This window comes from Protomyctophum bolini (assembly GCF_963924005.1).
Source record: "Protomyctophum bolini genome assembly, chromosome: 22".
Classification (NCBI taxonomy): domain Eukaryota; kingdom Metazoa; phylum Chordata; class Actinopteri; order Myctophiformes; family Myctophidae; genus Protomyctophum; species Protomyctophum bolini.
In genome coordinates this window covers 13,662,226-13,734,007 of record NC_137883.1, presented here as the reverse complement: position 1 = coordinate 13,734,007, position 71,782 = coordinate 13,662,226, and the positions used below count along the sequence as shown (strand labels likewise).

The 71,782-nt window shown below is 41.9% G+C and overlaps 5 protein-coding genes across 6 annotated transcripts in view; 3 read left to right on the top strand and 2 right to left on the bottom strand.

Annotated features, from left to right (window-relative positions):
* Positions 1-10,840, bottom strand: part of LOC308309638 (complement component C7-like) — a gene marked incomplete at its 5' end in the record, with an annotated part of 16,050 nt that extends 5,210 nt beyond the window's left edge. Inside the window, 11 exons of the mRNA XM_080755548.1 lie at positions 1-37; positions 172-285; positions 5,015-5,258; positions 5,866-5,994; positions 6,114-6,252; positions 6,604-6,757; positions 7,842-7,983; positions 8,300-8,375; positions 8,603-8,667; positions 9,238-9,384; positions 10,775-10,840. The exon at positions 1-37 is cut by the window's left edge and continues 133 nt beyond it. Coding sequence (XP_080611674.1) covers positions 1-37; positions 172-285; positions 5,015-5,258; positions 5,866-5,994; positions 6,114-6,252; positions 6,604-6,757; positions 7,842-7,983; positions 8,300-8,375; positions 8,603-8,667; positions 9,238-9,384; positions 10,775-10,840 — 1,313 coding nt within the window. The remainder of the gene's footprint in view (positions 38-171; positions 286-5,014; positions 5,259-5,865; positions 5,995-6,113; positions 6,253-6,603; positions 6,758-7,841; positions 7,984-8,299; positions 8,376-8,602; positions 8,668-9,237; positions 9,385-10,774) is intronic.
* A 1,796-nt stretch (positions 10,841-12,636) lies between these two features.
* On the top strand, positions 12,637-36,784 carry LOC308309538 (growth hormone receptor-like). The gene is made up of 10 exons (XM_080755431.1): positions 12,637-12,839; positions 17,674-17,758; positions 25,885-26,020; positions 27,670-27,839; positions 29,002-29,180; positions 31,270-31,414; positions 32,049-32,139; positions 33,205-33,274; positions 34,045-34,458; positions 34,694-36,784. Exons 2-10 carry the CDS (start codon positions 17,683-17,685, stop codon positions 35,198-35,200), a joined length of 1,788 nt encoding a protein of 595 aa, XP_080611557.1. The 5' UTR covers positions 12,637-12,839; positions 17,674-17,682; the 3' UTR covers positions 35,201-36,784.
* A 1,982-nt stretch (positions 36,785-38,766) lies between these two features.
* Positions 38,767-50,923, top strand: nim1kb (NIM1 serine/threonine protein kinase). 2 transcript variants are annotated; one of them, XM_080755447.1, is made up of 7 exons: positions 38,767-38,823; positions 42,504-42,626; positions 45,602-45,906; positions 47,024-47,292; positions 48,243-48,412; positions 48,934-49,225; positions 49,951-50,923. In XM_080755447.1, exons 3-7 carry the CDS (start codon positions 45,651-45,653, stop codon positions 50,260-50,262), a joined length of 1,299 nt encoding a protein of 432 aa, XP_080611573.1. In that variant the 5' UTR covers positions 38,767-38,823; positions 42,504-42,626; positions 45,602-45,650; the 3' UTR covers positions 50,263-50,923. The 2 variants fall into 2 exon arrangements, with proteins under 2 accessions (XP_080611573.1, XP_080611574.1); XM_080755448.1 differs by lacking the exon at positions 42,504-42,626.
* Positions 50,924-53,463: 2,540 nt separating this feature from the next.
* LOC308309994 (growth arrest and DNA damage-inducible protein GADD45 gamma-like) lies at positions 53,464-54,826 on the bottom strand. Its single transcript, XM_080756008.1, has 3 exons — positions 54,636-54,826; positions 54,308-54,515; positions 53,464-54,176 (listed from the first exon to the last, which is right to left on the bottom strand). The coding sequence occupies exons 1-3, from the start codon at positions 54,791-54,793 to the stop codon at positions 54,063-54,065; spliced, it is 480 nt and encodes a 159-aa protein (XP_080612134.1). The 5' UTR covers positions 54,794-54,826; the 3' UTR covers positions 53,464-54,062.
* Positions 54,827-58,760: 3,934 nt separating this feature from the next.
* Positions 58,761-59,413, top strand: LOC308309637 (growth arrest and DNA damage-inducible protein GADD45 gamma-like; the record flags this gene model as incomplete). Its single annotated transcript, XM_080755547.1, has 3 exons — positions 58,761-58,873; positions 58,978-59,182; positions 59,300-59,413. The coding sequence occupies 3 exons, from the start codon at positions 58,761-58,763 to the stop codon at positions 59,411-59,413; spliced, it is 432 nt and encodes a 143-aa protein (XP_080611673.1).
* Positions 59,414-71,782: the final 12,369 nt, after the last annotated feature.

Sequence of the window (71,782 nt, the reverse complement as noted above, 5' to 3'; positions counted from 1 at the left end):
GTGGTGGTCTTCACAGACAGATGGTTTGAGTCATGTCCTGCAGAAAGATGCCAGTGACCGTGTGGTTTTCAGAGCAGTTTTAGCTTAAGATGTAATCTCAAAGTCCCACAATTGCTATCTATAGCAGATTTTACTCTAAGGTGCTGTGTTAAATTTAAAACTGTAACCTACCACTGCTTGATTTCAGAGCCTGAGTAAGTTTTTCACATGTCGTTTTCACTTTCTTCCAGAGTAATCTACGTTTCACCTTCCTCCAGCACCGTTTGTATTCTGTGTCTGTTGTACCTATCTATATATACAAGTGAGAAGTCGTACCCATACTCATTCTTCATGCTCTATCTCCGACCGAACCACACTTTCACCACACATCTCTATATGCAAAATAAATTCGGCACGCTCCCCGCACTGATATAGCCTATTTTTTGGCCGTTCAAGTGTCTCATTTACTCTGCAAATATTACTTTTATGAAACACGCTGTTATTGCTCAACGTCAACAGCCTACGTCACAATCGTCATGTTGGCGTCTACCAAAATCGTCATATTGGCGTCTACTACGCCAACTACGTTCACTTAATGGGGCCAGTCTTTCACAGTGACACACATGTTACATGAACCACGCGCCCGGGATGGTTTCTACCCCTCAATGTCGTATTTGCTGCGCCCTACGCTGTTGCCACAACACAAGGAATTTAACCACGCTACTTGCATACACTGCAACTCGCTTACAATTCGCAAACCTGGCAACACTGCCCTCTCTTACCAGCCCCGCCCCCACACTAGCTTGACAATGTCATCTCGCGCAGCACAGAATCTGATCTCGCGCAGGACATTGATGAGAGACAGAAGGAACAGGAGAGATTATACGATCGCTATTTCGCTTATTCCATCTAAATCTCTTTATTTACAAAAAAAATGACTCGACGATTCCCTTAGTTACATCAACATTGTTCTTTGTCAATAATCGGATTGGGCCAAAATATCACCCTTACACCGATCACTTTGCCTATTTTCGCCACACAGCCAATTTACTTCCGCGAGCGGCCGGGCCATTCCGCCCATGCGAATGCATGGAGAAAAAAAAGAGACGAAAATCCAACTGTATCGGAGCAGTGCCACACACACACACACACTCAGTCAGTCACACACACACACACACACACACACACACACACACACACACACACAGAGAGGAGTTGACAAGTGAGAGAACGAGACGGCTGTTGCGTTTCACCATGGCCAGTGCTGTTGTAGACAGCGACGACGATGATACACGGAAATAAGTGTGGAAAAGAAAACGATCCCAAAGGCAACACGCAGCATCTTAGCAGACATCACAAAGAAATCGATCTGTCCAACGACGACGGTACAAAGACAACAACACAGCCAACTATATTCTTATAGAGAAAAGCTCTCAGCTAATTCGCCCCGTGCAAAACAATTAACGCACGGAGTTGCGGTCTGCATAGCTGCAGACATGCGACCACTATCAGTGGTGGCAAACGCTGGCTTTCAATATTTAATGAGAGTTGCAGAACAGCAGAACCACGTTACAAAATGCCATGCAGGTCACACATGTTTTCACTCCTAAAATGTATAAAACTAATAATACATGTGATCGTCAAATATATGGCCGTTAGTACTGTTAATTCAACATCCGGTGAGGGGAGGATACGGATTGTGTATGGAAATCAGCGCATACAGTGGGTGGGCTTTAGACCGGATGTAAGCCACATCCACTAAATGTACACTAAATAGAAATAGTATAAAATACTGCATAAAATGGTGTAGCCTACTGCAGCTATTTATAACCAGGTAGTGTATAAGTGAAATTACACACTTAAATTAGTATTTAATACTTGAACTAACAACAGATGGGTCTATATACTATTTGTCTTTTCTTCTTTTTTCTTTCATTTACTTACTTAGAGCTTAACAAGAATGTTACAAGTCATCTCATCTTAAAGAAACATTTAAAAAATGTTAGGGCATAAAACCCAAAGTTGTTAAACCTTTTCTTATTCTCATTCTGATTTGTTATTTATAGAAAATAAATGTGACTTATTGGGAAACAAGTGTTTTTCTTTACAAACCAAGATATTGGCCTAAATTATAATGAATATAGCCCTCAATGCTGAAAAAGAAGGTTTTAAAAAAATAGATTGAAAAAATTTAATCAAACATCGAAGCAAATCGTGAGCTTCAAATCGAACATTGAATTGAATCGTGGACTAGGCGAATCGTGATAGCGAATCGAACATCGAATCGAATCGTGAGCTGCAAATCCAAAATTGAATTGAATCGTGGACTAGGCGAATCGTGACAGCCCTAATGTATACATACGCCTGCACGCACACACACGCACATGCACGCCTGTAAGGCCCCCCCCCCCACACACACACACACCAACATGCGATTCATTAAATAACTATTTCTCCGCACGCGCGCACACAACATTATTCACGTGAAGCCTACAGGGAATTACAGACGGAATGTATATACACACACACACACACACACAGTCCCGGCTCACATGCTTAGAATTTATAGATGCGCAATTTTGGGATTATTTTTGTACATTGAAAAAATATTGGGGGTCCTTTGCTCTTGCCATGACAATGTTTGAGAACCACTGCTCTAAAACAATATTAGACAAAGTTTGAGACACAAACACATTGCTCTCTCTCTCTCTCTCTTCTCCTTTTGTATAAATTAAATAGGCCTATTCATGATTCTGCTTATAGAGAAGTAGCCTATGTTAGTTTGTTTTATGGACTTGAGAGCTACTTTCAAAACGACCAGCTCAACATACCCACCAAATAAAACTATCATCCCATTGCTGCAAATAGTGACAAAATGTAATTGAGGGGCCTTTCATATAGGCTACATATAAGACAAACGCACATGGAATGGGAAATAGAGGGGGGACAATGCAAATCGTAGGCTTTTATTTTTGTTGGTATTTGACTTTGCTACTGATGATTGTAAGCAACAACAAGTATTGCATTGTGTGTTTGAGCTGACAGGCCCTTTTTGATGTCAATCACTCAAGTCATTTCAGTTCATCTAAAGCGGAAGATGCAAAAATCGTTTTTTTTATTAAAATTATATATATTTTTACTGCCATGTCATGTGGTCTACCTGCAAAGCCTTTGTAGATCGTGATCTACCATTTGGGCACCACTTAACGTCAGATCAGGGGTTTTTCTCGGCCAGCGCCAACAATGCTCCCCGAAAGCATAATCGCAGCAAATACCGGGCAGTGTGTATGAGCCTTAACATGTTGACTACACTACACTACACATAATAACTAATAACCCGTTTTCAGCTTAAAGCAATTATATTTCATTGAAGCAACTCCTTAGCATTGTTTTCATACCATGGATGTGATAAGAAAATATCAAACATAAGGGAAATATTAAATAGTATCGGGTGTACCAGTTTGGCCTTTTCTTTTTTTTCAATGGGGCAATACATTGATTAAACAAACGTTTGTTTGATTGAGTTGTACAATGTTATACAACCCTAAACTACTTTTTGAATACACTACACAATACAATACAATTTCAGAACATATAATATTGGCCAATATGTCAAATATGTAAATATTACATATCCCATTGAATGGAAGCGGACCATTTCTAACACATGTTACAAATGACCCGCTTTTGCAAGTTTTCTTTGCAGTTGCTTACAGACCAGAATGAACGTGAATTCCGTCTAAACACGATGCAAACTAATGAAGAACATAAGCATGAACACATCCATGTGGATTTTTATTCACCAACACCAAAGACAAAAATTGTAGCACACATATACTCCAGGTGTAAAATTATACGCATTTTGAAGGTAAACACTTCAAACTTCAAACTCCTGGCCACGTAGAGTACGTTGCTGTACACATACTGACGCGATGGCGTCATGGTGGCGTTGACCAATCAAGATATAACGTCCATGTTACAACCGTGAAGCGTTACAACCTTGGCGGCTCTCCCCTACATTTGTTACTAACATTAGGTTGTGGCGAAGTAGAAACGTGGCCAGCAGATACTGTGTTTTGGACAAACAGGCTAGGTATTGGTGTTGATTTGGGTCAACTGGACAAACAGCGTGGTGTTGTTTTGTGTATGTGTTTGTGTTGGAGCGCCTCAGTGTGGCCGTACAGGTCATGTGCAACCTCTTCCACAGAGAGATGGAGACACTAAATCTCAGCTGGACAAACATGTTTGCATGCATGCATCGCTGCCTTGCATGCTGTGTGCTACTGTTGAGTCTGTCACTTACTTTGACTGATTTATGGCATTGTCTTTCTGTTAAAATCCAACTATGTTAATTTAAGAACTCTGGGCATATAGGTCATTGTTTATTCACTGTGCACACGTGTAGCCTATTGTATGTCAGACTGTATGTCTGTCCCACAGTCACAATCCTTTAGTAATTAGGCTGTGGAAATATTCAAGACAAAACAATGCTACATTTCCAATAACCCATCCGTTACTACATGTGGAGTCAACTCCCGCCATTTATTTCTTCCCATAGTGCGTGGCGAAGTAGCTCTGGGATGAGTGCGCGCGAAGCGCGCACGAAATTCTAGTAATGGACAAGTGAGAGAGGAGGCAAGTTGAAGTATGACACCTTTATACTTCATAGCTGTCAAAGCACCAAAGTGAGTCAATTCACATTCCACTAGTTGCTCTGCTAGTTTAGTCTTGTCAAAAATAAACTAAAATAAGTTGAAAAATGTATCTCCTTGAGGTCCACTGGTATACCGATGTCAGATGATTAGGTCTGAAAACCACTGATATACAAGCACCCAACACACAGCATTGCGAGGCGTTGTGTCCTTTTAGAGCTGCTAGATGTTGAAAACCTTCCGCCTATTATGACATGCCCAAAATAGGGAGGTTGTGGTTAGATGTTGTAAAAGAAAAGTAAAAAAAATGGCTGATAAATTGACCGGGCCGATGTTGGTGCAGCTTGCTCATGATGTGAAAGAGGACATTCTTCCATACTTACTGGATTGCTGCATGGCATTCTGGTCAAACTCCAGCAGAGCTCGGTACTCCCCTCCCAGAGAGCCCTCGGACATGTAGTGGGTGCCGTAGGTTTGTAGGATGTGCCGGTAGGCCGAGAGGTCGTAGGTCAGCGGCAACGCAGCCAGGGCTTTCCAGAAGCCCTCGGCCAGCGGGAGGTACTGCGGAGCGGAGTTCTGGAACTGGGCCAGCTGCACTTGGTTCTTCAGGATTAGAAGCTTGTGAGCCTTATAGGATGGATAGATACTGCATGGTCATTTCCAAGTGAATAGAATACTTACGGTAAAGGAGGACATCACCTATCTTTATAATTGTTCCTCACTAATGCTCATGATGATACTAGCTGTGTCTCATATAGGAGGGCTGTGGACACTTCAGAAATTCATATATATATATATATGATTGACTTTTATACCACTTAAATGGTATAAGACAATTTCTCCATGGGGTAAATTGACGATCACAGATGGGATAAATTGCAGATGACTGATCGAGTCATTTGGAGTGAATATCGGCCAATCGGTGGCCGATTATCGGACCATCTCTAAACACAAATTCTCATTGGCCGGAATGAGATGATGTATGATGATAAGAGCGCCCCTCACTTTAGTCACTTCACACGGGTGTGATTTTTGTTATATTAACGGGAGAACAATTGATAAAGTTCTAACTTTTCAGGATTAGAAAGCCTGAAATGTCTATTACATTGGATTCCCCATCGGCGACGTCACTGGGACACAGACAGACAGGGTAGACAAAAATGGTAACCATAATTATTATAATGAGCATTAGTGAGGACCGGTTATACGAAAGACAGCCGATCTACAAGCTCACCTTGGTTTCAGAGAGCTCTTTGTGGAAGGTGCGTCGGTCGTGTATGAACAGAGCATTGGACTGGACGTGCTGAACGTAGGACCAGGAGCTGTCATAGGTCTCATCGCTCTCCTCATTGTTCACCTGCACCTGCATGGGGCATTGAAGTGTGTCTTTGAGACACACTTCAACTGCTTACATTCGGATCAGACCGTTGCAGAATGTTCGACGCAGAATAGGGACTTTCATGTGGCTAAAATGTCACTTACCTCAAAGCTGTATCTGAGGATGCTCTGTGGCAGTCTGTAAAAGACACTATGGTCTCCGCTGAACACCTTTCTGCACTCGCCTCCAAATCTCAGTGTGTCAATGACCCCCAACTTCAACTTTCCAGTTAACACATCATATCTGGAGGAGAGGAGAGGAGAGGAGAGGAGAAATTACCTACTGTATAGCATGGCATAGCATAACATAATACGACGAAAATATACAAGCTCGACTCGTTTTAAGATATGGTATTTCCCGAGCACAACCAAACATGAAATGACATGTCTTGTCTTTTATAGTACTCCACTAGTCCCTCTCCACTAGTCTCTCCCCAACATTTTAGTCTAGTTTTTATTTGTTGACGACATTGTCAATATATTCAGTCTCAGTTTTAGTCATGTCAAACCTTATTTAGTTTTCATCAGTGAAAAATAGGTAGTCAACGAACATGTTTCATCTTAGTTTTACTCGACAAAATCCACACCGGTGTACTGTACTTGCCCTCTGCCTGTGACAGCAGAGTTAGGTGGGGTTTTGTCCAGGTCACACACACGGTGACTGGTGTCCACATCGCAGCTCCTCTCGTCCAGGCCGTCCTCACAGTCTTGGTCGCCGTTACACACTAGAGACGGGCTGATACAACGACCTGCAGCAAGAGTCATCACTGTCATGTTTTCTCTTCAAAATATGTTCCCAGCCAGATGGATATATCCACTACTATAACATATATTGACACTTTTTGAGGTGCGCTATCCCCTCCAATGCATGGCTTTTGAAATTGCGTCATATGGCAGCCAAGTAAGTCTGTGGACTTTTAATGTTTGTTTAGAGCCCTTTTAACAAAAATGGAATGGCAGCCAAGTCTGTGGACTTTTAATGTTTGTTTAGGGCACTGACGTGACGACGTGAGACGTCTTGTGGCCATACTGGCCAATACATCTTGTGACTGGTTTCGTTGTATACATAACCACTTCATTCATGTTTAGTGGCAGTGAATCTGCAATGAATCGTACTGCTGGGTGAGTGCGGTCGATTTGGCATGGGATGAACTTTGACCAATAAATCACAATGACCTGGGCACCATATGGGCTGATGTCACGTGATGATCTGGGCACCTGGGGGCTTGCCTGGGGTGACCAGGGGGCTGATGTCACGTGATTTAGGGGGTGGGTTAGGTGATAAAACATGCAAGGTTTCATAATTAACTGTGACCTCTGGCCACAATAAGGCTTAAAGGGTTAGTTCAGATTTTTGGACTTAAAGCTGCAAATGTGTTAATTGATTGCCTGAGTCCCGTGGTGGAAGTTTTGGTCTGGTTTTGGTGAACATGAAGTAGTTCTATTTGGTGTTGGGCATCCACAAAACTAGCGTCATTTGTATTGTTGACCTATTTCTACCATATAGACTGGAGCAACTTTCGTTCGTTCGTTGTGTCCAGTATCCCTATGCCAGCACAAAACCATAGTTCCAAGTGACAGTGACAGAGGGGTCTAAGTTGAACGAAAGTTGCGCTATATGGTACAAATTACACTAGTTTTGTGGATTCATTTATATTATGTGGCCTCCAGTCCCCCCACCAAATGACCAGAACTACTTAATATTCACCAAAACCAGACCAGAACCCCCACCATGGGACTCAGGCAATCAATTAATAACTTTCCAACCACTATATTAATGGCAAGTATTTCTTACATTTCTAAATAACCCTTTAATGTGTTCTGGTCTTATACCTGAAGTGCAGCGGAACCGTTCTCCACAACCGGTGTCCAGGGGACATGCTTTTTCAGCAACACATGGTACACTCTCAGTGGCGGCTCCTTGGCAAGGCATGCCATTATACTGTGCATACACCTGCACTTGCCGAGTTCGAACCTGGACAGGAACAGATTAAACTGAGTAATGGAAATTCTGTTTTATTTACTTAGTTAGCTAACTTTTATTAAGTATTTTCTTTTTTTTAAAAATTGTATTACTAATTGTAACATTTGGCATGTAAGGTAACGCATTATTTGGCATGTAATGTAACGCGATTCAACACGTAAATACACCTTACATGGAGTGGAAGGGGATTGTGCAAGAAAGACATAGCGTGCGTTACGTGCATAATATGCATGTGCCTGTGCATGCTTGCTTGTGCGTGTGCATGCGTGTGCGCATACTTGCGTGTGTGTGCGTGCGTGCTGTCTACCTTTGTTTGGCTGCAGCCGTCACATTCAGACCACTCTCCATATGGCCCCCATCTGCAGTTCACCAGCGTTTGACAGCTGAAAATTATTGACATAGAGGGGAAATAACAAGTAGTACATTATGATTTTATTTTTACGCTAATCGTTGGCTTAAAAATGTAATTGGCTGTAGTTTATAAAAGGTTTACAAAAGGAGAAGTATCACATTATCTCATGACTTTCATACGCCAAAACTAAACATTGTCAGCAATGAATGAATGAATGAATGAGAGCACACATGTACAGTATGTTTGCAATGCACCTACTGTGTAAGAGGAAAGCAGGTGCAGAGCAGCACTATGATTGAGTACAGGGGTACAGCCAAGTCGACCTATCAAAACATCAGGGAAGGGATATATCACTTGGGGAAAGGCTTGATCTCATATTCTACCATAGAGAATTCTAGAATGTCATATTGCATTATTATTATTAAATTAATATGAGGTGCCAGTTTTTTTTGCAAAGCATTGAGGTTTATTTTATTCATGAATTACATAATAGCAGCTTGTTATAAGAAGAGAACTCAAATCCCCAAATGTCACTCACTCCATTAAAAACCATATGCACATATACATATTCACTTCACAAGATGCTGACATGAAGGCTGTCTGGGCTCCACAGATTAGATTTTTTTAATTGAATAAAGATATACAATAAGAAAAATAAGATTATAGAGCAGTAGACCCTATAGACTCTTTTGCCTGTTCCTACAGACATTGAGGGTAGTACTTCAACTGGCTTCAGCATAAACCTTTCTAACATCGATCATACTCGCAACAATTAACAAGCAACCCATTGTCAAAATATGATCAATAACCTTTTCACTCAAACCATTATACTAAACCATACTACTAAAATTCTCAAAGCACAGGTTTACTGTTTACAATCAATGAAACCTTACCTTCATGTTGTGCAGCTCAGAAACTGATGTTGTCTTCTGGTCTTGCACTATCAAGCCTGGTTGATATAACCAGTGGAGAGGGATTGCTCCATATAGTACCACGTGTCCGGGAATGTCCTCTGTGCAGAAATGCTGTACTGTTCTGTTCTATACCGCCTCCATTCACAATCTGAGTCATAAATAGAGCTCTTATTGTACCTTTTCCCTACTCTGTTAGGGCCTTTTATGGTTAAAAGCCAGTTATTTGCTTTCCATAATCAATAATTTTCCCCAACAACAGTGTATTGCTGTTTGTAGTGTATTACGCATGACTATGAGTTATGTTGAAATTGTGTTGCCTTTTTTGTTTACATGACTAGTTATGCAATAGCTGTTTTCCATGTGCTGTAGTTGAGTTTGCACTATTTGTACAAACAAAAGTCACAGAATAATCAACTTGTATTTTGTAATAATGCCTTTATCCTAGAGAGAGGTAAATAAGTGCTTGTGTCACTCACCATTTCTCTCCCCATTTCACAAAAATTGCACTCTGCGTTCATGATTTGAGGCTTTTTGTTCAAAACGGGCCAATCCTGCAAACTTTGAAAGCCAATGTTGGCCAATTAGGATGGAATATGAAATATCGGACAGATCTATCTTGAACACATGACTATAGAGATACTGTGTAATGATTTTGGACAGAATCTGGAAGAGTAATATAAAACAATATGTTTGACAAAAGTCGGCCTCCTGGTGGTGCTATAACAGGCCGTTCTGGAAAATGTGTGTGTGCAAAATGAGGTGCTGTGCTTTACTGCTACCAAGAGGTGCATGCATAGTTGGATTTTTTTTTTGTAGAATGGCTCCGGTTATAGGGTCTTTTGTTGACCAGTTGAAAGATTTCATCTTTTCGTGTGATAATATTGTCACCTACTTTAACTGAGAAGCTGTCTGCCTTGCTGAGATTGCTATTTGATCCAAAGATCCAAAGAAAATCCAAAGAAAGTTTGTTATCAGTGAGCCAGGTGCAAGTTTGAAATCTTGAGGGACCTGTTTGATGAAGACATTTATTATGTGGGTGATGATTAGAGCTATAGAGATGGCTAAAATTTGGAGGGAATATGGCCAGACTGGCCAGTGGCCTTGTTGGGTTGCAGGGCACTACGTTTTTTAAGTACCTCATCAGTTACCAGTTTAAAATATTTTTTACAAACACCTAGGTTTCTGTAGAAAGCTTTGATGTGCTCTACACCAAAACTCCCAGAGTCTGAGGGCAGTTTGTTAACCATGTGTTTGTAAAGATGATGTATAAGTACTTGGCCACATCAAGCTTGTCAGTGATGAGAGTGTCGTTCAATTTGTTGTTGATGATTGTAAACCTGTTTTTCAGTTTCTGACCGCAGTCTACAGTTTGTTGTTGAGTAGCTTCCAGAGCTCCCGAAGATTGTTTTTGTTTTCCTCTGCTTTATCATTGATAAAGTTTATTTTTGCAGAATTGGTCATGGCAGTTACAATGTTTCTTAGCAAGCTTGTTTTGTTGGGTTTTTAGGTTTCCCACCTGAGCTTGGAGATCATTGTCGAAGCGCTTGGCATGCTTTGACTTGCATTTAGAAGTGATGCACATCAGCGTCGGAGAGGAACAGGCACTGTCAGATCTTTTGGGAAATCGAATCCCTTGGAATCCACATGAAAGAAATGCATTCTGAGAAGGAAGACATGGCAGTATATCCCAAGCCGTGCATATCCACGGATATCCCAAGCCGTGCATATCCACGGCTTCCCAAGCCGTGCATATCCACGGCTTCCCAAGCCGTGCATGCCTATTCCCACTATAGGCTGAGGAAGAAATACCACTTGACAGTTTTCAAATCAGCCTCATGGTGGCGCTACAACAGGCCAAGTTGTGACACACACACACACACACACACACACACACACACACACACACACACACAAACCCAAACAAACATGTTTAAATTACTCCTAAACATTTTGCCAAACATCACACACTCTCCTATCCTCCTGGTGGAGACCTGTGCCCAGAAGGGCACTTTTTCTAGTTAATTTCTGCATCTCTTAGGGCCCATTTAACCATATAATGCATTTGGATGGCAAAAATGGCAGATCTGCAAGTTCAGTGTCTTGAATGAGATGTGCTGTGAGTTTACATATCTGCTATTTTCCAGCATAGGACCATTGCACAGTGAAGTATAAACAAGGCTTTAGGATTTATAAGTCGTGTTTAGGATCCTCCTCCTCAGGAGCATATCCACGGCTTGCATGCCTATTCCCACTATGGGCTGAGGAAGTAATGCCACTTGACAGTTTTCAAATCAGCCTCAGAAAACATCAGGTAAGTGATGACACCCATTGCAGAAATCTGCATGGCGTAGCACCTGGTAATTATAAAAGCCTAACTTAATTTGCTCACTTCTTCATCTCAGCTCACTTCCAATATATTATATATTCTGGGCTAGTGTGCTTCCACTGAGATAATTGGACTGCTTGAATTCTAGTTGACTTCGAGCATGTATTTTATTTGTATTGCCATGTTTTGTTCTTGCTTAAATGTAAATCGCTCTGGATTAAGAGCGATTTACATTGCTAAATGCCTAAATTATAAATTGGGTCCACTGTCTTCTCATTATCGCCTTTTCCTTGATTACTTGAGGGTTGACCTGTGTTGGCAGCAGTAGGCTAGTGTGGCGCGCCCAAAATAGCAGACCTACAAGCTCACAAGGAGTCGCATTATGTCTCTAAATGTTTTGATGAATTGAACAATGTGGACCCTGTTGTAAACAAGTGTAACGCTTAATTGGGTCGTCCACTCACAGTTAACAGTCTTTGTATTGAGTTTGTGCTTGAAATGTACTGTAATTCTACAAACTGTTAATAAATATTTCAATCAATCAATCAACTGTAAGCTTATAGGTCTGCGCGACACCGGCGTGTGGAGGGTTAGAGGGTATAAATTGGACAACAAGTGATCCAACTAGGCTGTTCAGGGTTGCCATGTCTGACTATTATAAGGAACTTTGGTATTGTTATTTCTGAGGTTGCTTGTAAAAATATGTTGGAGACAGTTATTTGGGCTTGTTGAAAGCAACTGTTATCAAACATTTTCATACCAAGGACCCCAAATTATTATACAGACCACAGACCATAATCTGAACATATTTTGTGCCAGAGGCACAAAAAAGGCCTACACACAAATACACAAAATGCAATCACAGTTTGTGTATTTAATGTATTATAATTATAATAATACTATGTATTATTAATATTTTAAACATAATATAGTCGCATCTTTTGGACTTGTTTACATATACGCGGTTGCTTGTTTCTCTTGCAAGATCTGGCAACACGGGGGGGGGCGTAGTTGTAGTTGTACTAGAGAGCAGCAGTGATCTGACACGCGACGCCCAGACAATTTTTTTTCTTGGACAGCGAAAACAGAATTTAATATTTCTCCTCACTCCATGAACTGAACTTTGTTGGCGTCGCGGGAGGCTATGCGGACCATAGGCCATGTGTGTGTGTTCGTGTTTTGCTTCAGAAAGAAAGACTAATTCCAGAAGAAAAGAAGATAGAAGAAACAGCTAGGCGGATTTTCAACTTGAGAGGTCAGAGCTAGTTTTATGGTCTTTGCGTTTTATTGCATGTTGCTTACATTGTGGTTCACCACCAGAATTACAGTCTGACTCTGAGCTTCAATTATAACGTGTGTATTTGTGTCATGTATGAGCATGAAAAGCAATGCTGGGGTGTGTTTAGTTTTCATCTGCACTTCTGTAAGCATGTTTTTATATAAATACTCAACAGCAGTAAATTATCAGTGTTCATTCTCGACTGTAAATACACAGTATGTAACCATAGACCCTACAGCCTACATGGCATATTAATTTAGGTTTCTACAGAGTTTGTTTCAGAGTTGGATAAATTGACAATGGTTTCCAACCTACACTTTGAAAGTTTATCTTGTATTTATTTAGTTAGCCAACTACTTTTCAGACATATAAGCATATTTTTATACTTGTCTGTGTCAAGTTCGTTATTACTTGGGCAAACTTTGCTATGAAGAAAACAAAATCTAATATGTGTCCCTTGATATGAAAAAGGTTACAAACCACTGTTCTAGTCATGATAATAGTTCCTTTCCTTCAAACACTACTATATCTATATGCACCCCGTGTGAGTGTGTGATACTGGGAAGAGTTTGATACAAGATGTCAAGATCCACCCATGGGGTAATTCCAATGGAATTCTGAAACGAATGTAATAAAGTAGGGTAGCCTAGTGGGGGGGATTGGAATTTGTTATTGCGTGTTAACACAGTACAGTACACTCTGTACAACAAGAATGCCATTATATCTTTCTTTCCCACAAGTACAATGAATGCAGTATAATATTTTGACAGCACATTTTTATGTAGCTTTAGTCAGTCTTTTTTTTTAAAATAGTTTCATTCAGTTTTTTTTAGTCAAGTGAAAAGTTTGAGTGTCTTGTTTTAGTCGACTAAATATAATATTTTAGTCGACTGAATCTATAGTTTAGTCTACTTTCAACAAAAATGTATTTTGGCAGGTGTCGTAATGACAGATTTCAAACTTGATTGCATGCTGAAAATAGTCGATCTACTATAGATCGTTGTAGATCGACTATTTTCAGCATGCAATCAATCATGCAAGCGTCTGTAGATTCTACAGAGACACTGCAACGCGTTGTGAGCTTGTAGATCTGCTATTTTCAGCATGGGGCGGCAGTAGAGTGACCGGATAGGAACCGCAATTGTCAATATATTCAGTCTTGGTTTTAGTCATCATAGCTTCGTTCTTATTTCGTTTTTTATTGAGTTTTCCTCAGTGAAAAAAGGTAGTCGACGAACATTTCTCGTCATAGTTTTAGTCTACGAAATCAACAATAGAATGCAGACAGTAGGCGCCGCTTTGTGTGTGTGTCTGTCTGGAGACTGTCTGGAGCTCACACCCTCTTATCAAAAGTGTTGCTGCTGATGTGTGAAGATGGGTTGAAGCCACCCTGCTTCAGTGTTTTATCAGCATCATCGCACCTCCTGTGTCCAGTCCACACAGGCCCCTTTTCCACCAAAAGTACTTTGGTTCTAGAACTGGTTCCCTTGCTTGGATTCTTGGAACCATGGTGCTTTCACGGAACCGGTGGCCAATTTTGGTTCCAATTCCGAACCACTTTTAGGGTTCTTCTGATTCCGAACCAATTTATTTTCAGTGGAAATGCTCTGAATTGGTTCAATATTAGGTGGGGAAAACCCCCTGGTTCAAACATGGTGCAAAAGGGGCCACAGAGGATGTGAAAAGGACATGTTTGTTCCGCAGGAGCAGTAGGCCTTCCTGCCTTACGGTCAAGAAAATGGCCCCATGGTGCGTTGAAATTGGGTGCAGAATGCATTGCATACTATAATCTATAATCTAGCCTAGTGGTTCAGGCCAGCACACACAGTATAGTATACATGCAGGGTTCATTACGGTCATGAAATTCCTGGAAATATTTTGAAATTAGAAAAAATAAATATCAACAGTCCTGGAAAAATAGTTGGTTGTGCAAGTGTGCATTGTTGAGTATAGCGTTGTCTTGGAATATTCAGACTGCTAAGTTAATTTCAAGGGGGACGCATAACATTTTTGTGACATCTCACTTTGCATCTTGACTATAGCATTCCTGTTCAGATATACAAGATTTGCAGGCAGTGTTGTGGCATATTGTATATTCAGAATCAGATGGTCAGAACATATCACAATGGACAAAGGTTGACAACATAACAATATATGGTGTTATCATTTCCCACCACAGCTGCGATCACAATGGCAAATTGTTGTCACTTTACCCCCCCTGAGTCCCCCCTCTCCTCTCCTTTCAGAAAAACAATTTAGCAAGTGCCGCTTGCATATAATTTCTCTGAATTATGGTCAAATTTGCTTTCAAAGTTATAAATTGCTGCCTGTAACCCAATAAAATGGATCATTGAACAAAAAGGAAGATTTAGCACCGATTTCTCAATTGAAACACATTTAGCAGAGGAAACATACAGTGGCTAAAACAAGTCTTTATTCGATTCCAGGCCAGCCAGGCCAGCAATGTATGTCGATGTGTGTCCCTGAGCAAGACTCTTAGCTCCTTATAGGAGGGGTAAATGCAGAGGACAAATTCCACTTATGTGCAGATATACAAAAGACACCCCAAGGAGTGGGGACTCTTCTACAGTATAAACGCAACATTATGAATGTCAACGTCTCGAGTTGCGAGGCGTTGTGTGAGCTTGTAGATCGGCTATTCACAATAGTTATCTGTGGAATATCTGTGGAACTGAGTACAACTAAATGTAATGCCTCAACTCAAGTGCTTGTCAAGGTTCAAATATGATTATTTTGGGGGATCCCCCAAATTTCAGTTCAGTTCACTCGCTGTCAAATTGAATACTGTAAAAAGTAATTTAGCACCATAAGGGTTCACAAATTGATATATTATTGCTATTTACATGTCGTAGTAGAGTGTAGACCCTGTATGCTACATGTTGCTGTATGTATTATGTAGCACAAATGGGGGAAAAAATCAATTTTTTTGTGGAAAAAGAAGATTGTTAAATTCTAAAATATTTAGACCTGACACATTATCTTGGTCCCTCAGAACCACCTGAGCCTGCCCTATCCTCTTCAATATCCTCGCTTCCACTCAGTGGTCAAAAGAAGTAACTAAATACATTTACTTAAGTACTGAACTTAAGTACAATTTGACTTATTTTGACTATTTTGATTGTTATTACAAAACATACATTAACCACTTCAGCCCTATATTCATTTCGGCCATTTGAAATCTACAAGCTCACAATGCGACATATGTGCTTGTAGATCTGCTATTTTCAAAAGTGTTTTTTTCCCCCACATGTTTTACATTGGATAACCTCTGAATGACTCACTGTATGACCTTTCCTCTCTCTATGCAACGAGGCATATAACTTAAGCGTATGTGCTCCTCTGCATCTGGTGCTGTTGAATGGGAGTAGTCCACTGGCACTGACATGATATATATATAATTATAATATACTGTTATTGGCTTTTTCTACCACTGCCTAGTGCACTGCCCAGTGCCCACTAGAAAAACAAAACACAAGTGCAGTCCAGTCTTGACCTTTTTTAGTTGTCGATGTCCTACATATTCTATCAACACACAGCGAAATGACCTCAGAGCGTGTACACACACATGTGTACCACACGTGTAGTTGAATGAACACCGATGAGGATTTTACGGTGTAGTAGGATCAGGTTCTGGGAGCCGCACAATGGAATAGGGATCATGTATTTCACAAGAGCCTGCTGTAATTGGCTGTTGGTGGAAGTCTTGTGTTCAGTGCACCAATGTTTACTTTGACATGTTTCGACACACTGTAAACCCAATAGCCCCAAGAGAGTAATGAACCAGCCAAGTGCACAGTATTCACATGCACAAACGGAAAAGTCTCAAAAAGCTTTGGCAAAACCCTTGATTTAAAGTTGGTATGCCACAGGCCTATTTCCTTCTTGGTAATGATAATTTTGTATTACGGTACTGTACCAATTAATTTTCTTCCAAAAAGTACACTGAAGTGTAAACAAAAATGGTATTTATGTGGATACGAACAACAGCTCAATAGAAATACATTGAGTAGTATACAGGCAGGCGTTGACATTGACACTGGCACTGCCCACTCTTGTATTACCGTAAATCTTCCTAACAATAATGCTGCTCGACTGCAATGTGTGGATTACATAGATCATCAAGGAGTTCCACATTATTTTGACTGCTTTCACATTTCCTGGATGATGATGGCCTTCATTCACATTGGGCATGACAACATTTTTCTTTGAGTGATGCAATTCAATATTAAGTCTAGTTTAGGGGCAGGGCTGTCACAATTTCAAATTTAAGTTGACGATTGTCACAAATAATTGTGATTATCGATCTAATTGTATTTTTTGCATTGAACAATTTGTATTTCTGTTTGGCTTTTAGAATTGCACAGTGTAGATATGACAAATGACTTACCGGTAAATATACAAAGAAGAAATCACTGACCCAATTATTTTAAATAATTTTTCTTTCGTGTGTCATGTGGCATGCTGTAAGCTTGTAGATCTCCTATTTCTGAAGAAAAGAAAGAAGGAGATCGGAGGAAAAGAAATTGAACCAATTGGCGATTATGCAAAAAGAATTGTGATTATCTCAAATAAATGCGATTATGTAATAATTGTGACAGGCCATAGTCTAATTAAGTGTGTGTTTGGTATGTTCCAGCAGAGTGAAGTGAAGGAGTGAGTGGTTGGTCAGAGCTGTTCATTGGTGCTGTGGTGGGTTGGGTTGGGCTGGCGGAGCTGAGCTAGATGGACTGCACGGAGTAACATTCATTCAATCACCAGTCACCACATGTTCTGTTCCTTCCCTCCACAGCGGAACACCATGGCCACCAACATCCCCATGGTCCTCTTCTTCATTCATATCTGGATGATTTCAGCGCAGGAGACCTCTGACCAAGGTACCTTCGTCATTTATTTGATTGATTTATTGTAGGGATGTTAATAGTTCATCGTTGCCGTTAATACATTCTTCAATTAAACTTGTAGTCCGGCAGCCAACAGACTTCTTTTGTTTAAAGTGGGACATTTGGTATATAGGCTATATATTTTTTATTTGCCTAAAATATTGTCATACATTCATGAATACACTTGCTGAACGGCTGTCGGTATTGAGCAATTATTTTTATAGGGGGATATTATGTGACCATACCATTTACAACCTATATAAGGCAAGATTTCATTATGCATTATGTAGCATGTGACATGTCAATCTAGGGGGTTTTCATGATTCTGAATCCATTCCAAGCATTAGTTTTGCACAAAAAAACCACTCCTTTGGCTAAAAACGTCCATAGCCACTTGCCCAAATGTGCCCAAAATGTGCTGATCTCATCACATTTCTGATGATGGCTATGCCCCCCCCCCCCCCAACATTGGTAGCTACAGAAACGTCTCTGCTTTTGCATGTGATGTGACAGACAAGACGGTGCACTTTTAATTACATTTTATTCCTCATACAAAGATGCCATTGCCTGGCCCTGTATCTCAAATGGTCAAATAATATATATTTGATTAAGGAATATAGCATACCTTTTGTATTATTTCTGTATCAGCAAAATGTAGATGTGTTTTGTTAGACATTGAGGGAAATTATTTTTTTAAACACCGCTTATCAACTCACCGGATGAATGAATTAATCGATAATTGACATCCTTAATTGATTGTTGTTTACTGAAGAAATGCATAATACATGAACCTATATTTGGATATAACAAAAAAAGCTTATTTGAGTACAAATGTGTGTGTACTGTAAACTGAGTGTCATGCATTTGGTGGAAGATGGGTACATGTATACAATTTCAATGTACTACCAGACAACTAAAATAGCACAAAACCAAAACATGGCTACTGTAAGAACTGAATTGATTATTTGGTCCAGCCGCAATTCAGCCAACTCTGTATTATGGAGGAAGTTAAAAAGAAAGCAGGTGCTCGCAACTCACTTTAAGATGCTCCAAACTTTATTTAGCAACAGGCAGGCGCCAGATAAAGTTTGGAGCATCTTAAAGTGAGTTGCGAGCTCCTGCTTTCTTTTTATTGTTTACTGTTTCTACAGTTTTGGCTCAGCACCAACGGAGGATGTGTGTTACTTTTCTTACCCTGGGACTTGAAGTTAACACATGTAGTATATCAGATTTATAGACATGCTTTTAGGGGTTGGCAAAAGGGCCTTTCTGTGTGGAGTTTGCATGTTCTCCCCATGTCCCCTAGGGTAGGTACCCTCACTAAAAACTAAACTGGTCTGTAAACTGCCTCCCTCTGGCCAGCTAGGGTGCCTGATGGAGGGGAAAGGAACTGGTTGGAATAGTGCGTTCCTTCCACGCACTACGTCCGACCAGGGAAACTCCCCCTGTCAGGTGAAAAGAAGCGACTTGGACGCTCATGCATACGGTAGAAGGAAGCATGAGGTCAGTCCTTTGCTCTCCCCAGGTTGGCGGAGGGAGTGTAGTGCCCAAGATTAAATTAGATAATTGACACTGGGTGAAAAAAGTTTTCCAAATCGTGGGATAAAAATTATATATAAAAAAAGATATGCTTTGGCGTGGGCCTACATTTATGTAGCTTTTATTATGTGATGGTAAGGCAGGACAATTCCAGGCACAGCAGAGGCTTGGCATGTTTATTAATGTGAATTCCAGAAAATGATAAACTTTTCCAAATGTGGAATTGCTCTTGGGGATGTAGTGTCACATTATTACAGTAAATTTGCTATTTTGCTATTTGACCAAAGGGGGCAGAAACATTAATCTAAATTGATCTGAAAATAGATAATCTTTTAGATATATCAAAATAGTTGGAACTTTTATTTTCACTTATAGTGACATGCCCAGAATTGCTAGGGTTAATGTTAAAATAAACAAACAAGTTCACCACCAGATGGAACTGACTACTGGCAAACGATGCCAAAACATTATTGTTTACTCGTTAGTCGCTACCACTCTCGTGTCCAAATTAGCCCTTCGCTAAGCCCCAACCACTCCACTCTGCGATGGCAAGCTGTCCTTCTCACCAAAATGTCTTCTAAATCTAGTCAACCAGGCCAGCAGTAGGCTATGCATGAATCAACTTATGACCATCCGACAGGAGTTTTCATGTAATGCACAGTAAGACTATGGTGATTAGTATTATTGCCATCACCTGGGTGGGTCAGTCATGTCACTTTCCTGACTTAAGCTGTGTGATTTCAGCACCACAGCCATGCAAATAACATTGACAGCTATGAGGTGACGAAAGCTTGCCATCCTTAGCAACGGTTGCTAAACTATTTGGATTGGCATTGATAATCACATTTGGGGTGGGGTTTAGCGAAGGGCTAATTGCATGACACCAACACACTACACAGTAATCCGCAAATGACTGTTCACTACTTCCCGTAGCTACCCCCCAACCAACCCCGTTCCACCGCCTCGGCGCCTCCCTGTTCCTCTGTCGAAAGATCAATAGCTCCACATGGCATTAGGGATGGATCATGTTGAACAAGTGCGCGTTGAACAACATTTCCACATTTGAGTTGTGCTTCTTGAAATGGTATTGTGAAGACTGAAAAGAAAAAAATCATTATTATGCTTAATTACATCGCTTCGGCTAAAACACAGCATTATGAAAGGACCACAATGGGGAAAAAAGCCAGCCGCTGGCTCCCATTTGTTGAAGAAAGATACATTTTCATATGACATTGTAATTAAGTATAATAAGTGTGTGTGGAGGTGGGGGAACGGGGGGGGCTATGGGAAGTGGTGTAGGGAACAGTCGCTTGCCAGTAATCCGCGGAAAGGGAAAGCCAAGGGGTTTCCGTTGAAGTGGCTTCCCAGGAATCCTGGAGAATGGCCAGAGCCATCCACCAGAACACTGGGGAACAATAAGAAGCTGTTTAATCATTCAGAGGCCTCCCTTTTTTCAGCCACTCTGCCACGCTGTTTATTTACATACACGGTCATTCACTGATAGTAGGTTGGTCCATTCATAGGCAATGGATTTGCATGCACGGTTCACATGCACAGTCCGTGCTTAAATCGCATCTTGTTGCACAATAAGATAATGAGTGAGTTACAGGGCCAAGTGAAGAAGCCCTCATTACCTTTTACTCAGTTGATATATGTTTGTAAGCTCATATTTATTAGTGATACCATAGATTGTATATTATACGTAAGCTTTATTAATAGAAGATAGCCTACCCAACATTATTTTCAACCCAGTCAGACCAAGTCAAATTTTGTTTTTTATCAGATTAATCCCGTTTGTTTCCTCTATACTTTTACGTATCCTGTTTTTCATGCTTACTGTTTTGTTGCTACGACACCTGCATTTCCCCCAGGGTATATCAATAAAGATCTGTGTAACTGTCTATCCTCCTGTACTGTTTTATGTGGTCATTATAAGCCCACATTGTTTAAGCCCACATCGAAGTGGAGTGAGAGCCCACCGATCTGTACCAGATTGTTCACAGAAATCGATTGGTGCCTCAGCCAGCCAGTTGTGGTTTACTACTAGCAGTGAAAATTTAATTATCCAGGAGAACCAGAAGCTATAGGCAATTTAACCACAAGAGAAAGAGTCCACTGCTTAATAGCAAAACATTCTGAATGATTCATTCACGGAAGTGGATGAATCATAATTAATTTCTCTAAAGAATAGATATATATATAGATATATATATATAGAAGTCTGCACACTGTAACTTTGCAAAAGCCCCCAGTCAAGGATGTATTATACATTAACGTTTCTATTATAGATTAACGCTTCTTCAGAATGTATTTCTCTCTCATATACTTCACAGGTCTCTACTGACCAAGACATCATTGTTTATTGTTTATTGAATGGATCCCCACACCGGGGCGACAGCTAATCTTCCTGGGTTCCATAATGTCCATGTCGGACACAAACCTTGTTTCTCCATCTCTCAAAACTAGAATATTTTCAGTTTCAGTAAAGACCTATAAGGCGGTCCATCTGGCTACCAACTCTCCATCATTTAGCTGGGGACCACCTTGAATCCCCCTCAAGGGCCACTGGTGGTCCCTGGACCACTGCTGGAGAACCACTGATCTAATCACTTGCAGTTAGTACATGTGGTTCTCTGTTATTAGGGAAGCAAACATTCTGTACTGAAGCCACAGACGTCAGGGGTCTCTGGCCTTCTACCAAGGGAGGAAATGGCTTCTCTAAATGTACAGCATAGGAAGAGGCTTTTCCCTGAGAGGAAAAATAATAATAACAACACTGATTGATGGAGACCAACCCAAGCACTCAACTCTATTAATAATACCCGTTACCGCTCTGTGTGAACGCTGTGCTCTCACATGGGGCGCGTTAATGGAAGACCTTCTCCCATACATTGAACAAACATGTTTTCATAACAGCACGAGTGACCAGTCCCCTTTACGTCGAGCCGTTAGACATAATTAGTCATATTCTCCGTGGTTTGTATAGGATTTATTTTATTGTGTTAACCATTCGAGGTTATTGAATTGAGTGCTGATAGAAAAAATGCTCCTGGTTTTTCTTTTGGAAATTGCATCTAAAAGGAAATTAATTTGGATGGTTTGTGGAGGCTGTTTTCTTTATTCCCGAAATTGACTGAATGGGTTGTTTTTTTTTTACCAGTGCTCAGGGACACAAAGACAACACGATGGCTGATGTAAGCATGTTGATTGATTGAAGTTGGTGCAATTAGCTTGAAGCAGTGCCTTGTTCACCACCCACCAGGCAAACCAGGCATACTTAATGAACTGGTGGTGGGCGTGTCCACATAAAAGCATGATTTATTTAACACCTTTTGGAAAAAAGTTATTGCTCCTTATATTATAATAATACCTGATGATCATGTTTTAGGGTGGAAAAAAATCGTGGCACTCCATCTTTAAGTAGCATGTGACATGTCAAACTAGGGGTTTTTCATGATTCTGAATCCACTCCTATAGCGCCATTGCCGATCATTGTCAATTGAAGCCTAATTTTGATACTGACACTTAACGCCATTGCCGAAGATTAATGGCAATTTCGCTTTTATAGTGCATTCGATGGATCGAGCCATAATGCTACTTACGTTAGCTGGTTAGCTAGCAATGATGTTAGCACAGCACTGGATCGTTCATCTTAGATCAACGTCGCCATAATAATCCATTCTATCCGTTTCTTTCAATCGCCTGTATCACCTATTCCTTGTCCCAGATGGCATTTTGGTCAAAACATTGTTTCTTTGACGGCACAGAGCCGGCAATGTGGAGCTCCGGCATAGATCGATCATGTAAACAAGGCCTCCCCAGGCTCCATCGAGCTTGCTGGGATAATCCACTTCCGGTCCACTGAAAATGTGTTTTTTCAAAATAAGAGCTCGACTGGAAAAAATGCTGCCTTGAATTAGGTCCTAATTTGTCAATAAATGATAGCGCTAAATGGGTTACGTCCAGACCCATTTTTTCATAATATGTAAATATGTGCCTTAATGTGTGAGTCATCTACCTCTGTCTTTCTCACACAAACACACACGTGCGTGCGTGCATGCATGCATGCATGCGTGCACACACACATCGTCGCTGTCGGAAACCTTGTATGTCCAAGTAGTCACTTTTCAGGATATGAAAAAAGAAAAACCTGTGTTCCAATCATATGTGTCCAATGTAGTAGTTATCACTGTAGTTAGCCACAAGCTGTTGTTAATGCTTCTCACTGGTTCAATATTTATAAAACATATACATATATTTATAAAACTGCCAGGTGCAGAAAGCGCTGCTGCTCTGTTTTTTTTGTCTTTCTCTGCCACAACCTCCCGTTTTGTTTTCTACGCTCTTTTGTTGGTTCACTCACTGTGTTTTATTATGGCTTTCCTCTAGCTGCAGTTGGCTCATAACATTAGCATGTATAGTATGGGTTTTATGCTGTTCAGACTATGGGCTTTATGGGTAAGTCTCCCATTTGCTTAGAGGCAGCCAATCATGAAAAAGTGTCTACTAAGGTCGTCTTTACGGTCGTTAGTAGAGAAGTAGCAAATTTAATCCAGACGCTTTTCAAGAAAAAAATAAGACAAAAATCAGATACTCCCAGATCTACAAGCTTGAGCATGTAGTTTGAATTTGGGGATACAAGGTTTCTGCCCGACAGGAAAGTATTCACTTTACAAAAAATGTGCTGACTTCTGACATTTGTAGCTGTAAACTGTGCACATAAAACCCTCGGGCATAGCTAAGTGTCAGATTGATTTTTCTCTTAATCCTCCATTTAGTGTGGCTCCTCAGAAGGAGACGCGGGGGGATCTGGTAAACAGGTTATTTTTAACCTTTCGAAGCCCCCAACAAGGCGAGCCGCTAACCAGGCCAGAGGTCTTTTATCATGTCCGAGCACAGCCTCACAGCTGTGGTGGAGAGGAGCCATCTTGTCCTCTCACTTCTCGGTACTCTGCAGCTAAGTAAAAGTAGCAACGCCACAATGTAAACAAATACTCTTGTTGCAAATAAAAGGTCTCTGTGTTCAAAATGTGACTTGAGTCAAAGACAAAGTACAACATTATTGGCATGACAATATGCTCTTACAGTACGTAGTAAAGTGCAAAACATTTTCAGAATTTGGCAATGTATATACTGTATATATATTGCCATATATATACTGTAGCCAAACTATAAAATAGGGCTCAATTGGTTAATTAATGTATGTGTTGTAATAATATTATGAATCTAAATCTACAAAGTTACCTATAATAAAATAATTGTAGTGGAGTGAATAAGTGCGACATTTGCCTCTGAAATGTAGTGGAGTAGAAGTATCAAGTTTTGAAAAATGGAAATACTCGAGTAAAGTACTATACTTGAGTAACGGTACTTTTCACGGCTGGCACTGAGCCAGCCTAAGGTGAATACACTGTTCTGTCGATGTGACTGACTTGACACCTTCCTTCTACTCCCAGTAGACCTTGGCTGCGGGAGATGCATCGGTATTTGGTACCTAACCCTCCCCCCTGTTTTGTTTGATTGGGTGTTGTGTGCTCCTGTGAAAATGATCGTGCAAATTACGTTTTTAGTTTTGTGGTGTTTCTGGCTTAAACATTACTAGACTCAAAAAAAGAGATTCAGCCTCCTCTTTTCACATTTGGGCTTAGCGCGTTGGCTCAAGAAAAATAAATGCCGCAGTTGCAACGTTTTAAACCTACAACTTTCTCACACAAGCCAAATATATACTACAGCGTGCATTGTTTGCTCGCCGACAGACTTTCTTTTACAGATTTTCAGGTGTGAGTGTTTTCTTGCAGTTGAAAATCAATAATTTCTTGGCAAGCGGTGCCGTTGCGCAGCAATGTATAAATTGGACTTCAAACTGTAGTTGTGATATCTGTTGCACATACCGTACGTGGTGGTGGTGGTGGTGAGTGTGTGTGTGTGTGTGTGTGTGTGTGCTGTGCAAGCCAGTAAGGCTGGTTTCTGTGTATGTCGAGAAGGGTTCCTGTGAGGACAGATTGAGAACAAACTGTTTCCACGAAAGCCGCTGTAGTGAGCTGACCGAGCATGCATGTGAAGGGGCGTTAAAGGGACTTCCAGGAAAATGCAGCTGTCAGTGCCTACCCCTCGGGCAATGCTACTCTGCTCTCTTGAGTAATGTTACATGCAGTGCTCCCACCCTGAAGTGCACACGACACGTCATACATGCTCCCTTGCCAGATAAATGTATCTGTGCCGTACATAGTGATAACATGTGAACAGCACATTGTGTATTGTGGACCTGCAGTACAACCGTTGAGGAAAATAAGGATATTATTTAGTTTAATTAGGGAGTGTGTTATTATAGAACAAAATCTATGTCTCTCTCTCTCTCTCTCTCTCTCTTTACAATTTAAATTACAATTTTCAATTTAGGCACTTATTTCAGAGCGATTTACAAGTGCGAGATTGGATTAAATTGAGCAGAGTGAGCATGAACCCTATAGTTGACAAAGGACAATAATCTCTCTTTCTCTTTCTCTTTCTCTTTCTCTTTCTCTTTCTCTCTCTCTCTCTCTCTCTCTCTCTCCCTCTCTCCATATCATATCTCATTACAGCTGTCCCACAGAAGCGCCCCCACCTCACAGGCTGTGTCTCTGCGAACATGGAGACTTTCCGCTGCAGATGGAATGTCGGAACATTCCAGAACCTCTCGAAGCCGGGCAATCTCCGCTTATTCTACATAAATAAAAAGTGAGGGTATAAACCAAGTAGCCTTTAAAGTTTAGTTGGAGAACGAATTTTCAATATGATATCATATACATTTATGATATATACAATTGCATATTTTGTTTCCGAGATAGGCTTCCATGATCCTACATTTAAATACTGTATAAAGATCTAAGATTAGAAATGTGTGTTAACCACTCTCACCCTGGTATCCCTATTTTGGGCATGTCATTTTAGAATTAAATGAAAAATTACAAGTTCACGATACATGAGAAACTTGCACTCTAGATTAATAATTGTTTTGAAAGACATTTACTAGGGTTTAAGTGGTTAAATACTTTTGTTAGCGTAGGAAAGCCCCTTACAATCCCACACTATTGTGTATTGTTCTTTATACCTCAACCAAGATTGTTGGTGTTGAAAACCTTATTTTGTCCATTCGTTGAATAAATCTTTCTCTATTCAGGAGAGAGACAAAGCTACGAAAACAAGACAAAAGTCTAATAGCCTCCCTATCCAATCTTTAGCTACCAGTAGGACGATACCAAGGCTAGTCTACGGGTGCAGTATGTAAAATAAATCAAGCCACACAAATCACTCTGAAGGTGTTCAGTTTGTGAATAAATCTTTCATTTAATGGTGTAGCTATTCTCTGCTACAGAGAGCTACCCCACACTGTTTCATGTACTGTAGTGAGTGGCCTTTGATGGGTCTACTTTTGTCGGTCCATAGACACAAAAATACATGAGGCCTGACCATGCCGTAAAAATAGGCCTGTTTCAAATGTGTGTATTTTAAAGAACTACCAACATATCTTCACTGTCGGGCAGAAACCTAGAATCCTCGTGTTTTATCTCATATTTGTTCATTTGTTATGTCCCCATTGTCGTGTGACAGTATCATGCGAAGATAGCTGACCTACAAGCTCAGCAATTCTGTACAAACATTGAGAAACAAAAGGAAAATATATAATAATTCTGTTGCTAACAAGTAAATGTTCAGATTTTGTACGCATGAATGATTGCAGTATTCCAGCGTAAACTGCTTTTGCACTACAAGTGTGTGCATTGTTGAGATTAAGACTTCAATCTAACAGTGGTCACAGCTACAATACACAACATGAAATCTACGGACGCTAGTCTATGCCTGGGAGGAATTTGAACAAAAAGCCACTCATTTAGAGAGCAGGGTTTCTGCTTATGAAATTGGTAATGATACATTCTTTGCAGTTATCATTACCGTACATACTTCGTTGACCAGAATTCCCCCCAGGAATCTATACTAGACCCCTGCCTTTCCCCCCTCTTCTACACCTAATCCCTTTACCAAAATTAGCCGATCTACAGGGATGTCAGAATTGGGATATTTTACATGACGATTATTGTCACATCAAAATAATTGTGATTAATGAGTTTATTGTTTTTGTCGTTGAATGCTGGAACGTATGAATAAAGAAATGTCATTTCTGCTTGGCTTTTAGCCTTTGAAATTACACAGGGCAGATAGGACAAATAACCTAAATATGGAGTTCCCTGGCACAAAATATTTCTGAACACCAAATACTTTCTTATTCTTTGAATAAGCCAACTATATACAAATTTCAGGACCCCCTTGAGATGAAAATGTTTGAGGGCCACTGTTTCAGACCGTGTTTGTCTTTCCTGCCCTTTCAGAATAACGGACAATGAATGGTGTGAATGTCCTCACTACACTGCTGACCGGCCCCATGAGTGCTTCTTCAACGAGAACCACACGTCCGTTTGGACAAAATATAGCGTCCGGCTACGTTCACAAGACGAGACCGTCCTGTACGACGAGGATTACTTCCTGATTCAAGACATTGGTGAGCAGGCGTGACAAAATAATTAATCGTGACATTGTCCTCCGTCATACACTAGTAATTGGCTTTTGTTGAGCTGCAAATTCAGTACCACTTAAACCCTCTATGCCTGGTAAAGAGTGCGTTTTGTACCCTCTTATTTCACTTTACACAAATCAATTTGCCAAGTCTTTGACAAAGGTTCCTCCCAGAATAGGGATGCTGTTGGTTCAAGTTGTTAACAAAAGTGTCATTTTACGTTTTAATAATTTAAGATAAATTATTATCTTTAATCGCTATTGGCTATTAACTATTAAGCCATGTAAATCATACCCAGCGACCAAATTTCTTCCGCTATTTTGAATCAGCGACCACATTAACTTCTCGTTTTGTTACTGTAAAGTTGTTTAGATGCCCAACCAAGAAACACTGTAAATGTATGACAATAATCAGTTTACAATACAACAACTGGAATTCATAAAATATTACAATTACTGGTACTTCTTTGTCTGTTATTCCCTGGCATCTCTATTTTGGGCAAACATTTTCAAATAATGAAAAAGGTACAAAATGTCATAATTTTTCAAATGAGAAAATGCTAGAGGTTCAGGCCCTCACAGCTATGTCTAACCAATATGTCTGAGTCATAGTGTTAGAGAAATTGCACCCTGGCGGGAATCGAACCCGGGACCTTCTAGCTGTGAGACTACAGCACTACTGACTGCACCACCACCGTTCTCCTGTAAATGTACTAAAGCTAAAGCCATCGTCATTAGGGTCCCAGCCCTCGGTGTGTTTTCCGAGAACTAACTAAAGCAGTGGTTTTCAACTAGTGGTCCCAAGAGTAAAATTATTGTTAAACATCGGGCATTACTTAATTTCCAAGAAGTCTACACAATTAGAGAATGTAGAAGAATTGTTATTTCGATCAACGTTTGCCTGTTATGTCTCCTATGGTACTAACATCAATACAGCATGGAATTGTGGACTAAAATCTTATCCGATACCAAAATATAATTTCGTTTTGGGTCTGCGAGGCTAAATCTCATGAAATGGTGGTCTGTGGCTCAAATGCTGAATAAATAATGGGCCTTGATATGAAAAGGCTATTGAAAACCACTGAACTGAAGGTTGAAATGAAATGATTGCATTATATAACAGTATTTGTATCTATTGTTCCTTCTAGTGAGGCCGGATCCTCCGTCGGGGTTGAACTGGACCCTGCTGAACGTGGGTCTGACCGGCTCTCACTTTGACACCCTGGTGAACTGGAAGCCCCCGGAGTCTGCCGACGTGCAGATGGGCTGGATGACCCTGCAGTACGAGGTCCAGTACCGCGGGGTCAACGCCACCCTCTGGACAGTGGTGGGTCAATTAATTTGGTGTGCGTGTGTGTGTGTGTGGGTGTCTTACCATCAGTGGTGGAAAAAGTACATTTTTCTTATTTTTTTTAACCCAGTCAATGCCAAATTTTGCACACACACTCCCTGGATGCCAACGACGAACCTCTGCCCCGAAATTTTCAAAGCGGCCTGTTATAGCGCCACCAGAAAAGTGTATTTACCTCTAACTGCAAGGATTTGTGGATAACTTTGTATGCCAACAACATCTGCTCTTTATAGCGCCACCAGGAGGCCAACATATGTAAAACACATTTTCTAATATTACTCCTTTAGATTTTAGCCAAATTTCACGCAAATCGGTACACATGCTCTCCATAGTCATGTGATCAAGACGGGTTTGTTTGATTTCTCATAATCCACCCTCATTGGCTACAATTGGCTTCTAAACTTTTCAAGAGTAGCCCGCTTTGTAATCCGTTTTGTACAAATCGCCACAACTCCTCAACGCAGTGCAAATCAGCCTCATGGTGGCGCTACAACAGGCCAAGCCGCGTCACACACACGTAAACATGTTTATATTACATTTATGCCAAATCACATACACTCCTATCCTCCTGGTGGAGACCTGTGCCCAGAAGGGCACTTTTTCTAGTTGCCTCTGAGATGTAGTGGAGAGAATGGAATTGAATGGGGAAAAAAATGATCTAACATTGTGATATTGTTTAACTATTCTTTTTTTTTTAAAGGAATTCAGATTATTAAAACAGCGAAAATGAGCTAAATAGCTTGTATCTTAGATACTTGTATGCAACATGTTATGAGCTTGTACAACTTGTATGTAGATCACAATTTTCTCTATTTTCATCAGAGACTCTAACTCTGATTAAGTTATTACAATTAAAGCGTTGTTCTACAGCTGCAATAAAGGGCTTTAACTGCCCATGTGCTCTGGCACCTTTTTCATGTGGGGGAGGGGGGTGGCTCAGAACGCAGAGCGTGCGTGTGTGAGTCAGCCTGACATGCGTATCATTTGTTAATATGCGCACATTCTGTGAAACGTCAAAAAGGTTGTTTTGGACTGGTTCCTTTCCACCCAGATAAAGAAACTGTGGCACCCAGAGTCTGCATCTAGGAAACATATCTGCTGGTTAAACATTCAAAGTAAGATCAGACATTGCCACATTGGATCAAGTGCAGAAAAACAAAGCAACAACATAGTTTCCTTCTTTTTTTTTTTTTTTTTGTAAGATAATTCATTGAAAAAATTTCCACATGCAACGCAATAATATATTAAAACATATTTATTGAACAAGGATTATTGCACCTAATTCTTCAATATGTAATACATGAAGTAAGGTCAACCTCACAGAACTCCCACATAACCCAAGGTCTGCATTACTACAGCTTCACTTTTATTTGATTTAGTTTATCTTTTTCCAGGTAAAGATAAATGTTGTTTGCTTTTCTTTTTCAGTACAAAGTAAAGTAAACTTTCGTAGCTGTAGGTTTGCAGAAAACCCAGGTCATTATTATACACTAGACCATGTAAACTATGCTCTATTAAATTGCTTAAATAAAGGTAAATTAGATGCAAGCATTCTTATTATTAACACGTCAGTTTCAACAGTAATCCTTGTTTGTTTGAGTTGTTTTCTCTCAACTTTTTATTGTAACCTTGTGTATTTTATTCACTCGATTTACTTCACATTATTGTACATACAGATCATAATATTTACAAATCAAGCTTCGGAATACATGGAAAATGTTTAGCTGCCCTTTGCAGAGAATTCTTGAACAAAATAATTTGTCACGAAAAACACGGGAAGGAGGAATGTGTTGATATTTCTAAATTTTTATCCCGCGACATTTTTCACCTGGTGCCAATTGCCTAGGCTTATAATCCTGGGGCGCTACTGTCCCTTTGCCAACCTGGGGAGAGCCCCGAACTGAGCTCATGCTTCCTTCCGTTGCGTGAGGAGTGAGCAGACCGCTTCTTATCAGCTGGCGAGGGGACGCGTTGTTTACCCTATTTTGTCTTTGTTGTTGTTGGTCATCCGAGTGTCAAGGATTTCTCAGAGCGATATATGAGAACTCTATGTTCTACTCCCCAGGCTGACCTTGAGAAAACTACACAACGTTCGATTTATGGCCTTGAGACCAACATAAGCCACGAGGTCAGAGTGAGATGCAAGATGCTGGGATACAGATACTTTGGAAATTTCAGCGAGTCCATATTCATCTCTGTGTCTTCTTCAGGTGAACTACACACAGCATATTACAGCAAAATACTCAGTATTCATTTAAAGGTATTTTCTTTATTATTTGTTAAAATTTGTCATAAATCGATCTTGTGTTGCAATAGCAATCGGTTACTATTGAGTGTTGTTTATTCAGTAACAGGAGTGGACCACTATAACGTTGAAGCTGATAAATTATCTTTGTGTTGTGCTCTTTCCTGAATGGATAAAAGTGGTATCCTGACCTGAAAATGTATATTCTGTTTGCTAAAGAGGTGTGACTATTACTGAACAAACACAGTCTAGCAGTGATTACACTTTCAAAACAGAGCTTTAACTTAACAATAGTTTATTTAGTTAAAACATTTCACTTACAGCAGCTCTACTGCTCTAGCGTGTACACTGTCAGAGTTTAAATTCGCCACTGAAGATTTTACTGTTTCTGTCAGAATTCTCTGATTGTCCATTCTAATGTTTTGTAGTAGATGCCTCGTTTCAAGATTTTTCATGTTGCTAGGAAACGTGAAAGCCATTGTCAATATTGTGTGTGTGTGTGTGTGTGTGTGTGTGTGTGTGTGTGTGTGTGTGTCTGTGCACTTGCGGGCGTGTGCGCATCTTTTTTTGCATGTGTGGTTGTGTTTTATTAACCCCAGTTTCTAGGTTTCCTGTGGCGATCTTGCTGGTCTTTGCTGGGTTGTGTTTAGTAGGCATCCTAATGCTGATCGTTGTCTCCCAGCAACAAAAGTAAGACACTTGAACTTCTATTGTTGCCACGCAATGTACCTACAGTATGTGTAAGTACTGATAAGGATAGAATGATATTCTAACAATATATATTAAGACCTGGAACGCATCCGTGTCGCCTTAGCTTTTAACCATTATTTTTAAACTTTAGCTGTTGGAAAAAAAAGCGATGCACAGAGTGCAGATCTGCTATTTTTGAAAAATCGTGTTTTACAACAAACGTTTTAACTCAAATCTTTGCTTATGGGGGGTCCCTACTCCCTGGAACAACATATTTTCAGATGGAGGTCGGCAGCCAAATACCGATAATATTTGGGGTCCTTCACAGGTTGAGCACTACTGATATAGAAACATAGGTTTTTCAGAAAACTGACATTTTGTAGAATCGTGTCCTGAGGTCTTAATGGGTAAGCATAGCAGAACTGCAGAAAATCACACTGTTAATTCACCACATTATGAATTGCTTATTGATCTTCTCTTTGTGCGCTGTAGTGTATGGTTCTTTAATTAAAAATGTAATTATCCCATGGTTGGCGTAGCCATAGCATCTCAGTCATAGCCTTGGCAAAAGATCAGTGCTATGTTCAAAGAAGAGATGCTCCACAAGGATGCTGGAGAACTCGCCAGTTTACCAAGTCTTCATCAATGTCTTCATCAGTGTAGTATGTCAAACTCACAGATGTTACAGTTCATTTCCAAAGTGATCACATTATTTTGTGCAATTAAATGGTCAGCTAGATGATGATAAAAAAGTGAGTATGTGAATACCAATGATAAGTAGGCCTAACATTTCAGGATATTGTTTACTAATGAATTACATTGTTTCAGTACTTTGGTGTTTAAACTTTTAGCATTCCTACTTTCTCTAGTGTTAACTCTAAGCATCTCTCTCAATTCAATGCAATTTAAATGTAAAACTAAAATGCCCACATCGCGGTGAGTTGGTAAACTGGCGAGTTCTCCTTAGCTTTGTTGTCTCAGACATATTCCATTAATATTATAGGTTTATTTGCTTTTGTAATAAAGTGATTAAAGACATAATGAGCTATAACTTTGTCTCCCCAGGTTGATGATAATTTTTTTGCCTCCGATTCCTGGACCTAAAATCAGAGGAATTGACCCAGAACTTCTCAAGGTATTTTACAGACTATCTATCTATACATTCCATGCATTTTCCCGAGTTTGACGGGTGGAAATGGGTGAAATAATATACTCTTATAAGTTCACGGGTACGAGGACGGGCGGTATTTGAACTAAATGCGGACAGGTAACACTTTTATCAGAGCGCACTGCAAGACTGCAGCTGCAGGTGCTTCTCAACAGCGGAGACAAGTTAAGTCCGTCACATGCCCATGGAATCACCAGTGATGTCACATCACTGACGATTCCTTCATAATGGCGTTCTTTCTGCTGCTGTGCTACTTCCGTGTTGCATAACAGTCACATCACGGCCAAATCCTTGCATCTTTATCGTAGCATTTCACACGTGGTGTTTTTTCTCTCTACGAGGTGTTTCCTATTTTCGGCACCTCGCGCTAATGAAACACCAAGGGATTATAATGTCAACATTTAAGTACAAGATGGAAGCTAACCCAGGTACGTCAATATGAAAGTTTAACTAAAGTTCTAACGTAATTTCTGATACAGACTTGTAGCCTTGGATCAATTCAAGACGGTCATCAGGCAAATATTATTTTACCAGCTGCTATGCAATAGCAAGCCGAGTCTATAATCGATGTGCAAGCTAGTCCAGTAGTCCTCTAGTCCTGTAGTCCAGCTGGTTTTCTCATTGGCTGATGTACATCGCAAATATGTCCGGGGGGAATCAAACGACTCAGAACACTGATTTCGATACGCTACCAATTATATTGTGCATCACTAATATTTTTTATTTTTATCTTACAGAAAGGCAAGTTGTTCGAGTTGACCTCGATCTTGGGCGACCACCCTGACTTGAGACCGGAGCTGTACAACGACCACTGGGTGGAGTTCATCGAGTTGGACATCGAGGAGCCCAACGACCATCTCACGTCGGATGCGGATACGGACTGTCTCGTGGACTGCTCGCCGTCCTCTGACGGCTCCCCCCTGTCCATCGGTTTCAGGGACGACGACTCGGGCCACGCCAGCTGCTGCGACCCCGACATGCCCTGCTGCGACGCGGAAACCTTGCCCTTTCTCTCACGTCGCATGTCCAGCCAGGAAACCTCGGCGCTCGCCGCAGACCCGTCCAGCCCCTCCCTGGCACAGAACCCTGCCTCTGCGTGGGAGTGGCCTCTGGTGGCCATTCTTGGCGGAAGAGAGGAACTTTACACCCAGGTGAGCAGTGTCAATTTCGTCGACTAAAAACTAGGGCGAAAAAAAAAGCTAAGCTAAAACTATGACTAAATAAACTGACAATTTCGTCAGCAAATCGTTTGGTTGTGTGCAGGTGTCATTCTCTATAGTCGAAATAGCCGATCTTCAAGCTCACAAGCTAAAACTAAATGGAATTTTACTCAAAAGACTAACTAAAACGTAATCAAAATGCGCTGTCAAAATGTCAACACTGCAGGTGAGCGAGGTTAGAGCGTCTGGCGAGCTGCTGCTCGCACGCGAGGAAGAGAGCATGGCGGACGCTGCCGCCGCCGCCAGCGGGAAGATCAAGATGGAGACGGAGAAAGAACGCGTAAAGAAAGGGTTTGTTCAGCGGGTCAACAGTATGAACGCGTCCGGTTACACCTCGGAGCTGGACGTGGGCAAGATGAACGCCAGACTGTCCGCGTCGGTGGACCCCGGCGGCGAACCCTGTCAGAGAGGAGAAGACGCGAGCTTGGTGGCGGCGGCGTCTCAAGCCTTCGGGGACTACCAGCCTCCTTATCTGGACTCGAGTCAGGCCTCCGCGCGCCCCCCGCTTCCCCCCCCTGCCTACACTGTGGTGGAGGGTGTGAACACGCACAACAGTCTCCTGCTGACACCCAACCTGACCCCTGGCCCCCCTCAGCGGGAGATTGCGCCAAAAGCCATGCCCACGCCAGAGGGTTACCTGACGCCTGACCTTCTGGGAAACGTAACGCCGTAGGCTCGGTGATGCAATGTGGATAGTCAGGATTATTCGGGGGAGAGACGAGTAGAATAGGGCAGTGGTTCTCAAACATTATGAGGTGCGCCGCTACCCCTCCGACGTCTGGCATTCGGAATGACGTCATATGGCAGCCAAGACTATGGACTTTTAATGTTTGTTTAGAGCATTTTTGAGAAACATAGAGTAGCAGCCAAGTCTATGGACTTGTTTAGGGCACTAAACGTGACGTCATGTGGCAGCCAAGTCTATGGACTTTTAACAAATTCTAGATCAAGTACTGATTTGACTTCTTTTTCACAAAGTGCCTCCAGGCCAAAGACGTTTTTAATTTATTTTTAAAGGGGCTTAAAATGATAACATTACAATTATGACTTAAGACACATCTTACAACTCTCGTTCTAAAAAATAGAACAAATCTATGGTGGCCTGTCATAACTATTGCTAATGCCATTTAGCGGTGGAAGAGTTAATGTCTGTTTACAGCAGTTAAATAAGCCTCAGTGGGCAACCCCTCACTTCACACTAATGTGAAGCTTTGAGGGTTTGTGTAAACACAAACATTGAAGACAAAAGTGAGGATGCAAATTGTGGGGCCAGAATGAGATGATGTATGACTACGTGTGGTGATGAGAGCACCCCTCACTTCACACAGGTGGGGTTTTTTTCAAGGACCCCTCCCCAAAGGGTCCATTTGGAACCCCGTCAAGGAATTCAGAGCCACTGGAAATAGGGAACATAAGTGAGACCGAGAGTGAATGGTAAGTGGTTTGGTGACATGAAGTGTCGAATGTCATCCCTGTTAAAATAGAGGAGGGTCCTTCCGCAGGGCGACCTAGCGCCACCTCTACCTCCTCTGGCCTTCACCGCCACTGCTAACCAGACGGATAGCGTACTTACACCCCCGCTGCTAACCGGACGGATAGCGTACTTACACCCCCGCTGCTAACCGGACGGATAGCTTACTTACACCACTGCTGCTAACAGGACGGATAGCTTACTTACATCTCCGCTGCTAACCGGACGGATAGCTTACTTACACCACTGCTGCTATCAGGACGGAAAGCTTACTTACACCTCCGCTGCTAACAGGACGGATAGCTTACTTACATCTCCGCTGCTAACAGGACGGATAGCTTACTTACACCTCCGCTGCTAACCGGACGGATAGCTTACTTACACCTCCGCTGCTAACAGGACGGATAGCTTACTTACATCTCCGCTGCTAACAGGACGGATAGCTTACTTACACCTCCGCTGCTAACCGGACGGATAGCTTACTTACACCACTGCTGCTAACAGGACGGAAAGCTTACTTACACCTCCGCTGCTAACAGGACGGATAGCTTACTTACACCTCTGCTCCTAACCGGACAGATAGCTTACAGAAGACGGACAAGAAGGGAGAGACGACATATGAGGCTCCATCCTGGTGCCAAAAGAGCAGTGGTGGAAAACAACTAAGAACATTTACTTAAGTATTGTACTTAAGTACCATTTGGTATTTGTACTTTACTTGAGTATTTCCGATTTCCAATACTTTTACTTCTACTCCACTAGAACCTCAGTTCCAAATATTGTACTTGTACTTTTTGATTGAATATTATTACAAAATATGCATTAACAACTTCAACCCTACATACATTTTGGCCATTTGAAAATAGCTGCTATCTGCTATTTTCAAAATATTTTCAAAACTTGAAATGGGACATTCTGCATAATGAATACTTTTACTTTTCGTACTTTAAGTACATTTTGATGCCAATACTTTTGTACTTTTACTCAAGTACATTTTGAATTGAGGACTTTTACTTGTAACAGAGGATTTCTATATTGCAGTATTGATACTTATTAAGTGAAGTACTTTTCCACCACCGCAAAAGCTAAGCTCTCGTTATTAAGCATACCGGTATATTAAGTGTTGTGGTTGTAGCTGGGTTTTTGGTAAAAAAGAAAATAAATATATATACATATATATATATATATATATATTTCAAAGCATGTTTTGGGTGTGAAGGGAACTTAATGTAGCCTATACACTATGGGGCTTGTCTTACAGGGTGCTAACACTTTGTTGTTTACATCATTGTTCTCAACTGTGAGGTTTCAGAGCTGACAGAATTATTTTGTTGACTCTTCAATGTTGTGGAACTGGTATTCGAATGCTCAGGTGTGTGTGTGTGTGTGTGTGTGTGTCCGCTCATAGGCCGATACCTAGCCAATAATCATTTATTTTTCTTCAAGCTAATGGTGCATGCATTGTATATAATGAGCTTAAGACCGGCCTGAGAGATGAATATTGAAATTGTACAGTCGTTGTATTACATTTGTATTACAATTGTGTTACAAATAAACCACTTTCATACTTAATATCCCCTGTGTAATGAATCAGCTAGAAGTGCTCAGATTGTTTTTCTCACGATCGGCTGATACCAATCTTTGCGTAAGGTGACTTTGAATATTTCCAAAATGATTATATGTCAAAACTGTTCCTGTGTGTGTGGAGAGGACGTTGTAATGTTTAGGCCTGTCACAAAGGTGCAAAATGATATATATCTGACTTTTATACCACTAAGATGGTAGCCTATAAAAGATCGGTTTCTCACAATCGGGTGAATAGCCGATCAGCAATCGAGTCATTTGAGTGAAAATTGGCCGATCACTGAATTGATCTGTGGCCGATCGAAGCGCTTCTGGAATCGGCACTAAAATATTTAAAATAATTGGGTATTGTCCAACAATGAAAGGGAACTTGGGTAACACATGGTGGGTGCTGGGCTAAAAAACGGTAGAGCCAAAGCACGTCCAAAAACGCCTTTATTTTTAGTTGACATCGTTTCGATCCTGTTGTGGATCTCCTGTCGTGGATCTTCTTCAGGTCATGATGTGACCCATATGAATGATGTGAGGATTTTTTACCTCTGCATTTAACCCTGAAGATACAAATGCAACCTGTTTAAGTTTACCTTTGATAATGATACAGGCAGATGTACAAAACAGAAACCGATGGAAACAGATGGTCTGCTATGGCGTCGTCCCCTGATGAGCCGAAAGAAGAAGTTATAAGAACAGTTATCGACAGTAAAAACAAAATGGTCACTTTACTTTGCCTGTGCCCAAAACCAATGCACTTAAGAAAACAGCCATGTACAGAGCCATTGCATACTGGCGTGTGCTTTGATTGATTCATTGAAATATGTATTAACAGTTTGCAGAATTACAGTACATTTCAAGCACAACTCAATATCTGTTTTTCTTTTCTTTTTTTTTACTGTTAATTTTGTTCTCTCGGTTTGTGTTCACCAACATTTATCATGCTGTACTGCATGTCATGATTTTTATTGTGATGTTTTTGCCTAGACCCCAGGAAGAAAAGTCCTAGGTAACTAGTTACCAGCCAGGACAATAGATGAGATGCTGGTTGCTGCGGGGACAGCAAATGAACACTAGGGGGAGCTGTAGGAGCTGACAGCAGTACAAGTAAGCAGACGGTACACAGAAATACCGGTATACTTTCTTTCTATTCTCTGTAACATGATGAGCTTCACACAGCTGCAAGCCTTTCTTGGTCATAGCGTCGGTCTGCTTGAAAGGGACAAGGAGATCATGTCTCTCTCAACAAGGTATTGAAACCTTAACAGTATATAACTCTATGATTGAAACCTGAAACGCAGTCCCCCTGCCTGCCAGGCAATGTGTTTTGGTTTTTTGATTGATTGAAATCTTTATTAACAGTTTGCAGAATTACAGTACATTTCAAGCACAAACTCAATACAAAGACTGTTAACTGTGAGTGGACGACCCAATTAAGCCTTACACTTGTTTACAACAGGGTCCACATTGTTCAATTCATCAAAACATTTAGAGACAAACAAATAGACACTTCTATGTAGTTAAAGAACAGAACAGGAATTCATCATATAGGAAGCGAAAAGGGAAAAAAAATATATATACAGTGAGGGGAACAGGGGGATAAAAGAAAAGAAAACGGAAGACAGAGTGTAGGGCGCCTGCACACAACACCATGCGTTGATGCCATGTGTGCATATGTGCAGGCACCCAACACCACGTCCATACAAAAACATAGTACAATCCATAGTACAAAGACAGAGTGTAGGGCGCCTGCACACAACACCATGCGTTGATGCCATGTGTGCATATGTGCAGGCACCCAACACCACGTCCATACAAAAACATAGTACAATCCAGATACAAATTCAGCTTTTACAGAGGCCAGTTTCGAATTGCAGCCATCCGTAGGTGCCCTTTGAGAGCAGTTTTGAAGGAGCCAAGGGATTCACATGTCTTAATGACTGTTGGTAGGGCGTTCCACATTTTGGTCGCATAGGAGCGAAAAGAATTTAGTCCCTTGTTTGTGCCGAATCTGGGTTGTACATGGTTTGTTGCACTCCCTCTGGTGTTGTGGGTGTGGACTTCGTTTACATTAAGGAAGTATTTAGACAGGTACATGGGTATCTTGGTGGTGTATCTAATCTTGTGGACCAGACCCATTGCAAGATGCTGTACTCTGTCGTCGACCCTAAGCCATCCCAGCCTGTCAAAGTGGGCAGGGGTGAGGTGGGTTCGGGGGGTGAGGCCAAGTAGGAGCCTGACCAGTTTGTTTTGGGAGGTCTGGAGCCTTGTTTTAAGGGCCTTTGAGGTGCTGTGGTACCAGGAGGTGGATGCATAGTCAAAGAAACCTTGTACAAGGGCTCCTGTTAAGGTCTTCAGGGTGTTTTTGTCGACCAGTGAGGAGATCCTGTAGAGGAATCTTGTTCTTTGATTGACTTTTTTGATTACGTTGGTGGCCATCTTATCACCGGAAAGATTGGCCTCCAGGATGGAACCTAGGTAGGTAATTTGATCCTTCCGTGTGATAATATCATCACCAACTCTAACCAAGAAGCCATCTGCCTTTTTGAGATTACTATTTGATCCGAAGAGAATGGATTCAGTTTTTCCCAGGTGTAAGGATAGTTTGTTATCAGCGAGCCAGGTGCAGATTCTACCGAGTTCAGAGCTGAGGGTCTTTTCAACCTGCAGTTTGTTCCTGTCCGAGACCAGCAGTGCTGAGTCGTCTGCGAACAGGAACAAGTTGCAGTCACAAGCTGAAGTTTGGAAGCTGAAGCTGAAGAAACCATGGTGGCTTCTTTAATGTCGTGTTTATGTTTGTTTACAGCATGTGTGGCTTTGCCGCTTTTAGATGAGCACTCACTGAAAAATCTGTTTTGACGCAGGGTTCTCTCAAATGTTTTTATTATGTCTTTGTTCAACTTAAATTGGCCAACAGATTTGTGGCAGCCTGGCAGGGAGATATAGCACAGGTGTTGCTTGTTTTGACGAGGCTTGATTTTTTTACAACAGTTATTAATCGATTTAATTAATTATATAAAAATTAGCCTAATAATCAAATTTGTATTTTATTAAATTATTATACACATCGTCGTCAATCCAGAACATATCTAGCACATTTGCAGTGGTCAGGGAGGACACCTACTGGTTGACAAGTAGAACTGTGCCTGAAAGTTAATTTAATAGTCCAATATCTCCCCTGGACCCTGCATGGCCAACAGGGATTCCTCTGGAATGAGTGGTAGATGTTTGGCATATGTTTTTCTTATTTTAATATTTTCTATTCCTGGGGGATAGAGTTGCAATTCCCTCAATCGATACGTTTCGAGTACACAAAACATATCGATTGTAGCTTTAAATAATACATTACTATAACCATAAGATGTCGTGCAGAAACAACAGCAGAGCTTCTTAATACGGCACAGTAGAAGCAGGAGTTGATGCTGCTGCGTCCTCCATGAGACTGTGCTGTGAAGAGTTTTGAATGTAGAGTTGGAGATCTATCATTCTGGAGATCATTCATTCTGTTGAGCTGGTCCAGTAACCATTGTGATGTCAGAACAGACCAGCTCCATATATGGTGATCAAGGGGTTTGATGAAGTCAGATCAACATATATAGAATTAATTCTGTATTGGCCATATATGGAGAAAAGTCGTACGATTAGTCACACACATTACCACAGTGAAATTTGTTCTCCGCATTTAACCCATCTCTTGGAGCGGTGAGCCGCGCCGTGCTCTGGAATCATTCGTTGATTTGACCCCCAATCCAACCCATTGATGCTGAGTGCCAAGCAGAGAGGCATTCGGTTTCATTTTTACAGTCTTTGGTATGACCCGGCCGGGGATCGAACCCCTGACCTCCCAATTTCAGGGCGGACACTCTAACCACCGACCCAGTGTTTGGGAACCACTGCTTAGTGCTATATAGTGTACAGATTACAGCAGAGTAATGCCGGCGCCTCACACAATGTTCCTGCTGGTCTGGAGGACTTTTAATCTAATGAGCTCAGACTGATTTCTCCTCACAGGGCGTTGTGAGCGATGACAGGCCAGACAGCAGGCTGAGGGCTGAGGCTGCACACAAGATCAACAATTAAATCTGTGTAGTCTGTCCCATTGAGACAGTTCATCCATTATAAGTGAATAATGCAAATTCCTTGAAGTAAAATGGCAGAAATGTCAAATCATTTTTAGTCACTTAACTGTAACGAAATGGATCCGTGATTGTGTAAACTATAAACACCATCATAGTTATACTTGGATGAATGGAAACATAGATTCCTAGCACTGATATTGGTACTTCCTTGGTTACCACTTCTCTTTAAGTATTCCTATTCATAGTCCTGTAATTTCATAAACTCTGAGATTGGGAGTTTGGGGATTGATTCCCCGGCCATGTCATGACAATCACTTTCCTGCTAGGCACTCTGTGCTGTCAATGGTTGGATTGGGAATAAGTCTATGGAGTTAACATTACTCTAATTATCTAATAGACCCCCAGGTGTGGTTAGAATATTGAAATATGTCTTCCTTGTGTATTTTTGGTTTCTTCCTGAAAGCCTTTGAGTCAAAAAGCCCAATCAAAAATACACATTATTTGTGACAACACAACCCTAACCCCTCCCCTAACCCTTCCCATTATCATACAACAGCTGTGGGCGAGGCTTAAGTTCAGGTGGGTGGTGCTAAGGTGAGAACCAGGTATAATGAACTGGTGGGTGTGGCCACATAAAATCATATTAACACTGTACACTTTATCACAGTACCTGATGGTCATGTTTTAAGGGGGGCTGGGGGATCACGGCATGATTCCATCTTTAAGTTTCCTAAGCTTACAGGGAGAGCACACCTGAATAGGAGTGACACAGTTTGTAGGATTGCTGCTCACGCTCCATAATCCTTTTATTCTTGCTGTGTGTGTGTGTGTGTGTGTGTGTGTGTGTGTAGCGGGACAGAGACGCTAATCTCTCTCTGGGAACATCAGGTAATGCTGTTGCATAAGGCCTGATCTCTGACCGTAGCTGACCACACAGCCGAGAGGTCCTCCTTCAGTCCTTGGTCATCCTCAAGGTGATGCCCGTTCTGCATGCCATAGTCTGTTTTTAAGGGAGTGCTTCTAGGAACTCTGAGTAGACCTATGTACTCGGCATAGAAGCAGCACTTTTAGTTATATAGTTAGTATAGTTATTTCCCCTTGTGCATAATTAACTGCAATATAAAAGATCATCAAATATAAAGTATCCTCAACCATGTGTGTCACATCGTTTGGCCCATGTACTAGACCGGTGCCCGTACCCGGAGACCACGCAAGTCGGGAACGATGCAAGTTAGGAATGTTTGCCCCACCCGGTTATGCAATTGTTTTGTCAAAATTACATTTTTGGCACGGACATACAAAATGAGTGGATAATATTACCAGATAAAGAGCTAGTCCTGAATGACCATAACAGGTCTGTAACTCTGAGAGTGCAACAAATGTCCATTTGTACACTCTAAGAGTTATGGTGGTCCTTGCATATAAAACGTTTGAGAACCTTCGTTAGTACTCATAATGTGCATAGTGTTGTAGTAAATCAGTGTCATACATATTCTGAAGAAAACCTGGAGACTGACATTCACTAAGTGGGTCTTATAATCAAAATGAGAACATTATAATGGTGTGTAAAAAAATAAAATCTAAAATGTTCAAGGACTAGGACAAGTCTTTCCTGCAGAGTGCAGACACATTTTGTCTGTGTATGGACATATTGATTGTGGTGGGTAGGGTACAGAACCCTGCTTGTTGTACGTGTTAGACTCCTTGTCAGAGTACGCACGCAGTACGGTGCCGTCTACCATACGACCAATCCACTCTGGAGATACGAAGATCCCTGATGTTGTCAGAAACTGCTGATGTTGTGTTGATGATGATGTACATGGATATACATGGGAGACTGACAGACCCTCTCAGACAGACACACAAATACAGAGATTACGTGCATTGCCCGGTAAAAGAACGGAGTTCTATTGTTCTATTGCTACGACATATGATGGTGCAAAGCTTGGCCAATCCGTGAAGCTGATGGGTTGGTTTGGACATAGCAAAGACATGCCTATTCACTTTGCTATGGATTTGATCCAGCACGAGGTTGACCCAAGAAGCAGATTAGTTTGTGTGTGAGCGCATTTGTTCTTAAACAATCGTCACCAAACGTTATCCCCTTAAAGGGATCGGGGGAGACCTAAATAAGGCAAGGATTAGAATACATGAAACCACCTTAATCCCTAATCTGATTGAGGAGGAGGAGGAGACGGAGACGAGAAGCCGTTTGGTGTCCGTTTTCTTTGACTCGGGTGAAGGTACAGAGTGAAGACCGGGTGATGCCTTCCAGCCTGTGTGTGTGTGTGTGTGTGTGTGTGTGAGTGTGTGTGTGTGTGTGTGGAGTACCAGAGGAAAGAGAGGAGATACGGGCTGAAAACATAATAACTGCATGATTCATTCAGAGAATATAATAGCACAAATGGGTGCTGGCATCAACATGTCACTGCAGAGAATCCAGGATTGAACATTCTCAATGTCCCGCCGAGTCAATAGGGATGTGCTGCCTTTTGATGGTTGCCATGGATACTATGGATGTGTTTGGATGCAACAACTGTGGAGACTTGGTGAGATCTTAAGCACTTAAAACCAGTGGTGTTCTGCCGTGTTACGCTATACGGTACGTAGCATACCATCCGAGCTAATTTGAAAACAAACGTGGTACACCATCTACTAATAACCATTTAGTAGATGAAGCTCGATACCCGATTACGAAAAAAACAATAACAAGCTTATTGAGTACCCGGTATTGATAAGCTTTAAAAAAGCTTTTTTATCAAGCCTGTTATCGAGCATAGCAGCCCATGAAGTCATGTTAAAACAATCAAGACGAGGCGATCAAGAAATAAATCTAATCACCCATGCTGGCTCAAACATGTTGGTCTAAAAGTGTATTGATACCTGCCAACCAGCGTTGCACCGGTAAACAAAATTACACTTTTAAAGTGACGGTACACATATTAAGCAGTTCACAGTTTCTTCAATATTATTTTCCAAAATGAATAGAAAATGCTCGATAGTGGGCTCGATAAGAACCTGGCTCGATAAGCCTTATTGATAAGGTGCTCGTTATCAATACAAATTAACGAGCTCCACCCCTTTCACGATCGTATATACACGCGCATGCCATGTGGGAGGGAATAATATGGTACATGGTGTAAAATGTGACCATATATGGTCATATTCCTGTGCATTATTTTGAGTTTCACGAACAAAACTAATGCATGGTATTTTGCGTTTGTTTATAGATGTACTAGTTCTTATTTAGTATTCTCCTCACAACATGTATCTATATAATGTTTACATTACATCATCTGACTTTTCAGATACCGCTAGTTATTTGGAAGCAACCAAAACCTTTATAATATACGTTATACAGTTCTGTGATTTTTGTTTTGTTTACAATTTCATCCAGGTACATCATGAAAAAAACTTAAAACGGCAAATAAATGCTGATCTGCAAGCTTGCAGTGTGTCTCATTGTGACACATTGTGAGCTTGTAGATCTGCTATTTATTTGTATAAGAAAACATCTCCTAACGTGTTCCTTCCACGCGCTACGTCCAACCAGGGAAACTCCCCCCTGTCAGGTGTAAAGGAGCAACTTGGACACTCGGGCATGAAGGAAGCATGAGTTCAAGTCCGTTGCTCTCCCCTTGTCCCCCATATATGGGGACTAGGTTGGTGGAGGGTGTGTAGAGCCCAGGATTACATTAGATGATTGACACAGGGGTGAAAAATGGGTTACAAAATCGTGGGATAAAAAATATATTAAAAAAAAAAAGAAAACATCTCCTGAGCAGGGCCCAAATTTGGTTCTGTTTCCCAAACAGTGGGTCGCAGCAAAGCTTGTCGGGATCGGGGCTCGAACCCACGACACGCTTTCAGGTTGGACTACCAGCCTATAGGTGCCCAGACGGCTGGCCAAAGAACCACAATATATTAACCTGTCAAAACTACTTTTCAGGATGACCTGATCGCTCCACTGCTGTAGGCCTAAAAAAAGGAGAAAGAAAATGCCTGGGAAGGAGTACAAGGTGATGACCAGGAGGCGGCACCATAGCCTGTACAGCATGAGCGACAGCTCTGTGGAGGATGAGGAGGAGGAGAAGCTCACTCCGCTGCAGAAGCTCACCACGAACATGTGCAAAGACCAGAAGACCATCAAGGAGCTGGTCGTTGGCCGCAGGGTGGGCTTCTACAAGGTGCGAGGGGATATCGGCTACGGGACCTTCTCCAAGGTCAAACTGGCCTTCCATGCCCTCACCAGAGGTAATCAATAATCACCATATCATCAGTGGTGGAAAAAGTACTCACATCTTTCACTTAAGTGAAAGTACCAATACTGCACTATGTGTCTCAACGTGACGCATTGTGAGCTTGTAGATCAAGAGAGTGCACCTGAGTGCAACCAAACATAAAATTACTTGTCTTTTAGTTCTACTGGATCTCTTCTCCACTAGTCTCTCGAGACAAACTGTGAAAACAGACAGCTGTTTTTCCTTTGTTTCGCCAATGGGTTCCCAGATTGCTCCACTAGTCCCTCCTCCCTAAGATTTTTGTCTAGTTTTTATTTCCTGACGAAATTGTCAATATTTTTAGTCCTCATAGCTTGGATTTAATTTAGTATTTATTTGGTGTAGTCGAAAAAAGGTAGTCGACGAACATTTCTCGTCATAGTTTTAGTCGACAAAATCAACACTGAGTGGAGTAGAAATATAAAAGAAAACCATTACAAATACTCCAGTAAAGTAAAAGTACCTCAAAATTGTACAGTACTTAAGTAAATGTACTTTCCACCACTGTATATAACTGTGTACACTCTTCTACGCATGTGTCGCTGTTCGTCATATCATAGACATGGTGGCCCTAAAGATTCGAATAAAGGTATTTTGCCTGGTAAAATTAATTACCAAGCGCGTTAATCACTGCCCATCTGAAAAGGACCTTACCCCATTTCGGGTGGGAACCCCTTTTGGGGTTTTAAGGATTATGTTATATACTTTAGCTATTGAGAAATAGAAGATCTACAAGCTTGTAGATCTGCTGTTTTTGAAAAATCGTAAAAATGTGGCGCAAATCTTTGAATATATATTCTTTCAGAGGGAACGTTTTTTACTCAAATCTCTGCTTCTGGTGAGGTCCCTGGAAACAACATATTTTGGGTTTTTCAGGATTTAGAAGGCATTTGTACAGTGACGGTAGAGTCCGTGGGGGCCACGGGGCCTCTGCCCCCATGAGGAATTAGACCTTATATATATTCCGGGGGAGGGGAGGGGGGCGTGCCCCCATGACTATTATAAAAACATTTCGTCTCCGCATTTGTAGAATCGTCCTCGGGTCTAAATAGGTTCAATGTGAGTACCTTTTCCTTTCTGTCATGTCATAGACAAGGTGGCCCTGAAGATCCTGAATAAGACGGGGCTGGACCCCGAGGCCCAGCGTCTGCTGCCCAGGGAGATCTTTAGCATGGAGAGCCTGCAGCATCCCAACGTGGTGCGTCTGTACGAGGTGGTGGAGACCCCCTCCCGGCTGTTCCTGGTGATGGAGTACGCGGGGGGCGGGGACCTCCACTCCAGGATCAGCGACGAAGGCAAGATGTCGGACACCGACAGCAAGATCGTCTTCGCCCAGATTCTGGCTGCCATGAGACATTTGGTTAGTGTAATAAAATAAATAACACTCTGTGTCCACTGTATTTATATTGGACACATGGTGTCTTACGTCGTCCTTTAGTGCCCTAAACCAGGGGTTCTCAACGGTTTTGGTCGGGGACCCCCGGAAATGCTTTGGCAATGACTCGGGACCCCCGCCCCGCCCCCTCCCGACCCCCAATATAAATTGACTGCTACAATAACCTTAATAATAGAGACAAATAAATACTGAAACCAGATATAATCATTAGGGAAGGTGTATGCATGTACTGTGTACTATGTAAACTCTTAATTTCCATTTTCCGTGTGTGTGTGTGTGTGTGTGTGTGTGTGTGTGTGTGTGTGTGCGTGCTGCAGGGTTATAGTTATAGTTTGGTATTTTTCCTACACACTATCGTATTGATTAGTTTTAATTATTTTAAAACGTCTTAAAAGCTCTTTATTTCCAAACTCCACTACATCTCAGAGGCAGATTTTGTACTTTTACTCCACTACAATTATTTGAAAACTTTAGTTAACAGTTTATAGATTTTGATTATTATTATTACAAAACATTAACCGCTTCAGCCCTATATACATTTTGGCCATTTGAAAATAGCCGATCTACAAGCTCACAATGTGTTGCATCGCTTGTAGATCTGCTTTACCATTTAGGCCTAAGGCCGATTCTAAAAACGCCTCTAAATCCTGACCTAAGGTTTCTGAAAAACTTCAAATATTTATATAGCAGCATCAAAAAATTTACATTTTTGAATACTGTACATACTGTACAGAACCCCAATATGGGTGCCCGGCCTGAGGGGGTAAGATACCAATAGGGGTTCCCGCCCAGAATGGGTTAATGATTTTTATACATTTGAAAACTTGTGAAATGGGACACTCTGCACAATGACTACTTTCTACTTTTGGTACTTTAAGTACACTTACCGATACCAAACGTTTTGCTGTGTGCAGCACAACAATCACATCATCCACCGGGACCTGAAGGCGGAGAACGTTCTGTTCACCAGCGACGGCTGCGTGAAGGTTGCAGACTTTGGCTTCAGCACGCGTGTCTCCACGCGCAGCCAAACCCTGGACACCTTCTGCGGCTCACCCCCCTACGCCGCCCCAGAGCTCTTTAGGTAATACACACTGTGTTGATTTCTTCTATTGAAAAACTATGGCGAAAAATGTTCGTCGACTACCTTTTAAAATATAAACGAAATAAAACGTAAGCTGTGATGGCTAAAACTATTACTAAATACAGAGTATACTGAAAATTTCATCAACAAATAAGAACTAGACTAAAATCACGTTTTTTGGTTGCGCTGAATGCGCTTGGGTTTGCAACCAAGCGTAAAAAAGAGTGTGAAAATCTGTGACTCAGCTCAAGTGACTACTGGCCATTCACAGCGTGTCTTTTCCAAGACTTGTCAGACCTGAACGTCCACTCTGTGGCGCACGCAGAAGCTTCTGTGAAGCCAGACTGTTGCCTCTCGCAATAGTTGTATGGCTACGCGAGACTGGTGAAGCACCAACAAGCGCAGAAGCTTGCCCTCACTTGAGTACACACGCCCCAGAGCTGATGTCTATGGTTGCATTGGTGCGGTTTGGGCTTAAAAACGAAATACAAAATGTGCTGTCAAAATCAACACACTTGCAGGGACGACTCGTATGTGGGCCCGCCGGTGGACGTGTGGGCCATGGGCGTGCTGCTCTTCTTCATTGTGACGGGCTCGATGCCGTTCCGCGCCGTCACCATGGGCAAACTACGCCTCTGCATCCTGGAGGGTGACTACGCCGTGCCCCCCTGGGTGCCCGGCCCGTGCCAGAGGCTGATCAAGGGGGCGCTGAAGCCAGCTGCCGAGGAGCGCTACGCCCTGGACCAGATGCTGGGCTGCGAGTGGCTACTGCCAATCGAGTTCCCCTGGTCCTGGTCTCTGCTGCAGTCACAGGTTATTATAATAGTCTTGGATCGTTTTTACATTATAGTTTAATTTTAGTTATAGTTTTGACAATGTTTTTTCTATAATTCAGTTAGTTTTAGTTTTTCTAGCGTTTTTGCTAGATTTTATTAGTTTTTATTTTAACGCTTAGTTTTAGTTTAGTTTTTTTATTAGTTTTAGTTGTTAGTTAGTGTTAGTTAGTTTAGTGTTAGTTTTAGTGTTTTTCATACCTTGGGTTATTTGTCAGGCTTGGGATTTGAAAAAGGTCAAAGTAGGCCTATTGTGTAATAAAAACTCAATAAAAGATACCATTTAAAAAAAGATATACTGTTTGTGTTGGTAATGAGTTTGTTTTAGTTCGTTTTGTAAACACACAATACAGTTTCAGTTAGTTAGTTTTTTTATTTAGTTCATTTATCAAAAAAAAATATATATTTTAGTTGTGGTTATTTTATTAGTATTTGTTAACTATAATCAGTGGTGGAAAGTAACTAAAGTACATTTACTTAATTAAGCACTGTAGAATTTTGAGGTATTTGTAATTTCCAATACTTTTACTTGTACTCCAACGTCTAGATTTGGATTATTATCACAAAATGTACATTAACAATTTCAGCCCTATATACATTTCAGTAAATAACTACTTTTACTTTACTTTAAGTTTTCAGCAGATTACTTCTACATTGCAGTATTGAGTACTTTCTCCACCACTGACTATAATAACCTGTCTGCAGTGTCCGGTGGAGCCGCCAAGCCCTCTGCGCCTGCTGGACTCGGAGCCCGGGGAGCTGGACGATGAGGAGGAGGAGGTGCGGGCCTCCCTGGAGGAGCTGGGCTTCACCGCGGAGCATGTGCGCGACAAGGACACCCGGAACAGCCGGAGCCCCGTGACCGGGGTCTACCGCGTGCTCCTGCACCGGGCCCAGAAGAGGAGGGGCTGTGAGACCATGCCCGTGGTCAGGGGTATGGTCCGAGACCCCAAGAGGGAGAGCCTCAGGGCCTACAGAGGCCTGTTACACTCCTCCAAGATGTGCGTGCTTTCGTGAAAGAGAAAAACAATGGAGCATGCACATCCACTCTGAAGGCCCCTTTTCCACCAAAATAAATTTGGTTCTAGAACTGGTTCCGTTCTAGATTGTTGGAACCTTAGTGCTTTCACGGAAACGGTGGCCTTTTTTTGGTTCCATTTCCGAACAAACTTTTAGGGTTCTGAACCAATTCATTTTCATTGATAACACTGAACTGGTTGAATATTAAGCAGGCAAAATGAACTGAACCGGTTCAACCCAGGTGGAAAATTAGCCTTAACTGAAAACCAGGTGCTGGGCCGAGATTAGAATACTGAAGAAAGGTAAGGTCTGCACACTGGACGATGATCCAAAAGAGTAGCCTGGAAACCAGACAAATCTGCAACTCCCTGGGGAGATTGGCCTGCATGGTACTCCCCAGTTTGAATTACATTTTGTTCACCCCAGTGTTGTGGGTGACCAATCAGAGCCCACTATTCAAAGTGAGACTTTTTTTTGCTGTGACGTTGGAATCTGTTTGTAACCGCCCCTTGGAAAAAGACTAATATCTGTCTGGCCATACCACGCTACCAAAAGAACCGAGAGGCTCCAAACGTTGCGTCCATGGTGTGGGAGAGCCGTGGGGGTCAACGTGGTTTGGTCAGATAAAGTTTTTTCTTGTAGCTTGGGTCACCTCTTAAGAATTTGATTGATTGATTGAAATATTTATTAACAGTTTGTAGAATTACAGTACATTTCAAGCACAAACTCAATACAGAGACTGTTAACTGTGAGTGGACGACCCAATTAAGCATTACACTTGTTTACAACAGGGTCCACATTGTTCAATTCATCAAAACATATAGAGACATACAAATAGACACTTCTATGTAGTTAAAGAACAGAACAGGAATTCATCATTATATAAGCAAAAAGGGAAAAGATACATATACAGTGAGGATTTTTTTTTTTTTTCAAGAGGGTGCCCAGTGATATCCCTTGAGCATTATCAGTTATTAACCCCTTAATGCCCTTCGGCTCCCTGACTAGTGTAAGGAACCGTTACGTTTTGGAGCATCGTGTTCAGACCGTACCTATTGATTTAATTAAAGACACTTGAGTGATAGACCATCACAGCTTTCTTGCAGCGCACTTTTATACTAAAAAGTATTTTATACTTTAATAATTCTGCATTAAGTGATCATTAACTGAGTAGCCTATCAAATATTATGTGATTATTTCCACATTTTGATAATTTGTTGTGTGTGTGTGGTGTGTGTGTGTGTGTGTGAGATTTTTTTTCTCCTGACAGTTGCTTTGGCATGCAATTTCTCATGGCAATAAAGCTCAATTGAATTGAGAGAGACAGAAAGTGCCTCTTGAGTGCAGCTTTTTGAAGTAAGGTAGCTAGCTACATTTAGAAACAATATGCTTGAAATGTGCTTTTCTTAAATCCTGTATTTGATCAGTGGAGTTCAAATGGCCTAATTGGTCATGTAAGCCACGCAGGTCTCTGAAATTGTATTTATTTTGAAACTCAAGCTTGACATTTGACATTAGCTTTTCATTCTTTTTTTTATTTAATTTAACTCCCTGCCCTATCCAGCAGTCAAGCTCTGAATATATAGTCTATTATGATTTGAGTAAAAAACTCACACAGATTTCATGGTTTAACTCATAATGAACATGCAGCACAATGGTGGAACGTAAGTATAATCTATTGTATTGGGCCTATAAGGTATACTGTACCAGTTTGAGCTGACTTTATTTGTGTATTTCCATGGCAATTTCCAATAGTTAGATTATAGTTACATTCCACCATTGTAGTTTTACTTCTACATCTCGGGTCCAAATGCTGTACTTTTACTCCGCTACTATACAAAGTAAGTTACTTTGTAGATTTGTATTATTATTACAAAACATTAACCACCCTATACATTTCGGCCATTTGAAAATACTAAATAGAGTTCCGCAAGCTCACAATGCGACGCATTGTGAGCTTGTAGATCTGCTATTTTCCTTCTGCATAGGCCTATTACTTTCCACTTTTGGTAGACTTGCCAGGCATGTCTTCAAGTAGCTACATTTTGATGGCCCTTTTTTAAATATTTTACTCAAGTACTTTTTTAATTCTGGACTTTTACACAGTAGCCTATTTATATTACATTATTGATACTTTTACTTTAGACCTATAAAGTAAAAACGTGATAGTCCTATACTTTTTCCACCACTGAACATGACTACTCGAACAGTAGCCTACAGAGCTGCCTTGGCAGCACTGTGCCTGCAGTGCATCCGTCTCTCCCTGGGGATTTGTTTACCAAAAGTTTCGCTAGTGCCTGCGAGACCCCCGAAGTAAACAATGGAGGAGGAGAAGAGAACAGCAGCTGGCGGGACCCTCTATGCTTGCAGCCGGACCAAACCAGCCCCAACCCAACCGGCCCCTTTTGGCACTGAAAGTGCAGGCCGGCTCCTCCCTCCCGCGACCCCCACCTGCAGAAAGTGGCAGATGGTGTGGCGTGGGTACGAGACATCTGCCTTGGGACAGACAATAGCGGCTCTGTGCGGACCGCTGCATTTGACAGCCTGAACGCGCGCTGCTATTGTGCGCGCCCCGCCAGCCCCGATAGCCTGCACAGCACACAGAGGATTTAATTAGGCTATACACATGCAGATGAGCGCCTGGGTTGGCTGGCTTGCTGGCTATAGTGGCTAGGCCGGAAAACAGCAGATCTACAAGCTCTCAACGTTGTGAGCTTGCAGATCAGCTGTTTTCAAACACATGCGCTGCCTATATGCAAATTTGCTGACTAGTCTGTAAGCATAAAAGTTGTACTGGTTTTCCCCCATCCCCCAAAAAGAAAAGAGAAATCCCTTACAAGTCAGTCTCTGCGCTAACATTGACACAAACACATCATGATGACACACAACTGTTTTTTTCTTTTCTTAGTTTTATTATTGAATTAATATTCATTTCATTTCTATTGGATGTACATTCTGTATATCATATCGACGATTCTAAAGTGAAAAGTCATACATTTGTAGCTTGTCACAATTTCCAAAAATAATCAACATCTCTTATACAAATATAAACCAGCTTGTATAGGATATTGTATTGTCTTGGTAAGTACATCAGTGAAACATTCTAAAGTTAAACCTTTAGTTGTAGAGCATTATAAATATTTTTTTTTTTTTTACTTTTTTAATATTAATTTAACATTAGTCATTAAACGTCTAAAGTGAAACCTTTAGAGCTTTAAGTAGGCTATTATTTTTCATTTTCAATCATTTTGTCATCATTAAATTTCTAAAGTGAAACCTTTAGAGAATTAAGACACTTCTGGAAAGTGGGAAACATTTCGCTGCGTTGTTACTCAGCGAGAGAACATTTTAAAAAGTCTCTTTTTAAGAATGTCTCTTTCTCGGCACCGCTTCTTTCTCCTGCTGCGCGTGCGTCAGATATGCGTGTGACGTTCTGCTCTGTGTGTGCGTGCGTGCACGACACATCAGGACGTGGAACAAGTCACTTCTCCTTTCTCTCCAAACCTCATCCACACAAAGAATGAGGGTCGATGTATCGCTCTCGTGGCATACCTGACCTCATTCACATAAAGAATGAGAGTCATCTTGGCATGGACGGGACAAGAGGCGACGGGTCCGAAGACCAGCGGGGGCGGCCCTCCTCGGGGCCGGCGCTGGTCGGTCGGGTTGCCCATGGATATGAATCCTCCTCAGGAGTATCCATCCATCCAGGGATGAGTAGAAAACAGTGTCATCCTGCTCAGTAGGATGAGTATTTCCATTTTTGTTAAACGAAGAGAGAGTGTTGAGCTCTCTGATCAGCGCTCGGGGAGGATGATCTCGGGCACCCAGTCGTTCAGATTGCGGCTCTCCTCACAGAACAGGTGCAGCTTCTCCATGGCTGGGTCCTCCCAAGAACCATCAGTTGGGTTCTGTTGAATTAAAGCAAAGAGGAAAGCGGGTTAGCGACAAAACACTTCCAAATGAGGCTGATGCATGCCTGCTTGTCCAGAGTGAGAGAGAACAGATATATAAAGGCTATGTTTGAGTTCAAATGACATACCGTGATGAGGACACAGTGAGCGTCTTCTAGCTGTTTGTCCTTGTCGCCAACGATCTCGACCAGGCGCTGCACGTCGCTCACTCTGACGATGCTGATGTCGTTGTCGAAGCAGAAGGACTGGATGAGGGTGAAGTGGATCTGGAGGGCGATGTCACACTCGAACCCTTCGTCGATGGCCAGGACGCAGAAAGACACATTGTCCGGATCACTGGAGACAAAAAAGAAGAAACAATATGAGCACAAACTCAAATGGGATTCAAATTAGAAAAATGCCCTATACGGGTCATCTTTTCTGTGCATCTAGTGTTCGAGAAGTTCATATACTTACATAGTGTTCATAATTTTTGCGGATTCGTAGACGCCGACCGTCAGACAGTCGTTGTCTTTGGCGGAGACGAGCACATCCTCCAGGGCTTGCCCGCTGCACTGGGCACGGTCGACCACTTCGGTGCCGGTGGTCTGGATCAGAACTTCCTCCAGAGTCATGGTTGGTTCGGTTGGTTGGTTGCGATGAGTCACAAAAAGTATTCCACAAGGGAAGAAGTTGAAGAGAGAGATGATGTAGGTTGTTGTCGGAAAGCAAATCCGAATAAGCAGTACGTGTCTCTGGTCCTTGTGTGTTGCGCTTTTATAGGTTGGCTCTCGTGTGGCCGCGTGAAAGCCGCTTCGCTCGGATTGGCTGATCCTGAATGGTGTATTGGTATGCTAATATCATTGTCACACTGCATGCGGCTCGTGGCAGATTGATAGGGGTCACCGAGCCACGTTCTGGCATAACAATAGGTCTTCTGCACAACTAAAAATAAGTTTCATATAAAAAAAGAAACTAATTTACTGTTTTTTCCCCTATATATGCGATCTCTTGCTGTGATTCTCTCAATACATCCATGCATAATAGCCTATAGGCCTAGTGCATTTCCCCAATTTCTTTCGACTTTTTTTGTTTGTTTGTAGCCCTATTTCAAGGGTTTTATTGTGTGCATTTCGTCAGGGGTCATCCTGACGAAATATATCCACAAAATAAAACCCTTGCTGACTTCCATGCCATTTTATCTCTGGGTGCTGAAACACCGAAAAGTTTTAGGTGAAAGTATAAGTGCTTTTGCAGAAACACAGAAAGTGTGTGCAGAAAGGCATGCATGCAGGCGCCCCATCCCCCATGCTGCATGCACGCTGCAGAGAGAGAAAGAGAGAGGGCAGGTGGAAGATGCCATCTGTAGGACTAGAGGGCTGGCTACAAAATACGGACCCTATTGTGCGCGCAGAGACCCCCATTATCACGGTCCCCATACACATGCAAATGACCAGCGCGTGCCAGGACGCTGTGCGTGCTGCCGCACAATCTGCACTGCTGGCCCACGCTGACCACGTGGCCATCAGCTGTCCCAAATCCTAGAATGGGTTTTATTTATTTACCGTATAGAGAGGGGGCCCACACGGACCTCATTTGGTAAAACATCAACAAAACGTCCAAACTACAAAGATTATCCCCAAAAGCTGCAACACAAGCCCCTATATATGTTGGTTATACATTAAGGACGTTAATGTATCTCTACTCCTGCACTTAAATCTATATCCTCGATTTGAAATAATTTTAATTAAATGCGTGCAATCCTATATAGGTGCAACTTTTGCGCATGCATGCACACATCTGTCGCTTCACAATGCATATATATATATATATATATATATATATATATATATATATATATATATATATAATGCATAACAACAAACATGCCTGCTGCTGCTGCGTAATTAAAGGGGACCAGAGTGTGACAGGGCAACACAGAACACAGGTTGGCGGTGATTGATTCAGCACCATTGTTCTGCATAGAAAGCAGAGGGACAGATGGAGGACTGTCGCTATGACCCCCCCCATCACCACCAACCATGCAGCCTGCAGGTCAACCCCGACCCACCGTGGGGCGCGCCGCTTCATTGTCTACGTGTCTCACATTCTCTCATCTGTTGTCTGCGTTTAATTCAATTTGAATGCCAAAAGGAGAGGGCTTTATTAGCAGCACATCACATGCAGTAGGCTACAAATAATCCCCGAGTGTTAATTTAACTCCGAGAGTGTATACAGATTGAACCCAAATGGACCCGTGCGTAGTCCGTCGGGTTACATTTGCACTCTCTGGGAGTTACATAATGATAAATGATCACTGCCATGTGTCATTTTACTGTGGGGTCTATAGGCTAGCCTAGTGAACAAGTGATCTCTATAGGCTATACAACAAGTCTTATCTCAAACAGTACACTGCAGGCATATGCAGACCTAGAGATACGAATCACCTCATCTGACTTGTTGTAAACACGTTTAAGAACAATTATCAAACAGTGTGTCATCATGATGCAACAGAAGCCCCCTTATCTTTCAGACGTGCATAGGCCTACTGCATATCGGCATAGAATCGCTGATAGCCTATTTGTTTGTTTTCGGGTCATTATTATTCATTCCTTGTGATAGGCCTACTCTTTTTTCTGTCTCTCGATGTCTGCATGCTGCAAAGTTTGCAAACATTGAGCCATCAAGGAGTCGTCAACATCTCACATGACTAAAGAACCTTTGGATCAAACTGATTCCAGTTGATATGCTCTCGATCAGCATGCATGGCAACAGGCAGGCGCGTGCAAGTCGATACGCCGTAGGCTATACGTGTTTGTTGCTGCGAGGCGCATCTGCCGGACGGAGCGGCGCGCCCCTCCACGCCCCGCGGTGTGTGTGTGTGTGTGTGTGTGTGTGTGTGCGTGTGCGACAGGTGTTGGTGAGCAGAGCAGTGCCTCTTTTTCGGCTGACCCGCAGCACACTATATGGCTGAGTGAGTCTTTGTGCAGATGCAAATTAGTTAAAAAGTTGTAGCCTATTCTTCAAGAGTGCGTTTTGTTATGGCAAGCCGCGCGTGCATTATAGGATAGTGGTGTGTGTACAACAAATTCCCAAAGCGCAAAGTGTATAGCGTATATACACAGAGGAAAGAAAACTAGTATGCTCTTTGGATATAGGGCATCTTTGTAGAAAATAACTTTAAGTAGGCCTAATACACAAGTCACAAATAAGTCACAAATTTGTCTGCAACAATATGCTGTTGAAGTGAGTTGAGTGAAACGCATACATGATTTGTGGTGGTTTACTCTGGAGTTTGGACTGGCTGCATCACCTGCGGCCATTACGCACAGCAGGTGCTGACTTATCTCCAGGCATGAGTTTCCTTTGTCCCCCCAGCGACAGATGGCGTATCTTCTGCAGGGTTGCTATGGAGAGTGATGCAGGCGTGGAGATAAGGACACGTCCAGCTGCCACGCGCCTCCACTGAGTGAGGTCTGGCTCGGTCTTTACGCATGCAAAGTAGCGGCGCGTGCCACTATCTAGAATCTGTTGCGTAAAAGTTGCCTATAGGCTGCCTATTCAACGTAATTGTTCCATACAGAGTTTCAACGTGAACACCGATGATCACGCGCGTGTCGGGTCTTCACACCGATGAACAACATCTTATGAAGAGCCGATATTCGATATATAGGCTTGAAACATCACGTCCAATGGTGGAACCAAATAAAAAAATACCCTTCCCAAAAATACTTTTCTATACTGCTTTTAGACTAATTAATTAATTTCCTAATAGCCTAGCACTTTTGCAGCTTCTGGCATTTGCTTTATGGATTTTGGGTTGGATTTTTATGGGTTTTTAGTGAGTGCATGTGTGAGACTGTGAGTGGATGTGCGTGCTTTATTGTTTTTCTTCAACCTAAACATGCACAATGAACCGACCGATACATCTTTTAAACTTAGTTATAATTATAAACATATGATATTTTGTATCAATACATTCGCCAATATAGGCCTATAAGTCGAGTCGACTTTATCACGTCAAACACGTGTTTTGTTTTGTGCATGCATGCACGATTTAAGTGGGAATGTGTGATTGCGATGAAAAGCAAAAAAAAAAATCCTCAAATCCACCGGGTCCATTTGGTTATGGCTATTCTCTTGGATTTAAATGAACACTAGTGAACTTCACTGCATGCAGCGCAGTGTGCCGTTTCTGTGGAATAATTAGGCAGTTTTGCAAATCTACGTAGATTTTGATGGCACGAGTCTATAGAGGCCAAGTGTCGGGATTAATTATTCCTGAAGTTGAGGGCATCAATTAAAGGTCACGGACTTTCAGAATCTTATCCATTCAGTCCAAACTGGCCCATCCTTCCTCGGACAGTTTCTCTATAGGCACGCGCCTGCCATGGGAGGTGTGGTGGGGGGAAGGAGGGGTGACTTTTGTCCCTGAACAACAGCCAATCACAGAACGCGCGTGTCGGGTCTTCAGTATAAATACCGCCAGTCCCATCGGAGAGCATTCAGAGCAAACTGTGCTATATCTTCTGAATCACTATCCTCCACATATAGGCCTACTAAAACCAGTGAGATCAATCACTTGTTGGAATTATTTTGAAGATGCAGTCGCCTGCAGGGTCTCCTGGCAAAGCGCTGAAAGAAGCTCTCCTCTCTGCTCGGAGAGAGGAACAACTCACCATTGGAGTCTACGAAAGTGCCACAATAATGAATGAGTAAGTGCAATGCTAACATGTCTTATGCTATTGCTCAGCTCAGCTGGTAGCCTATACTTTTGCCCTGAACAAGAGCAGCCACTAACAGATGTATTTCTCCACAGTGATCCAGACAGCGTGTCTTTCTGCATCCTGGCCATGGACGAAGGGTTCGAGTGTGACATCGCCCTCCAGATCCACTTCACCCTCATCCAGTCCTTCTGCTTCGAGAACGACATCAGCATTGTCAGAGTGAGCGACGTGCAGCGCCTGGTCGAGATCGTTGGCGACAAGGACAAACTAGAAGACGCTCACTGTGTCCTCATCACGGTATGTCATTTGAACTCAAACATATAGCCTTATATCTGTTCTCTATCACAAAGCATTATTGGACAATTAAGCATGCAGGAAGCTAACCCGCTTTCCTCTTGTGCTTTAATTCAACAGACCCCAGCTGATGGTTCTTGGGAGGACCCAGCCATGGAGAAGCTGCACCTGTTCTGTGAGGAGAGCCGCAATCTGAATGACTGGGTGCCCGAGATCATCCTCCCCGAGCGCTGATCAGAGAGCTCAACACTCTCTCTTCGTTTAACAAAATGGAAATACTCATCCTACTGGATGACACTGTTTTCTACTCATCCCTGGATGGATGGATACTCCTGAGGAGGATTCATATCCATGGGCAACCCGACCGACCAGCGCCGGCCCCGAGGAGGGCCGCCCCCGCTGGTCTTCGGACCCGTCGCCTCTTGTCCCGTCCATGCCAAGATGACTCTCATTCTTTATGTGAATGAGGTCAGGTATGCCACGAGAGCGATACATCGACCCTCATTCTTTGTGTGGATGAGGTTTGGAGAGAAAGGAGAAGTGACTTGTTCCACGTCCTGATGTGTCGTGCACGCACGCACACACAGAGCAGAACGTCACACGCATATCTGACGCACGCGCAGCTGGAGAAAGAAGCGATGCCGAGAAAGAGACATTCTTAAAAAGAGACTTTTTAAAATGTTCTCTCGCTGAGTAACAACGCAGCGAAATGTTTCCCACTTTCCAGAAGTGTCTTAATTCTCTAAAGGTTTCACTTTAGAAATTTGATGATGACAAAAATTATGAAAAACAAAAAGTACTTAATGATGGCTCTAAAGGTTTCACTTTAGAAGTTGTTTAGCTAATGATTACAACATTATGGGAAAAGAGGTTATCTTAAATATAACTTAATGCTCTAAAAGTTTAAATTTAGACATGGTAGTCTACTGAAGTCAGTTTTTAGAAACCGTTTAAAAAAAAAAAAAAAAAACATTATTTCAGTCATGTTTGTGTTGATTTCACAGGAAAATTAAGTTTTCACTTCAGATACATTCATGTCAATAAGAAATGTGTATTTCATCTGTTGTATGACCAAAAGCTACAATAAAAAAAGAAAACGAAACAATATTTCTGTCCCGGTGGTTCTGTGGATAATTGAAGTTGCACTGCAACGCATGAAGCAGACAACACCATCCAGTTCCTAACACTTTGCAACGTAGGGCACCATTCTGTTTCTATTTACATTCCAGTGACATTTTGTTGATTTACACTTAAACTGCATCCCTGGGCATGTTATAAGTGGACATTCAGCTGAAATAGGTGAACATTGGGTGAACATAGCTGATTTATAAGCTCACAATGTGATGCTTTGTGGTCTGTTGTGAGCTTGTAGATCGACTATTTTACTGTTTGAAGAACAAAGTAGCTATATAGGGTTTAATAGGCAAGGCCAGTTTATTTACTGTAGGATAGGACCACAATGGAAACAAGTCCCCAGGACTTTTTTGTGTTATCCTTTTTATTTAGCCTAAATGTCTGACAAGAAATTTACTTTTCTAATCTGAGTCAGTAATTCCAAAGTTGTTGAAGAGATATAAGCAACCAGGTCTATGAAAACAATACAACTAAGGCATGTTAGAGCAGTGATTCTCAAACATTTGCATGTCAAGGACACCCAAATGCATAGGCCTATGTATTTGCCCACACTTTCCATATTTTTAGTTTACTTAAAGATTAATTGAAAATTGCACATGTAGGCTATTTTTAAATAGCTAATGTTCATAGGGTTAAAGTGGTTGAACTGGAGCGACTTTACAGGGAAACGAGTCTTATGATAAGCTGACTGGCCACACTGGCCCTGAATGATGTCAAAGGTCCTATCACCTTTGTTCCTTAATGTGGATTTAAGAACAGCCAGAAAGGCAACATCTGAGGATCTCAGCGAGGGAGTCAACTGCCACATATAGAGAGTTATCAAATAAAATCAATACAAACCAATTAAAAAATCAATTAAAAGTTAACCAATACAAAGATGCAAGAATCAATTAACTGATTGACGCTCTCATTTTTCAAGACGGTTAAATCTCTTGCAGCTGTATCTGTTGGCACTGGCAGTAATGAGAATTCTTTACTAATGACTGAGCAGAATAAAAATCAGCAGGTTTACATGTCGTTATTGTGCGAGCTTCAAAAATAGATTGAAAAACAGGAACATTTTAGAGTGGGGCAAATATTTGAAAAAGAAAATTATACAGAGCAGAGAATTGGATTAATCCCTGCGTGTATGGCAGTCATGACAATTTAGGCTGGTAGAACAATACAGTATTATATATGTTGTTATGAATGTGAATTTAGTTAACCCTCTAAACAAGGATGGTGAGTGATGTTGAGTCACGTGGCAGTCACGTGAACAAGATCACCCGCAGTATCACAACGACAACTTCTGAAGTTTATTTTATATACAGTATTGGACAGACCATGCAGAAGATATTCCCAGTTCGATCCCGGGCTCCCCCCAGAGTTTAGTGTCCTTGAGCAAGACGCTCCCGGTGTGCAGGTTGGTGCCTTGCATGGTTTCCTCCACCATCGCTGTATGAATGGGTGAATGTAGGCTAATGCACAATCAATGTAAAGAGCTTTGGATAATAAACACTATATAAATGCACCACAGGCCAAGAAACACCTGGAGACGTTCCACTATCCAGGACCTAAAGGACATTGGAATGAGCTGGCAGGAAGCAAAAGCGCAGGCCCAGAAGAGAGTGAAATGGAGAGCTCTGGTGGACGCCCTATGCCCCTCGACGGGGTAAAGAGGATTAAGTCAAGTAAGTCAAATGCACCATTATTTATATATATATATATATATTTATATATATATATATATATATATATATATATATATATATATATATACATATACATCTTATTGCCCTTTGGGATAATTAAGGTCATCTGACTTTGAATGTGGATGTAAATCCAGCAGTCATGCTGGCCTGCAACATGTTGTATGTCACTCCTAAGGCATTATGGACTGATGTAAGAGTCAACAGCTGCTTTAGACTGCCATGACCCCTCACTGTGACCCTCCACTTATCAACCACACACACACACACACACACACACACACACACATGCACACACACGCACACACACAAACGCATAGAGTGAGATAGGGAAATCCCTGCCTTGCCATTCACTATCTACACATAAAAGAATATCTTAAAGCCTTCTATTACGTTTGGGCTCATTCAATGTTTTGCATTTGTATATAAACGATTAACATCATTCTTTTTTCATATTCAATGACTTAACTAACTAACTTTGATGTTTACTACTAAACATCACATTACCATGATGGTAGTTTTGTTTTGTGTCAATTTGTGCATTCGTGTAATTTGTATATGGGCCCGAGAGTAGCTGTTCAGTGACCACAGGCAGACCGACACACACAACAGGACAAGTTCGAAAACATTATCTTCAACTGCCATCGTTTAGGCCTGGCGGAGATAAAAATCTGTACTTAGACGTGTGCTTAGAAATAATACTAAGCTAAGCCATCAAAACACCAAAAATATCTGTCTTTACGATTGTTGGTCAATCGGTGAGATTTTGCATGTTTTGGGGTATGATTAATAGGACTATGTAGGTAGTCAACAAAGTCACTTTGGTAACAATTGTAATTATAATCATTTGCTGGTGGTTTAAATGGCTGGAGTCTAATTAACCCCCAAGCATAAAAGATGTCAGTAAATTTGCATTAAAAGGAGGTTTAAAGAACAATGATCTGCAGCCTTGGCATTGTGTAGTAGACAGAACTTTGTGAATGAACTGGAAGTCAGCTGCAGCCTCTCTCACCCATGCATACAACTTGCCTTACATTCTTTTAGGGCAGTGGTTCCCAAACTGTGGTGCGTGCACCCCTTGTGGTGCACGGACATCCTCTAGGTCTAGGGGGCGCGTGCACGAAAAGGGTGTTATTTAACACAAACTGCAAAATCCGGTTAAACATTGTTGTAAGGAGATGTAGAGCAGCTGTGGGAGTATACAGCAGCTGCATGTCTCTCAGTACAGTGACATTCTGTGATTATTTGCCATAATCATATTTTAAAAAATAAAATTTTCGGCCAAATACTATGAGACTGAGCGTTGGGGGGTGCGTCAGCTAGTTCAGGAGGTAACAGGGGGTGCACGGGCAAAAATATTTGGGGACTGCTGTTTTAGGGACATTGTTGTACTGACTTAGATTCCTCCCATATCCCCTAACCTTAACCATACCAAATTTAACCCTAACCCTTACCCTTATAGCGGATACTTTCCTATACCCGTAACCGTTAATTAAACCATTTGAAACTGCAGTCAAATCAAATTGGCGACTCCAGTTGTGACCCCAACCCACTGGTTTGATGTGGGCCTAAGTCAGGCATACAGTAAACACGTACGCACACGCGCACGCACACACACTTAAAACTCTGCCTGGCAACCCGATCCACAGGCCCTCATCCATCTGCTGTCCCCATTAATGAGATGAGGGCCAGAGAGTGCAGAGGGGAGGTGGGGAGGAGCAGGTTAAATGCAAGGAGAAAGGGCCCTGTGCCTGGCACAAGTCAGCTCTCATTCATCCATTCAGAGACAGCGTTCACCAACAGCCCACCCCTACCCCGCCATATACTCTACTCCGCCGCCCCCCCATTGAAGTACCAGCACAATGAGTGTTCCTGCAGGATCAAAACACATAAGGCCTCCAAAGACTACAGAGCCATTGCAGGAGCCGAGCTTATACCGCCCGGTCGCATATTTATTCGACATTTCCCATTTTACTTACATGACAAATGAATGACAACGACGGCGGTCTCCTGTGAATAGCTGTGCATTTGGAAACGCATTGTCTCTCAATTTCTGCCATAAACTGTAAATCGATGTCCTTTTTGGAGCCGCCTTCTCAGTTGACTCGAAAGGCTATAAACTTCCTGGTCATGCATTTATTCATCGCCTGAATTTCTGAAGAATTCTACCCATTCAAACCGTGACCACTTGAACCCAAGTGTCCCTATTCTGGGGTGAATTTTAGGCAAAAGTAGCGGATCTAAAAACTCACAATTCGTTGCAACGCAAGGCCTTGTGAGTTTATATTCTATTTTCAGCGAAGAGATTTGATGTAGAGGACAATATTAGAGGATCTAAATTAGTATAGGGCAATAAAGTATATAGGGTTTAGTGTAAATTGTTAAATTGCACATATTTGTTTTCTTACTGGCCTGCAACAGCACAGCTACTGTACTTACATGACAAATGACTGACAACGACTGTTAGTCTCCTATGAATAGCTGTGCAATTGTAAATGGATTGCCTCTCAATTTCGGCCATAAATTGTAAATTGTCCTTTTGGGGCAGCCTTTTCAGTTGACTTGGAAGGCTAATTTTTCTGGTCATGCATTTAGCCTATTCATCACTCTACCTAGCTTGATCACTTTAACCCTAGTGTCCCTATTCTGGGGTGAACAGTAGGCAATAGGCAGATCTACAAGCTCACAATGTGTTGCAACACAAGGCGCTGTGAGCTTATCGATATTGTCGGCAAAGAGATACTAATAGAGCACCTACGGTAACAAAGTATTTTTAATTAGTGTAAAGTGGTTAAGTTGCACTGTTTTTCTTTAGGCCATTGGTTCTCAACCTGTGGGTCTGGACAGTGAAGTGAAAATGTAAGCCATTTTAATACTTCTTCTTTTTACTAAGAAAGAAAGAAACAAACAAACATTACTGCATCAAAAGTAATCAACAAACTATCCTATAAAAACTGGTCAAACATTGGCCAAATTGTCAAATAATGTATGAAGGGGGAAAAAATCACACCTGTGTGAAGTGAGGGCGATCATCATACATCATCTCATTCCGGCCATTCAGAATTTGCATCCTCACCTTCGTCATCAATGTTTGTGTTACGCAATGTAATTGTTTACACGAACACTCAAAATTGTCCATTCATCGTCAATGGGATTTAATGTTTGTGTAGGACAAAGTTTGTGCGCACACACACAGCTGGACATAGGAGGGGTTATCTTATCACCCCTCAAAAATAGCTGAACTACAAGTTTTTCTTTTATCCCCAAATTTCCACAAATTAGTGTTCTCATGTGTCTATTGTCTTGAAAATATGCATACATGTGCATAGCGTGGTTGTAGAGGCGAGCTTTTACCTATACTGTGGATTTGTGGATTTATTTATATTTTTATGGATTTGTGCATGCACATTTACATTAGTGGACATCTTTATTTCATGTTTTTTGTGCATGCACATCATGGACAAGTGAACTTTTTCCCCTGGATTTGCGATAGTCTGCCGTGTTATAAGTGGTCAGATTTGTCGGCCGCAAATTAACCTTTTCGAGATTTTCAATGGGCCCTGGTCCAGAAAAGGTTGAGAACCACTGGTCTAAAACAGTGGTTTTCAGCCCTTAAAGGACAACTTTAGTTTTTTTCAACCAAGGTTCATGTTTTAGGTTGTTGTTAGAGAAAGTAAAAGATGAGTGTTAATTCTTTTTTCATTTGCTGCTTTCTTCCGTTTTAGCGATTTTAGCTATATTTGACAGGGGGGTGGGGGCATTCGAACATGGGGCTATTTACTATAGTCCTACTAGACCTCAAGAAATTACATCTGACCAAAAGATCACAGGATCTACTGAATGTGAAGGGGGTGACAAACTGACATGTTGAGCCATACAACAGAGCATGTTAGCCCTATAGTAGGCTACCTCCCTTCACATTCAGTAGATCCTGTGATCTTTTGTGGTCAGATGTAATTTCCTGGGGTCTAGTAGGATATATATATATATAATAAATAATAAATAATAAATCTCTATAAAATTGTGTAAAAAAATACATATTTAGCCCCATGTTCGAATGCCCCCACCCCCTGTCAAATATAGCTAAAATCTCTAAAACAAAAGAAAGCAGCAAATGAAAAAAATAACACTCATCTTTTACTTTCTCTAACAACAACCTAAAACATGAACATTTGTTGAAAAAACAATAAAGTTGTCCTTTAATCAAGCCAAGGTCTATTATGTATTTGGCATTTGAGCCACAGACCACCATTTGATGAGATGTAGCATCTCAGGCCCAAGACTTTGAATATTTTGTTGTGATCAGATAAGATTCTCTTACTTTACTTATTGTAAATTAAGTAATGCAGATGTTTAACAATCATTTAACTCTTGACAGCCAATGGTCCATTCTGTGCTCGTGTTTGTGCACAGACAGAGTGGACCGTCTGACTAGGGGGCATCCCTGTAGGTTTTCTTTATTAGGTGGTTATAACATTTAAATGCTCTCTTCATAACTTTGATAATGAGTGTATCGTCCTAATTCTGCCCTGCAAGCATTGTTTGTTGTTTTCCGTTGGGTGCGAAGCATGCATTTGCAGAGTTCTGCATGCTTGAGTCTTTGTTATTTGGTGTTTGTCCCATTTCTCAATTTCTTGGTTGGCAAGAAGACCCCAGATCTCGCAAGTCGCAAATGGGTTCTATGACGGAGTCTAATATGTTATTTATTATTGGTAGGCTATGTCTCTAACTTAACATTCTTTCTTGCCTTTTCTCTCCTTTTGACGTTCACAGCATTGTTGAAGTTTCCTGTGCTACTGGGCAGTAGGCAGAGGTAAGTATCATTTTTCGTGTGTTCTAGTATTTATTCAGATTTATTGGTCCTGGTGGTTATGTCTTTTTTTTGTCTTAGTTAGAATTACGGTCAAAAGGACCCACATTTGTGAAAATGTGTGCAGGAGGTCAAGGTACTGAATCACTATGATTCAATTTACTTCAGATGATTACAAAACATATTATTAATATATGTAAAAAATATGTCATTAATTCGGAGCCAGTGTTCACCATCAGCCCAACCCAAACTGCCCCCATTGTAGAACCAGCACAATGACAGTTCCAGGATCAAGACACAGAGTAGTTGCAGGAGCTGAGCTACCACCGGCTGCATATCAACAGTCAGTCAGTGTGCTTACATGACAAATGACTGACAAGGACTGAATTAAGTCTCCTATGAATAGCTGTGCATTTGGAAATGTATTGTCTCTCAATTTCTGCCATAAACTGTAAATTGTCCTTTTGGAGCAGGCTTTTCAGTTGACTCGAAAGGCTAACTTTCCTCGTCATGCATTTATTCATCACCTTCCTTTCTTTCTTTCTTTCTTTCTTTCTTTCTTACTTTCTTTCATAGCATTCCACCCTTTCAAGTTTAACCACTTGTCTTGAACCCTGGTGAACATTAAGCAAAAATATGGGTTGCAACACAAGGCATTGTAAACTTATCATTCGGCTATTTTCGGCAAAGAGATTTGATGTAGAGCATCTAGTATAGTGTAATGAATTCAGTTGACTCGAAAGGCTGACATCCCTACACATTTTCTGGATTTGTGCATTTTGTGCATTAAAGTGGACATTTGTTTTCTGGAATTGTTTATGTTGTGCATGCACATGGGCATTTAGCAGACATTTGTATTCTGGATTAGTGCATGAAGGACATTTAATGAGCCTTCGTTTTCTGGATTTTTAAATGCACATGTAGCAGACATTTGTTTTCTGGATTCGTGTGCATGCACATGTAGAAGACATTTGTTTTCTGGATTTGTGTGCTTGCACATGGAGATTTATTTTCTGGATTCGTGTGCATGCACATGGACATTTGTTTTCTGGATTCGTGTGCATGCACATGGACATTTGTTTTCTGGATTTGTGTGCATGCATATGGACATTTGTTTTCTGGATTCGTGTGCATGCACATGGACATTTGTTTTCTGGATTTGTGTGCATGGACATTTGTTGGCGGTGTGTCTTTAATTTCTCGGTGTCCCACTATGTCCATTATCTAAACCCGCTCACCCCGGCCAACCTCACTTGCCCTCTGCCTCAACCATTTTACAAGCACTCTGTTGCGGGCGGCCACATGGCTGTTCTCAAGTGTCCATTCAATACGAGAGTCCCCCCCCCCTCCTCTCCATCCCCTTTATGTTCACTATTGGCGAGCTATGGGCCGTCCCTGGAGCTACAGCAGATGGTACTGATGTGTCGTTGGTGTGTGTGTGTGTGTGTGTGTGTGTGTGTGTGTGTGTGTGTGTGTGTGGGCATGCGTGTGTGTGGGCGCGCGTGCGCGCGTGCGTGCGTGCGTGCGTGCGTGTGTGCGTGTGTGTGTGTGCGTGTGTGCGTGCGTGTGTGTGCGTTTGGGATGGGAGTGGCTGTTGTGTTTGTGGATGAATGTGTTCCCTTGGATACAGCTATTGCAATCTAGTCCAAAACTCCTCAATCTTTTCTATATTTAGCGCCGCGGTGCTATTGACTTGGCTGGAGTTGAACCCACCGTGGTCTAAAAACCATTGTGACGATTCTTTATTGCTCCTTGATGGTTGCAACGTTGTAGCCTGAGCATAATTGAAAACCAGAGACAATTTGTTTGTCATCAATGCGGGGTCTGGGTATACCCCTTGGAGCCCTTGAATAATAGCTTAATAAAAACCACGATGATTCAATTCACTTGAGATTATTACAAATACTATAGTTTGAAAAAACAATATTTCAAGTGTCACTGGTAGGCGGGTTTCTGATCTTTCCACATGCAGTCCTCCTCTGAGACACAAAGTGAGTAAACTAAAAAAGTGGTACCATTTCATCATGAGCATTACTGAGGACCAATTATGATATATGAAGTCGTCCTTTAATGATAATTTATGCATTCAACGTTAAAGTTAAAGGTAAGGCGACGTTGCACCTGTTGTACCCGCCTGTGTGTCTGTGTGCCTTTTATGACCATATATGCATGCAGATCTCTGTATTTGGTAGTCCATGTCATTGCTATTCCAGTGCGATGCCTGCAGTGGAGTTGTTCGGATATGCAGTTGTCCAGAACCGCACATCCAAACCGATATGACCATAATGACAAGACAAATCCACGGAGGGGTGCTCTGGGTGCAGCCATTACTGAGGTGTACCGTCCATTAAGCTGATTACCTGGCCTATAGGGCACGGCTCCCATAGACGTATATAGAGTCTTGTCCGGCTCTGGGGCGTACATGTGTTCTCAAGAGTGGGCAAAGCTTTCCCGAGATTCCTTGCGAAGCATAGCGTAAGCATCACAGAGCGGGTGTTCGGATCTGACAAGTCCCGGAAAAGATGCGCTGTGATTGGCCAGTAGTCACTTGAGTGGCAGCATTGCATAGCATGCCTTCCACACTTCCGGCGCACTTCCGCCCTCCCGTCAACACACATGGTTCCAACGAACTGCAGCGGCCAATGAGGCATATTTTTTTTAAATATCTATGACTGCTCCATGGATTCAGTGCCCTCTAGGCCAGTTGTAGCTAATCAGTGTTGAGGTGTAAAGCTGCGCCTAATGGTACACCTCAGTAATGGCTGCGCCCAATGCACCCCTCCGTGGATTCGTCTTCTACACTGATGACATCTCCATATCATATGCCCTCGAGTCCTTTCTATATACAGTATGCACATGACCATATAATCAATGTATCGGTCAGTCCTCAATTTTGGGTGTGCCCTTGAATATCCTCACGAGCCACCAGTGGGCCCAGCGGTCAGGCTCTATAGAGATGTTGTTGGTCTCAGCTGGGCTGCCGGTCTGCTGTCATGCTGTCTCCTATAGTCTGCTAGTTATGTTAATATCGTATCAGCCAGGCCCATTATCGCCAACATTACCATAACCATAGATAGCCCTGCTGTTATACTGCATTCCAGGTCACAGCGAACGCAGGGTCAGATGATGAATCTGTGCACATTCAAAGGCATCTGAATGAGTAGGCACGCATGCACACACGCGCATGTGCACACACGCGCACACCCAGTCAGACAGAGCTCTAACACATGTCTAACCCAACCCACCATCATCAGCCGTTGTCAGCCAGTCTCATTACAAGAGCAGATTAATCTGACCGCTAATTAGATTAATTAATCTGACCACTGATTAGGTTAGCATATTTCAAGCCTCCAAAGAGAGTGAGGAATTTTCTTTTGAAATGCATTTTGTAGTATAGTAGGCCTAGATCTGATTAATATGCTATTTGTGCTAGTGGTTAATGTACAGTATATTTTACAAAGCAATGTATGTAGGCCTGTATACGCATTTTGGGGCAGGCTCTTTATGTTTTAGGACACATTGATCTTTTGTTTGTGTAAGCAAAGCCAGTGTAACCACTGGCTTTGGGTGAGATCTGAGCTGTTTACAACTTATCTCTACAATATGGATTTAACACACTTTGCAATCTTGCAACCATTGTGTCTCTGATGAAATAAATAACGTCACTGCCAAAACAGACACAACTGAGAGCCACAGATATATGAAAGCGACTCATTTCACTTGAACATTATTTTTGTCACAACCCGGCAGTGTGTACAAAATACAAGTATTTACGTAACACTGTTATCTCTGTAAGTGCTGTGTGCTTTCGTAATCCACACACTGTTGTGGTGCGATGCACAGCTTTTGCTGTCTAGTGGCGTAACCAAGGAGTCTATAGTGCTAATACATTACACACTGCCAACTGTTGACAAAACATGGATCTCCTTCAGTTAGACAATGCAGAGGCACCCAAAGGACGCCCCCACCGCACCGAGATACAGATAGGCTATATCAGACACAATAAGCAAACACATGAATATAGACACAGAAAGCAATGCACACAATGACACAATGCATGCATCCATGACATGTCCATATACATGCACAAACATACTGTAAATGCACCTGCGTACATGCAGTCATGCATGTGAGCATATGAAACTGCATAATGTGAGTGAGATATAGCTGAACCTACTCAGTCGAATTCATACCCCTAATCGGTTACAGATCCTCTGAGTTAATTGAACACGGAGGATCTTGCAGCAGGCAGAGGGTGTGCCTGCCAGCTGTGCTTATAGCTTTATACACTAAGTTAGTACTATGTGCTATATACATAAAACCTGTGCCAGAGACATGCATGCGTTTGCATATGTCATATGTGCATGCTTGTACGTGTCCAAGCATGCATTCGAGCATGTACGCATGCAAGCATGTACTGTATGTAGTATAAGTACAAATATGGGTTCTCTAAAACATTATCAGATGGCTAATGGACCCCGCCTGGCTGCTCTACTCTCCCTCCGGCCCCCAAAACAAAGCTCAGACAAAAGATGCTGCTGCCACTTTTACACCCTCGTCAATGGAGGGGGGAGGCTTTCACAAAGGTGCACCGAGGGCCTCACCCCTCTGGAGGGGGGGGGGGGGGGGGGGGGGGCACCGAGGGCCTCACCCATCTCTTTCCCCTTTTGTCCCGCAAGAAAAGCGAGGTCCAGGAGCAGCTGCTGCGGCTGCACAGGACATTTGAGATGGTCCCTTTCACCGAACACAAAGTCTGGAGTGTGCAGGCGACCGGGGTCAGGCGTGTGGGGAGGAGAATGGGGTGTGTGGTTTTAGGGACGGGGAGGAGGGGCAAGGGGGGATGTGTGTACAAAACGAAAGGCACACTTTTGCCGGATCAACGAGGAGTAGAGACCACCCCCCCCCCCCCCCCCCATTCATTCACCCTGCAGCACAGGCGGAGGGAGGGTGGGGAGGCGGTTTGCGGAGACG

Bases quoted from the DNA above. Each gene is read 5' to 3' on its own strand.
- LOC308309538 (XM_080755431.1), top strand. From the start codon at position 17,683: ATGGCCACCAACATCCCCATGGTCCTCTTCTTCATTCATATCTGGATG. The intron at 26,021-27,669 runs GTGAGGGTATAA...CTGCCCTTTCAG, and splicing joins TTATTCTACATAAATAAAAA to AATAACGGACAATGAATGGT. The intron at 27,840-29,001 runs GTGAGCAGGCGT...TGTTCCTTCTAG, and splicing joins CTTCCTGATTCAAGACATTG to TGAGGCCGGATCCTCCGTCG.
- nim1kb (XM_080755448.1), top strand. From the start codon at position 45,651: ATGCCTGGGAAGGAGTACAAGGTGATGACCAGGAGGCGGCACCATAGC. The intron at 45,907-47,023 runs GTAATCAATAAT...GTCATGTCATAG, and splicing joins CTTCCATGCCCTCACCAGAG to ACAAGGTGGCCCTGAAGATC. The intron at 49,226-49,950 runs GTTATTATAATA...ACCTGTCTGCAG, and splicing joins GGTCTCTGCTGCAGTCACAG to TGTCCGGTGGAGCCGCCAAG.
- LOC308309994 (XM_080756008.1), bottom strand. From the start codon at position 54,793: ATGACTCTGGAGGAAGTTCTGATCCAGACCACCGGCACCGAAGTGGTC. The intron at 54,516-54,635 runs GTAAGTATATGA...TTTTGTCTCCAG, and splicing joins GCAAAAATTATGAACACTAT to TGATCCGGACAATGTGTCTT. The intron at 54,177-54,307 runs GTATGTCATTTG...TTAATTCAACAG, and splicing joins CTCACTGTGTCCTCATCACG to AACCCAACTGATGGTTCTTG.